At 40.6% G+C, this 72,089-nt stretch overlaps 1 protein-coding gene across 1 annotated transcript; it reads left to right on the plus strand.

Annotated features, from left to right (window-relative positions):
* The first annotated feature begins 19,038 nt into the window (after nt 1-19,038).
* Nucleotides 19,039-28,731, plus strand: Atp6v1g3 (ATPase H+ transporting V1 subunit G3). Its single transcript, XM_070041470.1, has 3 exons — nt 19,039-19,140; nt 24,552-24,652; nt 28,392-28,731. Exons 1-3 carry the CDS (start codon nt 19,059-19,061, stop codon nt 28,569-28,571), a joined length of 363 nt encoding a protein of 120 aa, XP_069897571.1. The 5' UTR covers nt 19,039-19,058; the 3' UTR covers nt 28,572-28,731.
* The last annotated feature ends 43,358 nt before the right edge of the window (nt 28,732-72,089 follow it).

The raw sequence follows: 72,089 nt of genomic DNA on the forward strand, positions 1-72,089 counted from the left end.
ACTTAAAAACAAAGTCCGTATCGTCTTCTCTATAAAGGCAGAAAAGCACTGGACAAAACTCAAATATCCACTCCGGAAAACAGGTTTCAGCCCCATCAGCACAGAAGGGACTGTCTTTAGGCTAATTAGGGAACACATGAAAACTCTCCAGTTTACCTCATTCTTAATGACATGATCTACTCTAAAGGAGGAAACGAACTTTTACCAATTCATCTGACCATTGCACTGCAGTCTATACTACAGGAAGAGTTAAAGGTTGGAGCTTACAGAAGTTCCTGTTATAACTTCATTAATTCTGACAGAAGCAAAAATCACTTAAATAAGATTAAAATGAAGATTCTTAGAATTATTCTTTTAATAATGGAGGACAAACCCTACTTAAACCGTAAATAACTCTCCTCCCACTCATATATCTCTTCTACTATATAGTCTTTCCACTAATATATCTTCTGTTTATTTTCTAGCAACATTGGCAAATTTATCTTATACAATATGAACATTATTTTAAGTGCCCACATTTTATTGGAATATATTAGAGATGATTTGATAAATGTTTAAAAATTTTCATAAGACTAATGATTTCATTAATACGAAATTGAATTATCCTATAGAATAGTATATAATTAAATAATTAAGATTATTTGTAATAAACTACAGAGCACAAAGCTGGAAGTAAAAATAAAATTTTAGAGCATCAAAAAGAATAAATAAAAGCTAATATGAATGATAAAAAATAAAATTGCTTTATTTGACAGCAGTGTGATCATTTCTAAGGTTATCTGATGAGAATGAGATACTAGGAAAAATGTAAATGAGCTTATGGGGTGTCAGACTACAAAATCAATACAAAAATCAATTGTCTTTGTTGCTGAATAAGCAAAAAATTTACAAACTTCTAGTGAGGTATCATTTTTCTTAGTGCCCCCAATCAGCTACTTAGAGACGACTGGAACAGAAGATGTTCCAGTCATACACGCTAAAAACCATGAAGTCATTACTGAGAAAAGTTTGAGTAAAATGATATAAACAGAGAAGCGATCCTTGCTCATTGGCTAGAAGGCTCAATGTGTTTTTGTGTTGGCCTACAGATTCTAAGTAGTCCCAGAGGGAATACCAGCAGGCTCCTTGGTAGTAACAGATGATTTGATTATATAGTTTTCATGGAAATTCAAGGGGCCTAGAAAAGGCCAGCTCAGTTTTGAAAAGAATGAAGGATCAATAACTCTCACAGACCTAGTGATTTATAATTAAAGCCAAAGAAATCAAGACTGGGCATGGGTGCACACTTAAGGGCAGGAGCAAGCTGGCACACAGACAGACATCTGATGCAAAGCAGAGGAGGAAAAAAACAAGGCTTGGAGCAGAGATTGTCCCTGGACAAATGTGGATCGTCCCATGCAAAATAGAAATTGTCTTCTCTCTCTCACACTCCTTATTCAAATATTAACTACAACTGGATCCTAGATGCAAAACTCTTAAACATTTCTTTTAAAAATTGTAATTATTACCGTTCTTGTTAGGCAAAAAAAGACAGTTTAACAAAATAAATATTAAGAAGCTAAAGTAAGGTTATACAGGCAGGAAGTAAATTAATGAAAAAGGAAAAGGGGGACCAAGACAGCCAGAATACTCAAAGTACACATGCAGGAATTGTGAACTGAGTCTGAGGGAGGAGCAGAGGGGATGGGAAGACTGATGGAAGAGGTTCAGGAGGCACTGGACACTTCGGTGGACATATCGAATTGTAACCCTTTGTACAGCCTTTCAACATTCAGAAGAAAAACTATGATTTCCCAAGAACTATCACAAAATAAGTAACAAGACAAAAAGTAATGAAAAATAATAAAACAAAACATGATGAACTGTAGCCCATCGGTACTTCTGATCTCAAAGGCTACTTACTATTTAGGCAATGAAAAGAGAAGTCACAGGTGAAGTAAACTCTTCCCAATGGCATGTGCAATGGGATTGTGTCCAGGTAAACAAAGAATCCTCAAAACTCGATCATGGGAAAAGAATCTCAAGCTTGGTGGTTTTTTTTTTTTAATGGGGGATTATTTGAAGATACACTTGAACAATCCCTATGGGTGGCAAAGAAACATCTGAACAGATGCTCAGTTCAATCAGCCCTTAGGGAAATGAAGAAAAAAGCCACGGGATAATTCCTATTCGATATTCCTATTAGAATAGCTGAAATTAAAACTCCTGAGCATACCTAGTGGTGGCAGGGATATGGAAGAAGTGCGGGTCTCATACATAAAGGATGGACAAGAAAACAGCACAGCCTTCTTCCAACAGTGTTTGGCAATTTTGCAAAAAAGAATTTTAAGATATAAAAACCATACATGCTATTTACTCAACAAGAATTGAAAGTATATTTTCATCGGAGCATTACTTATAATAATCCCCAAATGGAAACAATTCAAATGTCGATCAATACATGAATGGATAAGTAAACTTTGTTATAACCACATAATGGAATACTACTTAGAAGAAAAAGGAATCAACTATTATTATACATGACCATATGAATGGATTGCAAAATGAGCTGAGTGAATACACACATCCTGTGAAATACCTGCATATCTTGTGATTCCACTAGTATAAAACTCTAGAACGTGGAAACTGCTGTGTAGCGAGAGAGAAGCATTAGCTGTGTCTAAGCAGCATGAAGTGGGTGTGCAGAATGGAATTAGAGATGCTGCAGAAACTCTGAGGATTATGAAGTAAAGGTGATTATGGTTTTACAGGTTTATCTGTATGTCCAAGTTTATTCAACTGTATACTTGAATTACCTGTCATTGATGGTATGATTGTTATACCTCAGTGAATCTGTTCTAGAAATACTGCTTTGTGGAATTCTGATCACAGCAAGAGAAGGGAAGAAAGAGAAATTAAAGGAAGGGAAAAGAAAGGAGGGAAGGAAGGAAGGAAGCGAGAGAGTGAAAGAGAGAGACACAGAGAGAGAGAGGAGAGGAGAGGAGAGGAGAAGGGAAGGGAATTAAGAAGGGAAGCGAAGGGCAGGGCAGAACAGGGAGAAAGATCACCCACCCCAGAATCCCACAACCCCCTTCAAGGGCATGATGCTAAAGACATAAGGTCTTCATAGAAGGTCTCACCTCTAAAGTGCCCACAATACCCCCAAAGACTACAACCCAGGAGCTCAGCCTTGACATATAGACCTTGGGAATGAGTCAATCAAATCATTACAGGGCTATGCATCTCTGTCCAATCTCCTAAGATTATTATAAATATTTAATAGATCCTATAACTGCTCAATAAATGTTAGTAACATATAGTCGTGCAATATTATTGTGAAATGACTCACAGCTTCGGTCAGCTACTGAGTGAGCCTGTGATTCAGTAAGTCAACAATTCCTGTGGTAAATGAAGCTAGAGAGGGGGAAGAAGATGACTTGAGGAGAATGCAGAAGCAGAAGAGAATAAATACAGAAACTTGGGAAATATCTAAACACAAGAGACAAACATGGAAGGGGAACAAGATAAGAAATTTGAGAAATAATAGGTGGGAGGATGCTAGGAAATGGCAGGCTCACAGAAGGTTAAAGAGGAAACATTTTCAAGAAAACCATATGATCAAATGATGCAGGCTGGAAAAGAAGCCCAAATATAAGCTATAGGCATCGGATTTAACACCAATGAAGCAGTGCTGTCCTTCGAGAGAACAATTTCACCATCAGGGTAGAGAAGACAGATACATGGGGCTAGAATGAATGATTTGGCCATGGAGGATGTTAACAGTTCAAGAAAGGTAAAGATGCACAGAAGACTAATACAATAGCTCCAGGTAAGGGAATGGGTATTTTCAGTGTGAGCATCTATCTGACTGTTTTTCAATGCAAGAGACAGAGTCAGTGAGATTTAAACATCAGAACTAAGAGTAAGACAAAACAAGTTTTGAAAGAAGAAAGCAAGGAGTTAAACGTAGAACTAGGTCTTAGACAATATCAAAGACTTAAATTTTATAGAATTTGAAAAGAGAAAAGAAAAGCAAGGACGAGTGACAGTTTAAGCTGAAGAGGACAGTGAAGGACTGGAGCCTCTCACTCAGGATATGGTCAGAAAAAGAAGTGGACAGACACTGAAGACCACTGGAAAAGTAAGAACTGACACGCAGGGTCAAGAGCTGGTGCCTATCGGGATGTGCTGCACGTATGTCTGTCAAAACGTTGACGAGAGTAAGTACTGCAGCCTTGCGTGTCTAACAGCTGATTATCACACCTCCACATTTAATTTTGCTTATAGTAATTCTTTTGTGTGTATATGCCATGACTGGGGCTTTAAGTCAGGACCTGAGCACTATCTTCCAAGTTTTTCTACTCAAGGCTGGTGCTCTACAACTTGAGCTACACTTCCACTTCTGGTTTTATGGTGGTTAACTGGAGATAAGCATCTCATGGACCTTCCTGTCCAGGCTGGCTTCAAACCACAATTCTCAGATCTCAGCCTCCTGAGTTGCTAAGATCATAGGTGTGAGCCATGGGTCCAGCAATTCTTTTAATTCTCAGATTTACAAGAAATTGACCCTACGACGTACAAATGTGAAGCTAAACTAGCTAAGGGACACGTTTACCAAGGGAATTTGATGTCCGTTCTAGTTCTGACTATGCCCTTGTGACTCAATGTGCTAATTCCAAGAAATTTGAAGCCAGTGCATCAATTCTTTTTACACAGGGAGCTATATCTCATAAAGTCAAGCAGATACCCCTGACTGACAGCCAGCAAGGCTGAAAACAGTCCTTTGGCCTCCTGGTTCCAGCTTGGAGGAAGCATTGAAAATGACACACAGTACAGTTTAAGAGTCAAATCCTCTATTATTTAAGTTCACATTCTTTTCTAGAAAAAAAAATGAATGCTTTGTGGATGAATGTTCTTCGATATATATTCAAAATTAAAATTTCATTCCTGAGACTAATGAAAAGGATGTTCTTTTAAAATAAATTCTATTTGACTTGGGTATGACAGTACTGGTGAAGGAACTCCTGGTCTGTATCTCTTGAAAAGATTACCTGTAGAACAAACCAAAGCCAGAAAGGACTGCTATCATGAATCTAGTGTTTGTTCTTTGACTATGATGTGAAATTAGGTATCAAATAACAAAATGATGTCTGGAAATATATGCTTGTGAATTATACATATCTTCATAACAAGAATCTTAACTATTTGAACTTTATTTTCTGCAGAATGGAAGAGGGGAGGAAAGCAGGAAAAAATAAGATAGTATCTCCTCAATTCTTTTCTTTTCTCCTTTAAACATAAGAAGGCATTTAAAAGAGAGAAAACTCGAAGTAGCGCCAGAGGTTGAGGCTAAAGCATCGATGCTGCTGTCTGAAAGGAAAAGGCCTGGCCCAGAGCCAAGAGTCACTCAGGGCCACTTAAAAAGTCGCAGGAAGGACCGCTGACCAGAGCCTGGGAAATGAAACACTTGGAGCGTGAAGAAGGAGGGTTTTGAAATGTGTCTATACTCTTCTGTTTCACTTCTATTTCATTTTTTATGATGTTGCAAATAAGTGTTTCCCAATCCTCTATACAGGTTAGATTATTTACTTTACACTGAGTCAGAAATAAGAATTCTTTCTTTTGGCTAGGAAAAAAAGTTATCAAAATAAAGAAATGAAATGATCTTTATTTCTTTCAAAGCCTCCTTGAAATGAAAACGAACCCCTTCCCTCTAGAACTGCCTTAACCCAAAAATCAAAAGTGAGTCACACTCCAAATTTAAGAGACATATATAATCATAAAAAATAATAATGAAAAACAGTAGGAAAAAACAACCCTATTGCAAATGATAGTTTATAAACTGGCATTTCTGAGTATCATGACCTATGGTAGAATAAACATTAATAACACTGTTACTTGCCAAATATTCACTTCTTGAGAATTTGAGATCAATATTTTCCTCTGTTAGAGATATACAAGTTAACATACACAACTTTCACAACAGAACTTGTGAATTTATTGTCTGCCTCCATTCGCTCTTTCTTTGGGTTAAATTGACAGCTTTACTTACAAACTCCAAGCTAGAATCTCTATATAAACAAAATAGCTATTACATTGCATTTTTCAAGCAGATACGTTAATGTCTTGTAGACAGAGCCAGAAAGATTTGGTAGAATCTTAATTATACCACAAGTTAGTAATATAGTCTATGAAATTCTGGATTCAATCACAAATGGGCCATTAAAAGCTTACTTTATTAAATAAATAAATAACCAGCAAACCTGTTGGCTGAGTTTTGCCAGTTCCCAGAGAGTGGAACGTCACCAGTCCACTATAAGCAAGACTGTAAACTACCTATTATTAAATTGTTTTTCCTGTGGTAAGCAAACAAAGATACATTGAAGGCAGGTAGGTAACAGTGTTAAGGCCTGATGCATTCTGTAGACTTCTCGGAGCCAGACTGTATGTTCTCAATCAATGCGGGGCTACTCCTCGCTTTCCATGTCTTGCCACAGGAATTGGCAGGCAGCTCCTGGAGCAGGGTGGTATAGAGAGCAGATCTCAGAGGAAGGGAGCAAATGCTGCTTTTTTTCTCTCTGAGGTCTGTGTATTTGTACAGTTTGTTATACAAGCAATATTTTGAAAGAAAACTATGAAGCTGGAGCCCCCGCGGGTCAAAACTCTTAGAATGTATTTTATTTCTGATAAGGAATCCTTTCTTAAGGTCCTTTTATCTCTCTATGTACAGAATAACGTAGGAGAGCTGGGCACTGAGCTGTGTCATTTTGAACATTTTGCTTATGGATTTCCGTTCTTTTTTCTGTATTCTACAGGTCTGAAAACTCTCTTACCTCAGTTCCTGTGCAGAACATACAAAGTGTTCAGTCCAAGAAATCAAAATCCAAGAAAACAGAAGATAAACGAGAGCTATGATGAACAGCAAAGAAAACTCACTGGTGACAGCCCTGGCTATACCTATAAACTCACGCTCTTGACACACCTTGTTTTTCCTATCTTCATAGAAGATACATTACTCTCCCTGTTTCACAACGCTTTCTGCTTTTCAGTAAAGAAATCTGAATGGGTTCTTTCCATATATTGGTGGGAGAAGAAGATATTTATCGAGAAGGCCACTGTGAGTTGCAGGAGGAAGCGGAGCATTTCTAGATGGTTATTGCATTTGGAGATCTCGTTGCAAAGCAGAAAGTCAGGCCTTTGAGAATTGTATAGCGGGTGAATTATTTGCCATAAATAATAGAAGATTTCCTTCTCCTTCTGCTATGTGATGTGGAAATACCTTAGTAGTGTAGTCAAAATGTGCACTGATAATTCTCATATTGCAATTTATCCTTTATTAGGACCGGGTCTCTGCAGGGTTGAGCAGGTGTATCAGGGAGTCAAATAACATGAAGCTTTGTCTTCCCTTGTTACTTTTCTCATTCTAGACATATAAGCATTTATTAATTTTCCTTTCTCTGGGGCATATTATATCTTCCAAATATGTTCAATAAATCTCATCGTTGTCCACAGGAGATGCAATGTTAGTTGCTCGGGTGAGGGGATTGTGGCCTATGGTTATACCTGTAGGGGACTCAGGAGTTTCTAAGTTGTAAAGTATCTTTACAACATTTCCAAATATCATGCATGCCTGAAAACCCTTGAAGTGAGAGTTCCATCCAGCAAATTCATCTTGGAAATATACGTTGCTTAGCAGGTTGCAGCTCCTCATTTCACTCATTGAAATACACATCAGTCATAACTTTCACCCACAGCTGGGAATCCTGTGAATCGCCGCGTGTTATTTCTCATGTTGGATCCATGCAGACTTTGGGAGACATTTACAGTGTGCAACATTTAAGAAGCCAGAAGATGGAGATGGGACAGGGCATCATTTGGAGGGAGGAAGTGAATTAAACCATTTAGTTAACTGGTTAAGTTGTAAAATGTTTAGCAAACATGTCAGGACTAAGGTGACCAATATGTATACATTTAAAGATTATTTTAAGATGAAAGAACTTTGGATATCTGAGGGAAAGGTCTTGGTTTAATAGGACACATTCAATGGCATCATGCCCTGTCAGACCAGGGGCCAATGTCTTCTGTTTGGGGGCCTGCCTTGGTAGAGAAGTGTGATAGAACAAAAGTGACCATGAGCCTCTGGCTTGTTGGGGGCCTGCCTTGGTAGAGAAGTGTGATAGAACAAAAGTGACCATGAGCCTCTGGCTTCCGGCCAGTCCTGCTGCGCGGCCTCCTCCCCTCGACAACTGGAAGCGGGAAGGTCAGTTTTTCTGATTGATTCACTCTTTTATTTAGCGGGCACTTATTGCTCACGTATGATGGGACAAGGTTGTATGAGGTACAATCAGACCATCCTACAGGCGAAAGGAGAGGAGACACGGCTCAAGGACTTCCACATGGAGCGGGGGGGGGGGGGGGGGAGCGGGATTGTGCTGAGCTTACTGAAGACATTCGAGAAAATGACTGAAGTTGGGGGATAGCCCCAGATGAGAGTTAAAGACAGAGACTTCGGGTCAGCGGCGCACAAAGGCAGCCAGTGGCACACTCTCACTTCATGTGGAGGAGGGGCATCATGTTGGAGCAGCACCATCTGAGCAGTTAGCACAGCTGTATTTTTTTTTCTCCAGGATTATTAATATGGACCAGAGAGGTTGTTTGGCTGAGGTTTTGCTGGATGATTGCAAAGAGGAACTAAGATGTGAAATCAAAGAGGAGATTTTTGTGGAAAGATGGAGGGCGCTAAGAAAGACATCGAGGAAGCCACTGAAAGACAATGAGTGCCAGGCGGGTCTGTGGGCAGAAGCTGGGCACATGAGGGGGAGAGTTGCCCAGCGACTTCCTGCATGGTAAAGAACATCTGGGAGTCCGGCACTTGGAAAACGGAAGAAAGAAAATGGATCTAAAGCACTCTGCATAGAGTATCATCCCAGTTTTGTAAAACTACAGACCTGGAAGGAGACACAATCGAATATTAAATAGTGGTTCTGGTAAGATGACAGAATTATGAGCAGGTTTTATTTTCTTTCCCCTGTCTTCTACATTTTTTCCCCATATTTTCTTCCTGGAATATATATTGCTTCAGTAATGGAGAGAAAATTAAAAGCAGATGTGGTAGCCCAGGACTATGAGGGTAAAACTAAACAGGTAATTAAAGGCCATCATTCCCAGCCCTGAAGAAACAGAGCAATGCCCGGTACTGCGGAGGCTTCACCTGCCGACTGTGACTTGCTACACCCTCTCTATTTGCTTCTCATCCCCCCCCCCTTCCTCCCCTCCTTTCCCCGAAACTCACACAACAGTGGGAAATCCCCAAGGCGGCACACACACACACACACACACACACACACACACACACACACACACACACACAGCACTTCCTTCTTACTAAAGATGACAGGAAGCCCTGCATACCATTAACATGGCTGCCCACACCCAGTGTGATCACATTTCTACTTAGTTCTGGGTAGTTCTGTCCTACTGGGGGTGGGGGGGGGGGCGGGGGGGGGAGGAGGCAGAACTTAATATATTTAGAAATCTAATGTAACCCAAGAAAATGCCCTGTTGAATAATGCTTAGTGCCCTTTGCATGTTTCCAGCTTCCATTCCCACGTTTACTTCCAAAACAACACTTCATAGGGATACATGTATTGCCGGTCGGGTCCTAGAGATGTGGTTTGACAAGTGGGCAAGAGATGGTCCCCTAACAAAGTTCCAGCGACGTGTCTCTGTGTAGTTCATTGGTGCCTCTACCCGTACAGTTGGAATTTCCTTTCCCGATGGCCCAGGCTGAATTCCATGCGCAGTCTCCTCCGGCCACACAGTAATCTCCAGCTCCACGCCATACCCACGACCGTCAGCTCAGGAATGGACTGATTTACACATCAATCTTCAATTCAAAGGGACACTACAGCGTACAGACCATGCCATCATGTTTCTTGGAGCTATCTTCCATCTTTGTTCCCTCCTTTTTGAGTCTACATCCTCTTAGGACGATTCATTTTGCCACATCCCAAGCAAACTCTTTTTGCAATCAATCCCATGTCGGTCCGGTAAAAGCAAAACAGTCGAGCTGTGGAATCTCTGTTTCAGACTCCACGTAAGGAGGGTGTTAGTTTACCTTCCACTGAATGGGATTGGCCAGGCTGCCTCCACAAATGTGCTTTGCATTTGCTCTGCGAAACTATTCAGCTTAGGTTCTGAGGTTCTCTGCATCACTCGGTCTGGGAACTGCAGTCCTCCCCCGCGACCGCAGCCTGCGAGATCCTCCAGGAACCCAGAGAAGGGCATGTTGGTCCGGCATGCCCACGAAGGCCCCACAGCACAATCGCCACGCGTGATCTTACTTTTCAAAAGACTGGACCATCTGTACAAAATTACTACATTCCCTGTTTCTTTCAGTAAAAACAGGGTCAAGTCACTAGAGCTGTTGCGAGGGATTAAGCACACAACATGGACAATACAGGCTCAGTACGGCGGCAGGCAGCCATGGTGCTCATTTTCTTCCTTCCCTCTGTGCCTCCCACTTGGGGGTCACCATGTGTTCGAGACCAGCCAAAGTATTAGTGCATCACATTCAGAAGTCAAAAACCAAGATCAGGCATGACTGACAGGGAAAATGGGGTCCTGTCTAGCAACTGTTGCTCTACCATTCCTGTACAACAGTATTTCTTGGGAAGAAATGTCTCATTTTTTTTCATGGCTGGCCAAGCCAAAACTTTTCTTTCTAGTGTTCTTTTTAGCCTAGAATTAGACTTCAGGGGTGTGTGTGTGTGTGTGTGTGTGTGTGTGTGTGTGTGTGTGTGACAGACAGATAGACAGACAGGCAGACAGACAGAAGTGAGGGGAAGAAGGAGAGAGGAGGAGGGGGTGAGATGGGAGGGGTAAGATGAGGCAGGAATGAGAGGAGAGGAGGAAAAGGGAGGAGGGGGAAGGGGAGGAGAGAGAAGGGAGGAGAATTCTCCTTCATTAAGAAAGAGAAATGATTGTCAAGGAAAGCCCTTTTAGACTCTAGATAGACTCATGTGACTAACTCAAAAGATGATATAGAAAGGAAGAATAGACGTGTCTTTCCTTTGGCCTTGTTGCTTTTCCGACCTGCTCCTTTGGACGAGTTTGTAGTTTCTTCTAGGCCTTAACCTATGGACTGGATATTGGATTTTCCAGATGAGGAGGGCCATCTGCTTCGGCCTGTCTCCTGGTCGGTGCTAGGCACACAGCAGAACGCCACATAAACTGAAATCCATTTAGGCAGCAGACGCAGCCACTGCCAAGGAAGAAGGAAAACCACTCCTGTATTTGCCACAGTCCGGCAGTCTGTGTGTCTTTTATTAAATACTTAGCTTCCCTTAATAAATCTAAAGTCTGAAAAAGCAATGGGAGGTTGTAGAACTGACTAAGTTGGTATTTCTCCCAGTAAATCTGAAGCTAGAATTCCAGACAGAAGCAGGGAGAGGCTCTTTGGAGAGCAAGTGTGGGTGGGCTACTGCTCCTAGGAAACTTTCTGAATATGGACTAGGGACAGGGACAGGTCCGGGCCTGCCTTCCCAGCACTGAATTCAAAAGTTTATGACTCCGGGTAACTTAGACATCCAATGCTTCAGTTCTACAGGCAAGGAGATGTCTCTCACAGATGTTACACAATTATCCCAAGCATGACACTGAATTCTAGCCAAGCCTCTTTTGATCCTCAATCTTTTAAAATCAAAAACTATTCAGTAACTCTTTGATAAATGGCCCGGAGGATAACAAAACTAAACTGCCTTATGCTCATCCTTGCAGTTAGGTATTAAGTAATATCAAGTGCTAGTGTTTGATATTACTATCTGTCAAGGACATTTGGGGGTTCTGGAATAAAGACATGAGTTCCAGTCTGTACAGAGCTAACAAGCCCACATGTAATCTGGTGATTGTAACAGAGGGTTGATGGCTATTTAGAGAGCAGAGGGAACAGCGGATAGGTACACAGAGAGGATTTATATCCCTCCTTTTCCAAAAGTGTCAGACAAATAAGGCAAACTAATATAGCACAGGGCAGGGACCCACCCCAGCAGAGTCTCTTGAGAGTTAAGGGAAATTATCAGGTAATCTTTTTTTTTCTCCCTTAAATTGCTTGTGTCATCTTCATTCATTTCCGGTTGTGATAAATTATCACTCATCTCTTTTCCAGGTTCAAAAACTTTATGGCTCTGGTCCAGGTTAAAATTTTTGGGTTAAGTCACTCTGTTCTCAGAAGACATTAGGATAATGATACATTTCACTCATATTAACCAGGTGCGTCCCAACGATTCAACTCCTGTTTGCATGTTCATTCCAGCATTCTGTGGATGGAGTTTTATTTACACAGGCAACTTTGAAATCAACAAAAAAAAAAGTCTGACATCTTAGCGATTCTGTTGCATTATAGCCAGCGAAGTATTTTCCCTTTACTTTTAAAATTACCATTATTCAATTTTACCACAGCTGTCACTGTCTCTTTCTTTAGAAGAGCCTCATTATAGATTTAGGTTCACATCTAAGACGACGGAAAGAAGTTTAGGAGCAGAAGCCAGCGAAAGCAAACCCACACAAACAAGCTGCCGACTTGCATTAGACAAGCTGCTAATTCCGGTGTGTTTTGTTATCTTCAGGACACAACCAACAACACCTGTTAGTTTATACTAAGATGCCCACATGGCATCCTGGACCCTATATCCAGGATGTCCTGATGTGGCAGTGACCAAATACAGATCTTTTATGGGAATTCACATTTCTAAAAGACGGGGTCTAGTCAACTTTTCTGCCCAGTGTAGCCTCGCACTACGATGTTCCAGCTGACAGTGTCCTCAACAGCGAGCATCGTGGGTATGAACCATCGGTGCCTGGCTGGATAATGACACAAACATCTTATAGAGACAAGCTGAGCGTCATATACTGCTTGTCTTTGACAGGAGTGGACACTGGCTCACCGAGAGGGGTCCAGCCCGGCACCAGCTACTCGCTTGTCATCCTGCACCTCAGCAACCCTCTGGGTCTCCAGGTCCTCTCCTTCCTCTTTCGCTGTTCTACTTGGGTGTGATGGGCTTGGCACTGCAGAGGTTTCAGTCCGTGATTGCCGCTGCTGGGCCTGGGAGAAGACAGGGCCCGGTGTCGGGGGTGTGAGATGGAACAGAGCCGCCCACCTCATGATGACCAAGAAACAGAGACAGAGAGTGGGAGGAGGCAGAGTCCCCTCGGTGATCTACTTCCTCCAACGAGGCCCTGGCTCTTCAGGGTTTCACTTCCATCCAGTAGCCCCCAGAGAGGTGACTGAAGTCTCAGCATATGGGCTGTTAGGGGCATTTAAACCATAGTAACTTTCTCTTCCCTCTTGCCTCTTTCCCTCTCCCCCTCTCCTATCTTTTTCCCCTCTGTCTCCTCTTTCCTCTCTCCTTCTCCTCTCCTCTTTCCCTTCTCTCTCCTCTCTTCTCTCTCCCTCCCCCTCTCTCCCTCATTCTCTCCCCTCCTCTCCCCCTTTCTTTCCTCCCTTTCCCCTCTCTCATTCTGGGGTTCATGCCTGGGTAAGGAGCTCAAGACTACCTCTACCATTAGAGCTACACCTCCACTTTAGGCTTTTTGGTGTTAATTGGAGATTAGAGTCTCACACACTTGCCTGCCCAGACTGGCTTCAAACTGGGATCCTCAAATCTGAAGCCTCATGAGTAGCGAGGATTACAGGATTATGTGAGCCTTTGCCAGGTTTCCATTGGGCAATGGAAGATAACTTCTCGGAAGAGAGAAACAGTGTGTAAAGATGGGACTCACCACAGGTTCTTTTGCTAAGGCTTCCAGAGCATTCTCTAGGGCCACCAGTGGGCAGTTCAACTGGGTCTTCCCTCTTCCCGTCTCCCACATACCCATAAAAGGGAACTAGGCTCAACAGAGCAGTAAGGCTGTTCTAAAAGTAGGCTCATAGAAACAGTAGCCTAGGGAAGGGTGGAGGAAGAAAAAACACCACCCCATCTTTCCTCTCCCTCAAGTTTCTGGTGAAGGGGGTTGTGGGAGATTTGGGGCAGATGCTGTGCAATGTAGTCTCAGTTCTCTTTAAGAACATGCTGGGAAACAGCCTGGCCTCAGACTTGCGATGCCCTAAGCCTCCAAGGAACAACTTTTAGTTCAGCCAAAAGCCAGGTACCCCATCCCAAGAAACCAGTAAATCAATACCTTAATAATAACTCCAGATATGAAATGCCTTACCCCTCCATCACATCCTGGACAAACCTATGCATTTTTATATTCCCTCTCTGCTTTATTTCCTGCCTTCTTTGCTTTAACACCAATAGGCACAAATAGGAACAAAGTAACTATCCCCTGTTGTCACTGTATTTGATTTTTGTACTCTAGTAGCACATATACATTTATTTGAATTAGGGAAGGGAAGGGGAACAACAGAATGGTGAGACAAAGGAACAGAGGTGAACTAATGTAACAGCGATATACACAAGACAACATGTTGGGCATGATCTGTACAACTGGGAGGGAGAGTAGGAGAAAATTGGGGAGAGAGGTAACAAGTTTGACAAGAAATGTACTTATTACCTTACTTATGTAACTCTAAACCCTCTATACATCATCTTGACAATAAAGAAAAGAAAGTAAGTCCATTTGCTAATAATGACCAACATCCATAGAGACATCAGGATGCTACTGCCCACTGTCACTCACGCCTGCTATGTATAAAAAGTCCAAAATAACTTCACAATTCTTTCTTTTCCATGAAGACTCCTCAGTGCTTTATTCCTGAGCCTCTTAAGAGTATAGCAGTATGATGCAAAACTAATAAGAGTCAATACATACCAATCCTACCCCTGGGCTTGCTTTGGACCAGGATCATCTCAGAGCTCAGCTTTCCGGGTATCTAGGATTACAGGTAAGAGGCACTAGTGCCTAGTTTGTACATAGGTTTTTGTTTGTTTGTTTGTTTTATGATCAAACTCAAGATAATTAAAGATCACAAGATTTCAAAGGGTCTTCAATCCTGTCTTGAGTGATCCTTTCAGATAGGATAACACTGTCTATTTCAAACACCATCTATTTAGGAGTTTATCTTCCATCCTCTCCAAGAGATACTCTGATACTCTAGCAGAACTTCAAGGTAGCAGAACAGAGATTAGAAATAAAACAGGGTATTACGCAAATAGCCCTAGTCAACATCTGTAAATCGGAACCACTTAGACATCACCGTACAACCTATACTCCCCAAAACACAACAGTCAGCTTCACTAGAGATGAGGAGACCATTCATTATTATGATCTGGGTACAAAATTGGCACCTAGCATGAAGCTTCTGTTGCTTAAGGGAAATGACAAATATAGTCAAGATGGAATCCCTCTACCACTTGCACAGTTCAGTATCTACTACACTTGAAATTTGTCTTTCAGGCCCCATAGTCTACTAACCATTACAGTAATTTCTGTGCCCTTAAGTTGAACTGGACAGTCAGATTTGCCATCACTGGTCAGTGTAGCTCAGAATGGGTATTTAGCATTTCTGGTTGAGTAAGTGTACACACGAATGTCATGTTCTGCAGGCAACAAGGGGGGAAAAAGGAAAGCTTTTTCAAGAAAGTCAAGAAAGGTGGAAATTCTCTAAAATCTCTTCTGAGAGTAGGAAAAATTGGCATGATCTCTCCATAATTAGGAGTATTTTCTCTTAGCACTAAGCATCTACCATACTTAATTAAAATATTTTTACACTTGTACTTTCTGTCATCATAATAGCTAATGTCCCTTCGATATAAGAAATGACCTGTTTCTTCAAATGAATCTGTGGCAGAATCCAATTTATGCTTCTCAAGGTAAATAAGATTCCTTTGGACTCCTTTAGCACGCAAACCTGGAGAAAAGGCTTGTGACAGGTGTGCGTGTGGTGATACACATGTGGCCTGTGGAAGGTAAGGAGGATGTAGTTAGGACCCCGGGGAACTGGAAGGTTTCCACTTTCGGAATAGACATGGAAAGCAGGCTTAGAATAACTGCTTGGGAGGCAATAAAAGCTAGGATGGGGAGGAAGAGTGGGAGCAAAGGAAAATTAAGAGGAGTGCTTTTCATATTGAAGACACAATAACTCAGCAAGAGGTAGAGAGAGACAGAGGGCGGAGAAGATTGGAGGAGGAGAGCGATGAGAATAAGGAAAGTCATTTCCTTACCTAATCATGAAGATAAGAAATAGAAGAATCGCAATATGTCACCTATATTTTTACATAGTATGATTGTATATTTAATATATAATCTATGTATATAGTATAGCTATAGTAAAGAAGGATACTTAATACAACCAGAACATGTCAAAGTTTTGTTCAAAGATTGAACTTTGCAGTTTGAAGATAACTAGAAGATCTAGGCCTCCTGAGAACAAGGAATTAATCTAATTTTCCGCTACTATTCAGACTTGAGGGCTAACAATGAAGGCAGAAGTAGGAAGGATCATATGTTGAGCTGAAACATACATGGGTAATTAGAGGCAGGATAGGTAGGAGGAAGTCTGAGTAGAAATGAAACTTCAAAAAAGAGAAACCAAAAAACATATATACTGAAAAGTTGCTAAATTTATAATTACAGCTACTGAAAACATTCAAAGCTAAGTTTTCAGGTTCATGATGAGTACAAGTAGGAGGTATTTCCCTGTAATCTTTTGTAGAGGTCTTATTATTTTGTGACTTTTTGTATTTTGCATTAATAAAATAAAATATGGGGAGGCACTTTGTGGCTCAAATCTGTAATCTTAGCTACTCAAGAGGCTGAGATCTGAGGATGGAGATTCAAAGCCAGCCTGGGAAAATTTGCAAGATTCTTATCTCCAGTGAACTATCAAAAATTCAGGAGTAGAGCTATGTCTCAAGTGGTAGAGTGCTGGTTTTAAGCAAAACAGCCAAGGGACAGCACCTAGGCCTCGAGTTCAAGTCCCAGGACCCATACCAAACCCTCTGTATGTGACAACCTTGATCATAAAATTAAATTTTTAAGAAAAGAAAAAAATTAGGAAAAAGAATAAAAAAGAGAGACCTAAATATATACTGTACTGGTTCTTACACTTTATGCAAAATTCTGTGACTATGTAACCATCTTGTTTGAAAAAAAAATCTACTACTCCATGAATTTTAATGAAATTGTATAGTTAAATGCTCAATTTATCATTTAGAAAAATGGAAAACATTATCCAGTAAGCATAATAAACACTAATACTAAGCAACAAGTAATAACATCAGTAACTTGTACTGTTTTAGAGCCAAGCACATAGAAATCATCCACATCAACTTTGCCTTCAATGAAAGAAGCTTATTATTTAGTTTAATTTCCAGGTGTAACAGAAAAAGATTAAGTAGCAAGAACAGAGCCAGTGATTTCAAATAAATAGGCTAGAAAGTATTCAAAGGGCTTAAAATGGTTCTTCCCCAGGAGGAATGGCCAGTATTCAAGGCAATCTAGGTCTCTGCCTGGGTGTTACTGAGAGGCGTCAGAACCATTAAGATGGTGGTGGGGTAAGGAAGAGGTTTAGGTCCCAGGAGTGTGGCCTACACAGGGCTGGCTGGCCTCTGCTCCCTTTTTTCCCATCATAGCCATAAGGAAAGCAGTTGGGATGGACCACAAATTCTTAGGTGATCTTGTCACGATTCGCCATCAAAGACCAAAGCAAGAGGGTCAACTGATCCTGGGCTGCTCTTTATCAGGTATTTGTCACAGTGATAGGAAGATAGCATTTTCATGGATCTATAGTGCTAGCACTTTTGTACAAAGTGAAATGTCAACTGATAATCTTTGGGAGTAAAATATCAATTGATAATCTTGGTTTTCATACTTTTTTTTTTCTCATGGAGAACCCAAAGTACAGAAGAAAATGGTTTCTGGGAAGAGAGGGAGCAGGGGATGACCATACAATCATTGGCTGTGAGTTGAGTTCAGTTCTTCTGTTCAGGAGACACTTGACTTTGGTCCTGTTACTCAGGTTTTCCATGACATAGATTTCTGACCACTACCACTTTGTCCTCACTTCATAAGAATTGTAGTTATTTTACTGGTAAATCAGGGCGACGCATGTATCTTCTTGGTATACTGGTACAAAGGTACCTTCAAAAGAGATGTGTGGTGAGAATTCTGAGATCAAACAATTATAGAAATACACATTTAACTCACAAAGTAGCATACCCAGGTTTTGGTACACCACTGGTTACTTTCTTAGTGAATAGAAGAAGAAATTGTTGTTCACTAATTCCTTGATAATAAAAACCATTTAAAGAACACCCACAAAACCTCGGTTATAAGTAAACAGTACTCTTTAAAATTATTACTATCCTTGAAAAAAGCTGCTTTTTATATGTGAAAGATCACATCAAAAATTGGCTTCTATTGTAAAAAAAAGATAATTCAGAATAAGTAACTTATTTATATAATAATAATCAATAACCTATACAACCCCACAACCTGAAGTTATGACGTCCTTTATTATTTAGTTACTGTACAGTCTCCTCGGAACTTCAACAAAACATTGTGAGAGAGCAACTAAAGACCCACACACAATCTTCTTATTCACATTACTTGACAACTTGGAAAGAGAGATGGCTCGTCCATCTTCCATGCACTAAACTAGGAAATCACCCTTTTAGTAAAATCTTAATAAATTTGTCCCACGAAAATAAGTGAATCACTGGAAACACACACTTGCAACGAATCCTGCATGGATAAAGATTGAACCAAAAAATCTTGAGACGAGAGAGATAAATTCAATAAGCAAGTCAGTATTTCTTGGATAGTGAGGGAAAACAATATTCTAACAAGTCTCTGATTCATGTTTTTGCCAGTAGATCCAACCATCCTTTCAGATCATCTCATTTCTAACATAAGAGCTAACAGGGGCAGAAACAGAAAGGACTCAACTTCCTCGTTTTTCAACTAAACTTGTTTTTCTGGGTTCCACCTTGGAGCCCAACCGTGTGACCTGACCAGGCCAGTTCGGAACAAACTGCTCTGTGTTCACTGTTGGCACAACAAGGAGAGCGCTGGAGGGGATGAGTGGAATCCTCCACTTCCCAGACTGCACAGGGACGACGGACTCGGCACGACGCACCATGGCCAGCCAGTGTCAGGGGATCCAACCGCTCCTTCAAGCAGACAAAAGGGCCAAGGACAAGCTAGAGGACGCCAAGAAGAGTAAGTGCCCCCCCTGGGGGGTTGTGACGAAGGGTACAGGGGAGCGAGATGCGCAAGACTACCATGGTCCTCCGGGTCCCACAAGCCCCAGGTTCGACTCTGATGTTAACCACACTCCCTGTGAGGGCTGGGGCTGGTCTTCACCCTCCCATGAGCTGCGGAGGGGATGGACTGTCCCGAGCTTTCAGAGAGGCCAAGGGCTAAGTGGTCAGATCGTGGCCTTAAAGCTTTAGGAGACAGGAGCTGCCTTCGTGCGGACACACCTGTGCTCTCCATCCAGCGAGAGAGTTAAGCAATGGGTCAACTCCGTAATGAATGCAAACTCCAGATGATCTTTGTCTCTGACTAAGCTGTCTTGGGTTGACAACCCAAGACATCAATCACTGTTGAAAAGTACACCTTGTATCACTTGTATAGAAAATGTTTATTTGTCAGTAACTTAAGGTGTGTATGTGCTCCTTTTTTTCATAGTATACTATATCTTGGTTCAGGAATATTCAAACAGAAAGTTCACCCACCCATCACAAATAGCCCACGTTTTTAGAATATTTTAGAAAATATTTTGACTTTCCACAACTATCCCCTACACACAGCTTGACAGAAAAACCTCAGTGTCTTAAAGCACAGACTTAAGGACAATATTTACTGAATGCAAATTGCGGCTCCTAGTTACCAGTTTAGACAACTATGTTACAACACTCATTCTATTTCAGCATTCTGCAATGACACAGAATTACTAGATCCTTGACTGGTTGTAGTTGCCTTCACATTCAGAAGTTCTTCTCATTCATTCAGAACTTACATGGTACCTACTAATTGAGACATGTTGGTGTTCACCATGAGTAGACCTAAGCCCTTCCTGAGTCATCTATTAAAAAAGAAATTCTTATATCAGAGGAATAAGTGAATCATCTTTATGTATCTATAAAAAGATTGCTTTTTGCCAGCCACTGCTGGCTTACGCCTGTGATCCTAACAGATCTCAAAGACAGTTCAAAGACAGCCCAGTCAGGAAAGCCTGTGAGATTCATATCCAATTACACATCAAAAAGCCAGGAGGGGAGCCATGGATTATGTGGTAGAGTGCTAACCTTGAGCACAAATGCTCAAGTTCAAGCTCCAGGACTGTCACAGAAAAACAGTTTCAGTTTACACTTAAAGATTCATTTTAAAGTCATACATTTGATATATATTATATATAGATATAGATAGATCTCACATATATGTATATATGTATCAAGGCAGAATACGGATCGATAAGAACACAGTATGGAAGAAAACTATATCACTTTCATTTTTTTGTCAGTTGAACTCTGGGCCTGGGCACTGTCTGTAAGCTCTTCAGCTCAAGGCTAGCGCTCTACCACTTGAGCCACAGCACCACTCCCAGTTTTCTGGTGATTTATTGGAGGTAAGAGTCTTATAGCTCTTCCTGTGTGGGCTGGCTTTGAGCCACAATCCTCAGATCTCAGCTTCTGAGTAGCTAGGATTACAGGTGTGAGCCATGGCACCCAGCTTCACTTTCTTTCTTAACTCCATTTATATCAAAGTCAGAATCTCAGATGTCTGCTTCAGTAGGCCTGGAGAGTGCATGGTCAATTTTTATTTTGGCTTTTGTTGTTGTTGTTTACTAAGCAGAAGGAAAAGTGGCTAGAGAGAATCCTAGTGATTCACCTTGGTAACTGTTATAGAAGAATTTCAGAACATGGTAGCAGGATTTGTATGCTAGGTTACAAAACTATTGACACCGTCCCCAAAAGAGCATTGCTTGAGAACCCAGCAGAGCTGGTACCCGATCCAGGAGAGACGTCCTAAGGGCTGGAAACAGGAGACTGAGGACCAGAGGTATGTGGAATTCTCCCAACAGTCAAAAGCCAGGGAAAGGGCTTCCATGGACCCCTGCTCTGTTCTCGGGCCTCCTGTGACTGAGACACGGAAGGTAGGCAGGGCTGTGCACAGAGAGTCAGGTCATGAAGCAGCAGAATAGAAAAACACATTGGTGTGATTTTTCATGTCCTTTTCCTCTATTTGTATTTTCCTTTTAAAAATGGTAACAGATTTGTCTAGATGTTGGTTTAAATACTAGCAAATACCAGCAGTAGACAAGAATATTATGTCAATACTACTGACACAAAGAACTGAAGCCCAGTAGACTTATAAATACCCAGTGAGACTGTGAACTATAAAGAAAGAGGAAGTAGTTACAGGTCTACACAACCTATAAGACAGGGGCATTAAATTCTAATATAACAACTCTTATTAGTTCATTAAAAGTCGTATCTTCATGAAACCAAACATCCACTTACAGGGAGAATTTATTAAGTCAAGATGCTTATAACTCTGAGTATGTGTAGCTTTAGAAATAAAGATGTGTGATTTTCTGACTCGAAAATTATTGATGGCTGGTATCTATACACTAGTACAAATTCCACTGTTGATTTGCATGACTAATTAGCTGACATATTAGCTATCTAGAGAGTAGGAATGTTTTCTAGTGTTTCTGTTTTGCTAGTACTAGGACTTGAACTAAGCTCTGAGCACTGTCCCTTAACTTTTTCATAAAGGCGGGCATTCTACCATTTGAGGCACAGCTCTACTTCCAGCTCTTTTTTGGTGGTTTATCAGAGATAAAGAGTCTAACAGACTTCCCTGCCAAACTGGCTTTGAAAGGCAATTCTCAGATCTCAGCCTCCAGAGTAGGCAGGATTATAGGCATGAGCCACCAGTGCTCAGCTTCATAGTCCCTTTTACTGCATGATTTAAGATCATCATGAGATGAACATGTTTCCAAAACCACAGGTCAGGACATCTGCCTGGCAAGCCTGGCTGTCATTGAGGGAATTCTGTAACTATCCATTCAGTTGTTGTATAAAACACTTGGTCTCTTGTTTTATACAAAGTATAAACAAAGATATGAAGCCCTTTTGGAGGGCAGCAATTATGGGTTTGGTTTTTGTTTGGGGGGGGTGGTTATAGGATAGGATGCTTATAGGTAGGATTTCAAGGTTGTCCATCTGTCTACAGAGAGAGAGGAGCAAGCTAGAGGTTAAAATGAGTAGATCTGACACACGTTTTTGCGTTACCTCTGACCCAACAGTAAGCTTTAGGCTTCGTTTCTTCCTCTGGAAGCAATCCGATGCAGCCTACGCAGGCTCTCACACAGCGGCAGCCACGGAGTCTGTCCAGAAAATTGCTAGGCCAGCAGCGCTTTCCCTGTGGCTTGCCTGGTTAATTGAATGAGAACCAGCAGGTGACTGGTGCCAGGCACAGGGACTCACAGACACATTCAGAGCCTGTCACTGTGTGATGGAGCTAATAGACAGCCTCAGGGATTCTGCTCAGGGGTAGGGGACACGGGCTTTTTTTCCTTTTATTGGTGGTTTTATGTGGTAAAGATTCCTGACTTTGAAACTAGTATTTTTTTTAACATACCATGCAATTAAGAAGGAGTATAATGATGTTTTGTGTGATTTACTTTATAGAATAATCATGTATAGTGCAACTCATTATGACTAGGAAAGTGGAAATCCTTAACATTTTATAATTATGTCTTGTTAATGATTAGCCCTGGTTTGAGAGTGGGCTGGGCACCGGTGGCTCACATCTGTTAATCCTAGCTACTCAGGAGGCTGAGATCTGAGGATCCCAGTTCAAAGCCAGCCTAGGCAAGCAAAGTCTGTGAGACTCTTCTCTCCAATTAATCAGCAAAATGTGAGAAGTATGGTCCAAGTGGTACAGTGTCAGCCTTGAGTGAAAAAGCCCAGCAAGAGGGCCAGGTCCTGAGTTTAAGACAGTGGGACTGGGAATGACAGAGGACATTTCATCTCTGTGTTCTAGCCACAGAGAAGCTCTGCCAATACAACGTGTCTGTGGCCAGAGTAGCCAGGGCTGCAGAGAATGAAGGAATCCAAGTTTACACAACAGTAGTAAGCATTAGCTAGAGGGGAAAAAGATAAAGGTTGCTTTCATGTCCGACTCAGCCTCAAGCAGGAGGAAGACACTGGCTTCCAGCCCACCTTAGAGTTCAGAATGGAGGCAGCCTGTCATCTATTCTGAGGAAGGGGTACCCAGCTTAAGGGTGACAGGCATGAAGAAACAGGCTTCATTTGGGAACTCAGTGTCTTCTTTTCTAAATACATATTTGATGACTATTCAAGCAACCAATTCCACACAGGAATAGAAATGCAGGAAGAATCCACACTCAGACACTACAAAGATACATCAATATATAGACAGATGACAGATAAAAGTTTATATTACATCATAGCAATCTATAGACAAATGATTGATAAAAAGTTTATATTGATTGTTCTTAATGCTGCTTAATGGGGACCACTTACCTAATTCAAATTCCACTTAATGTAACAATTAGTTTAAAAGTATAAGCAAACACTTGACACCTTATCAGAGAAAATAAACAATGGGCAAAAGAATAAGACATCAATTATTACATATTTATAGATAACATATATTATGATTATGTTCATGCTGAAATTGAAGGACAATAGATTAAGAGAAAGAAGAACTAGGATGCAGTTCAGAGTTTCTTTAAAATTTTAATTATTACAAAGCATTGGAACCTATCTTCCAAGATGCAAAAGTTAAGTGGAGGCACAGAAACAATATCAATCTACAACCTCTCAGATTTATTCTGGTTATCAAAAAACAAGTCATGAACAAAGAATTGTGTGGGGTTTTTTTCAGATTTTCTTTTACCTTGTTGTCCGCTGGCTTAAGCCTTACACCTCTGCTCTTAATAAAAGAACTTAAACTAAATCACCTAACCATTAAAACCAGTTGATTTTATAGCCACTTTCAAGTTCCCCCCTCAGAGAAAGCAAGTACAAAAAAAAAAGACCTCTACTTTGTCTACTTCATCCTGTTATAAAGCTTAATCAGATATCCTAGAGTAACAAATGGTAAGGAAAAAATCCCAATAAAATGTTTTTTTAAATTGTGTCATTTTGATAGAGTCTGAGCTGTGTGTCTGTAGCAGTTCTGGAGATGTGCCAGTGTTAAATGGAACCCAGTTGGTGTGGATTGAAAGGCTCCTGGCACCAGATCAGGATAGAAAATCTGACCACATAATGTCTTTCTTTTGGGTAAGTGACAGCTAAAATCTGTCCCCTGGTTGTTGCTGCTGTGAAGAAATGGATGGGCATCTCATCTAAATATGCAAAGTGTGGAAGAAAGTTGTCATCTACATGTTCTGAAGAATCCAGTAGGGAAAAAAAAGGAAGAACATTTTCAATACTGGTATTTTGTTTTAATGAAGTTTGACATTCTGGGAAAAAAATTCTCAAAAAGTGGAAAACTCACCTTTTTTTTTTTTTTTTAAAAGGCCAAGTCTGCAATTCCATGTATTATTAATGAAAAAATATTACTCTTTCTCTGTCATTGTTAATTTTCAGGAAAAGTGAAAAGATTGAAGCAAGCTAAGGAAGAGGCAATGGCAGAAACTGACCAGTATAAAATGCAGAGCGATGAGCAATTTCGATTGAAACAGTCTAAGGTAGGCAAGAAAGCCAACGTTATTTGTTATGCAGCATAAACTGTACCATATGCATACAGTTAGTATAGGACTGGCAAAAAAAAGGTCAACCAAGAGTTGGTGTCCAATATATAATAATATGTACTTTTAAAAATCCTATACACTGATACAAAAGTTGTAAGAATCAGTTAAACAACCATTCCTGACACTGACTGGTGACTGAGAGTAAGCAAACTTTCAAAGAATATTTGTTTAGTAATGTTTACTGGTAGAAGAAGTAAACCATGCTCAAGCTAAGATAGAGAATGCACTTGGTAGGCCAAGTTTCTGGATGTAGAAACACAAATCTGAAGACAGAGATTGTTGACAGCTAGTAAAAAATAAATAAATAAAATGAAACCGATAGACCTTTTGGTATTTCCTTATGATTTCCTCTGCACTAGCTGCCTCCATTCAGTAAGTCTGGTTCAAATGTAAAGAGGCACTTTTTTCCTGTGCCATCATTTCTTAAATATTTGTCATGTACAATAAAAAAAAATGCATGACATTTTCAGTGACAACACCCTCAGTCCCCTGTTTGAATATGACTAAGAAGTAGAAATAATCAAAGTCTCTGTGTCATAACTAAAATCAATGCAATTTTACTCCATCACAAATATAAATATGGCTCTATCCAGGAGCCTGACACTGAAATACAAATGACGGGAGTGTGAAAAAACTCTTTATTTTACAACTTGTGTGTTATTTTAATGGTAATACACAAGGTATTCAGGCAGATAGGTTCAGGTAAATTGGACCAAAATGTAGAAAATACTTTTCTAGGAGGCTTCCTTTAAACAAATTAATAAAAAAAAAAATAGTCTCCTTCAGATAAAGTGATCAGTTAACAAAAACAACTTCTTCTTATCCATGTTTGGAAAAAGAAGTGCTGAAATCCTAACGCATGCTCGTGTACACGGCCTCTCTGGCTCCTGCTATGCTTCTCATCCTTTTCTCCTTTCCTTGTTTTCACACTACTTCTCTTCTTCCTCAGATGCAACACACCCATGCCACAGGCCCTTGGCTTGCTCGGCCTCTGCCAGCCTCTTCTCTTTTACACATTTGTATTCCCTTGCTCTGTATTCAGTCCTCAGCTTCTCAAACTGCCTTTCATTTAAAAGCAGAGTGGTAAACCATTGTTTCTCTCCTATGCACTTTTTCCTATCTAACACATAATTACATTTTTCCCTTCTAGCTCTCTCCTTCCACATGATAAATAACTAAAATACCCAGAATCTTTAAGGGTTTTTTTTTCCCTCCATCATTTTCTTAAACTAACGTCTGCCCCATAGTAAGCATTAATGGCGATGGATAAACATTTGTATGTGGACATCTTTTATACCTCCTCCTACCACAGCCAGCACTGATGATCTCACATGGCTGTTTCTGATATAACAGTTATTTCTATTTTCAAGTCATAAAATAACTGACCATAATTTCTGTTGAGTTAAACCTCTTAAAATATTATTTGAGTTCAAACTCTTAAAATAATATTTCTCCAGAAGGATACTATCAGATGGAAATCTGGTTCAAGATGTATTCTGTTCTGGATAATAATTAAAAACCTTCATCCCTCTCATAATTCAATTCTCAGACAATTTTACAGTCAGTTGATCCAAAGCTCACATAGCAAAGTCACGGCGTTTATGCCTCTGCTACTTCAAGCATATTGTAAAACCATTAGAACAGATTTTCTCTCCTTGGCATGACCGCCATATGTCAGGCGTTTACACTGTGCCGTTTAGTCTTGTCATCATTAACCCAGAGCAATTAGGAGGCCTGTGAGGAGACCCAGGAAGCCAATTTTGTGTCTTTCTATGTTGTGGTTGCTTTGTAGCTTTTCTTAATATATGTTCAAGTTTCCTAACTTATCATCAGAAGCAAGTATCCCAATTAAGATTAGACATCGACTAATATTTCTTCTCAAAGTTGTATATCGCTACCCAATATAGGATCGTCTTCTTACTAGAAAGAAATCTGGCCTGCAGAAGGTTGTGCACAACTTTTGTGAATACAAGTCAAAGTCAGATGCACTGTGCATCCAGTGGAAAGAATTGATCATGGTTTCCCTGGACACAATAAAGACTTGTTATATTTTTGCTACTGAATCTGAATCATGTCTTTGACGCAATCAAAATTTGAGAGTCCAAAACTGTTTGGCTTGCAGGAGTGAGAGATGCAGCCCTGATCTTCCCTACATTGGAACACTGAAACAACTTCTAAGGCAAGTTATTGGATGACCCTGCAATCATGATTAGGCACTAGATTGTAGGGCTACAAGTCAGCCTCAACACTGAACTTCTGATCATTAACACAGAAGCTCTTAAATGACACCTTAGACAAAAATGTTTAAAGACATGTTCCAGAGTTACCAATTATCATATTATATAGATTCCCAAATGTTTGGATAACAGGTTTCTCCTAATGTGAACAGTAGAATTCAGATACTGAGGTCTTTGGAATATCTAGACATTTTGGTTCAGCAAATATCAACTGAGCCAAGGCCACAATTTCACCACAGTTTTGGACTCTTAGTATTTTACCATTTAAGACTTTGAATTTAGAGGAAATTTTTTTTCAGCATGATAGAATCCCACTCAAGACACCAAAGTTAGAAGAAAAAAGATTTAGATTTGTGGCACATTGATGTTGCGAGCAGTTTCCTCCTAAACTAGTTAATAAGGGGAAATTGGTCCATAGATACCCGCTTCTTGGAGATCCACTTGACAAAATGCCATTTTGTAAAAGTTATTTGGTGTTTCAGGAGCTGCATCTTCTCAAAAATATTTTTTTTCTGCACTGAAGTGCTTCTGTGGCTTGGATGGCAAACAGAACAGGACCTACACCCACATGGTCTCAGGGTGGACGTGCACTGGATGTCAGCCTTAGGGACCAGAGAGATCATCAGATTCTAGAAGCTCTAACGGTCTGACAGCCCTGACAAAGAAGTCAATCATTAGTGGAGTTTGTTAGATTACCTCGGTGGCATATCTTGCCCAAACACAGAAGAAACAAATGAAACCTTTACGAATTCATGTTTAAGAAAGGCTGAGTTTACAGAGGAGATGAATTAGGAAGTGATGATTTTGAGGTGTTTCTCTGCAGAAGTCATTTAAGTTGTGAACATTCCTGGGGAGATTTACACTACATCGATCAATATATATTAAAATTCCCAAGATTGTAACCACTGTATAAGTGTGCGTACACATCATTTAAATAATTAGGCATGAAAATTACTCCAGACAGCATATTATGGCTGCCTCTTCCTGAAGAAGAAATGAGTTCATAATATAGACCAATGACTGAAAACCTGGTGACATCTCCTTAACACAGTAAATGTGGATTCAACGGTATCTTCTAACTTTATTTTCCAGACTTTTAATTCCAAAAGTAAATAATTTGAAAGATACAGAGAGAAAGCAGAAATTGTTTTAAACCCATGAAAAACATAATTTTAGAAAAATGATAGGATGATTGCAAACTGGTAAGCGATCTGCATCACAAGATTCTCAGAAGGGGTGATAGTTTATATGTCCCGTAAGAGTACATGCATGCACTTGGTGATCCTTTCTGCTCTCTGAAAGGACAACAGAGCTTTCCTTCTCGTTAAAAAAAATGCATAATATCTACACCACAGAACAATCACCAATGGATAGATTATAAAACCACATGGTTTAACATGAGTACAGGACAATGCATTTCATTCTTGTTGTTTTTGTAGCTAATGGGCTCTCAGGGTGACCTCGCCAGTGAAATAGAAGAGCAAACACAAGGGAAGATACAGGAACTGAACAGAAGCTACAACCAGTGTATGGAAAGTGTGATGAAGCAGCTTCTCAGCGCCGTGTGCGACATGAAACCAGAAGTCCATGTGAACTACAGACTCAAAGCCACCAGCTAAAGCCACACTACAGTGTGTGATCGTGGTGTATGGGTACTTTCTGCTTATCAGAGCTCCATTCCTGTGTTAGAAACAACTGGAGATGTAATATGGAATTACCCAGATAGCTGCAAACTTCCTTGTGATGTAATTCACACCAAGGAACTGAGATAATACATGAATAAAATGATGGAATCTTTCATGGTAATAGTTATGACCTTGTCATTTAATTTGAAGCAAGTCAAGAATACAGCATAGCATTTTATCATACATTTAAAAACCATGCAGGACAGCCAGTTAAAGACACTTTCTTTTTCAATTTCTTTTTATCTGTTTAGACTATGTGCTCATAAGTGTGGTTGGTAAACTACAATTTCTGAAGGACTTAAGTATGTTTCCTGTATACATGTCAACTAAACAGGTCAATGATTTTATTTAATTCATAAATCAATGAAGACACCATAAGATATCACTGCTGTTTAAAAAAACAAACAAATTTAAAACTGCATAAAGAGGAGAGAGAAGAGACAGGGAAAAAGTGAGGGAAAGACAGGTAGTCATGATAGGTCATATAATCCTCTTAAAGGAAATGTATTTCACAATTATTCCATTTGCCTAACTCCAACCAACCGGATTATATTCTCTTAAGAGTGTATTTTTCAAAGAAAGCAATAAAGAAAACCTGTCAGCATAGATACTTCACTAAGTTTTGTGTTGATAAAGGAGTGAACTCCCAGGTACACCAAATCAGTACATCACTAGCTCAGTCTCTCCGGGTTAACTGAAGTACTAAGAGGCCACGTGCATGGACAGTTCAAAGTGCAGTGCGCTATGCATCAGCTGGTTCCATCCAGTGGTGGAGGAAGCATTTGTGTTTTCACCACAAACAAAAACCAGTCTAAGGGCCTTACCTTGCTTTGCTCAGGGAAGAATGACAGCGTGGGGCTTCAACCTGGAGATGTGACATCAATGTCAGCTCCATGGTCTTCTCTTTCACCTTCCCTTCCTCTTCATCTCCTTTCCTTCTCTTCCTTATCTCTTCTATTACCTTCCTTCTTTTCCCTTATCTTTCCTTCCCTTTCTTTGTTCCCCTTTCCTTCTCTTTCTTTCCCCTTCCCTTCCTTTTCTCTCTCCTCTCTCTTCCTTTCTCTTCTTTCTTTTCTTCTCTTCCTTCTGTGGCTCACTAAGTCTTGAGCACAAAAGCTGAAAGACAGCATCCAGACGCGGAGTTCAAGCCCCAGGGCCAGTACAAACAATAAAACAAAAAATTTTAAAAACCTTTGGTGTTTAAATAATAGAATAATAAATGAAGACAAATTTAATTTCAATCAAAACAAAAGTTTAAGATTTTTCATAGATCAGAAGTAGCTATGGGGCTGGGAAGGTGGCTTAGTGGTAGAATGCTTGTCTTGCATGAATGTGGCCCTGGGTTCGATTGCTCAGAACCACATAAACAGAAAAAGCTGGAAGTGGCATTGTGGCTCAAATGGTAGAGCACTAGTCTTGAGCTAAAAAGCTTAGGGACAGCACCCAGGCCCAGAGTTCAGGCCCCATAACCAATAACAACAACAACAACAAAATCCAATTTTATTCACATTATGTCAGTAGAAGCAAATTGGAATTCCACTTGTCTTTTTAACTTTGCCAAATTTTTGAACAAATAAACCAAGTTAATTTCTTTGTCTTATATGTTTGGTTTCTCCATTACAAGACAGATAGCTGGCTCCTCATAATGAACAAAAAGAAGCTGCTGGTGCACTGCCTCTCCATTTTAATTTACTCCTTTTTCTTTGCTTTATTTTTGGTTTTGTTTTACTTTTAAGGAGAGTAGGTATTCTCCCTAAAATGAGAAATGAGGAGGAGCCCTGCTTGGACCCAGATTTAGAGAATTCTGTTGCTCCCTCCTGCAGAGCTGAGGTATCTAACACCATCAAGAAAACTGCCTGTTTGAAAAGTTATCTTGTGAAAACAGCATTCTGCAAAGCAGAGCCGTGTCATTTGCCACACATCAGCAGATTTAGCTTCATGGCTTTTGTCTCTTGAAAACTAAACGTCAGTTTTCTGGATGTGAAAGTTTTAAATATCTTGCCTGAAATCCCCTGGTTAATAAGTTCCTGAGTCTGTACAATACTCGGGGTTACTGAAGGGGCTGGGGCTCTGAGCAGTCTAGAAACACTGAAAGCTGCTGCAGGACTGGAAGGGAAGAATGAGAATTGGGTGTTGGCAGACTGGGTCTTTGTGTAAATGAATGAGTCATCTTCCCAGAACTCTCAGATTCTCATAGATGCTAAAGCTGTCAGGTTTTACTTTATTTACATCTGAGAGAATGTATTACTGTAATTCAAAGATAACTCACCTACCTGTGAGAACTTTCTCTGTCACCCAGAAACTGATTGTGTGTGTGTGCGCGTGCGCGCGCACACGTGTGTGTGTGTGTGTGTGTGTGTACTTATCCCAAATGAATTGTTTCTGGTCACACAGGCTTTCATTTAGAGATGAAATAACCTAACCATCTTTTAAATTCTCTTCTACTTCTGTTCAGATCTTTTGCACAATCACTTCAAAATGAAATGACTCTATGAAGTTCTTACACATTTGCACTGCATATAAAAACAAAATGGTAACAATTTACAGAACTCTAGACAATGCATTTTTCTCTGTAATAGCACATACACACACACCCATAGCCAAAAGTTGCCATCAGTTCTATACTTTATAGATAGACAGAGGTAGCTGAGTACTGCTGATCAGAGGAGGCAAAGATGCTACCTTTGTAATAGCCCCACTCAGTACAGCCAATGGGAGCATGGAAGAGCCCGGGCTATGGCAGCAAAGCCAGCTTATCTAGGGAGAAGCATGCAACCATGCAGTAAACAGGAGTTCCTGTGAACCCCAAAGACCCATACACTCCTGAGCAACAATAAACTGCTAGGAAGAAATAGATGATGTACCCATTGCATAGTTACTTTTAAGAAGGGAGGATGATTAACTGTCTTGACTGCCTCTAAAAATTCAAGAAAATAGGGCAGAGTTGTGACTGGAAGGGTCATTCATGTGTGTTCAAGAAGAGAATGTGTGATGAGAAATAACAATGGCAAATAACTGTGAATCTAGAACAACTATCAGAGAAATATTACATTAGCTTGAGGAAGAAGTGTGTCCATGTGTTTTTGTTTGGAATAGAAAACATTCATGCTTATTCATACATAGTTAAAAGTCTTGTAGAAGAGACAATCTGGTATGAAGAACAGAAAGAACTATTATTGCAGAAGCAAGGTCCTGGAGAAGATGGGATAGCATTCAGATCACAAGTAGAAGCATTGGCCTTGGATTTAGGAAAACCACAGTGATATGAGTTGACAGACATGTGGATTGGTACATAGAGTGTTAGGAAAATAAGAAAGTTATTGTAGCACGACTTCCACTCTCAAAGTAAATATGAAGAAGATGAATGGCTGGAAATAAGTCAGAGTTTTCAGAGACACAGCAAGATAAGAGGCGTGGGACAGTCATTGGAATAAAGCCAGAAGATGACAAAATGGGAAAGTATAATAGGATTGCCAACCAGCGTCGCCATCCTACCACTTGAGTCATGTCTCCACTTCCGGATTTGGGCTGGTTAACTGGGGATAAGAGTCTCAAGTGGACTCCGAACCTCAGTCCTCAGGTCTCAGGCTCCTGAGGTGTTAGGACTGCAAATGTGAGCCTCCAGCATCAGGATTATCCTCGTGCTTCTAAAACCAGACCGCCAGTGTGGTGAGAATCTTAACCTTAAAAACGGAAGATTATCTAAGGTGAGGCTGAGTGGCAGGGTGCCACTTCTACCTCCAGCTCCAAAAACAAATACTGAGCCCTACTCTCTTGTCCTGCGTCCTTCCACTCTGAAGTCAAACTAAAAGAATTGTCCGAATAATTATTTAGGATAGGTAACCCTATATTCAAAGAAAATAAGATTACCGAAAGCAAAGCTCTGAAAAAGAAAATCAAGTGCCAAGGTGATTAGCACTTCATTCTGTTTTCACCAGTTGAAGAACTCAAATGACGGATCATTCTCCCACTGGCTCTACTATTCCCGTTTCCTGTCCCCTCTCTACTGGGATTTCCCAATAAGGGCATCGCCAGGGGTTGCTGGTCTAATGAGCGCCTCTCTTCAGAATGAGACCAGGCATACTTGCCACTGCATCAAGTGCTGATGAGTTATCCCTTGATTCATTCATTTTGATGCCGGCATTGGGAATAGAACCACAACTACGGTCATACACTGAAATGGACATGTTTTCTTCATTCTTAGACCAATTGCCTCCCATGATTCAGGTTTTTAAGTTCAGCTCGAGATGAGCTACACTCCTCACCGTGCCAATGCCCAGCTACTATTCTAGTACATACAGCCAGCGGGAAAGAGAGTGCCACACCATGATTACAAACACGAGCCCAAACCACCTTTTGCATTCATCTATAAGTAGATACGTGAGTATATAATAACCAAGGAAATGAATATTTTGGTACAGAAATCTAAGCCACATAGGTTGCTTCAAAGACAACATGACTACGGGAGGAAGTTATGCAGTAAAAAGTGGGAATGGCAGAAAATCACTGTGATTTACTTTGCTCTCAGTTTAACTAGACCAACACCCTCCACTTCCTCCACCTCCTCCTTCTCCTTCATCTTTCTCCTCCTCTTCCTTCTTTCTCTTCCTCTTCCTCCTCTTCCTCCATTTTCTTCTCCTCCTTCTTCCTCCTCCTCCTTCTACCTCTGTCTCTCTCTCTGTCTCTTTGTGTGTATGTCTCTCTCTGTGTCTCTGTCTCTCAGTCTCTCTGTCTGTCTGTCTGTCTCTCTCTCTCTCTTTTGAGTATTTTGGAGACAAAGTCTTGGCATGCAGCCTCCAAGTCAGAATCCCTCTGCCCCCACAGCCCCGAAAGCTGGACTCACAGGGAAACTCTCTCCTTTTGAAAGAAACAAAACTACTTCTTGATCTTCAGTTAACTAAGACAAATCCAACAGAACAGACGTTTAACTCAGTCTGTTTTTGTCATCCTAGCACTTCTAGTGGAAAAAAAGTGTTGCAACTGTTAGCTTGTTATCATTTTTATTAATGTGCAATCAATTAAGATGAGCATATGTGTTCCACAAGACAGACCCCAAAGATATTGAAGCAGAGACACCAGCGCACATGAGAACCTTGCCAGTATTCTGAAGACCCATTTCCTAGCGGAATTCACAGTTTGCTGTCACAGTTCAGAAAGATGCTTTCCTCAGCACAAACACAAATATATCCAAACACCTCAAGTAAAACCATCAGCACTGAATGTTACGCAGATTTAAGTCAACACAAGAAGCAAGAAGCGTCTCATGGTGATGACGCTGAAATCATAGCTTGAAAGAGCCGTGATTTTTCTGATCGAAACTTGTAAGGACCATTGTCTGCAGAAAGACTCTCAAAACTGTGTGCTATCCAGCAAAGAAAGATGTTCAGTTAGTATGTATGTGTGCGCGCACATGTGCATTTCATATGTGGGTGTATGTAATACATGAAAGTCAGTGTGAAAACATTCCCCACACCACTCATGAAATGCGTGTGTCTAATACAGATCAATGCCATTCTCATTCTCTCTGGTCCTTGTCTGTGATAAGAAAGTAGCCATGCCAACAAAAGAAATAATAGGGTTAGTGCTAGTGATTATAATAATACACTAATTCCCATTGCTTAGAAGTTTTCCTCATTCCTTCTCTGCTTGACAGGCCCACTTGTGAAATCTCATCTAACTCCCTAAGAAAGGTTATAATTAACATCTGCAGCTCCCTCCTAGGACTTAGTAGATGTATGGCGGTTAGTCTCAGTCATCACATGCCCCTTTCATCTGTTATTCTCATAATGGCAGAAATTATCTTCTGTTCATCTTTTCCCCCATGACCTCGCTCAATGCTTAGTATTATATTGAGAAATAATTCATCAACTCATTTAGACTTAATGGTAATCCGTGCTTACTATTAGAATGTGAGGATATAGATCACATCGTATTTCAAAAGAATCGCAGAGACAAGATTTCACACATTTCTCGCAGTCTCCATTTGGCCTGCTAGATGAATGGGTCTGAAGATAGGAGGCTGAGTGGGAGGCACCCCGAACTGATAAGAGAAAGGAGGGACACCGAGCCAGAGGGGAGAACAAGCAAAAGTGCCCAGCACAGAAGGGACCATGCAGGCATAGAAGCTAGCGGACCCTGAGTGTGGGAGGGCTTAGAAGAGTCCTTCGTGGAAGGCCTTTCACACATCCTGAGAAGTTCCTTCCTCCTTTGGTGGATGAAGCTCTCTGGAGTAGCGCAGTCGCATCATGAGAAGTACACATATGCAAGCGTCAGACAGTATCCAGTGGCTTATCCAGGAGACAAAACTGGAGACAGGTATTTTATTCAGGCAGCCATGGCAGTAACCCAAGCAGATAGGAGGTAGCTCCTTGTCTAGGACAGGAATGGAGGTAAGAGGCTAGCAGACGGGATAATAAAAGTTGGATTGACCTGACTGAAAACTGGCTCAATGTCAAGAGAATGTGGTAGGTACTTGAGATTACATTTTAAAAACCATGTTTAGTTATCTTTAGAGGAGCCCTATAACAAAGCAGGTTATGAAGACAGTGCATCTTGGTCAGCGTCACCCACTTCCACATTCTCACCCTCTTCAACCCCAATCTTCCTTCGCTGTCTCTTCATTTTGTGGTATGCACCATGCATTCTTGACTGCATTCTCTCCCTCCTTCCCTGCTTCGTTCATCTTCCTTTCTCTCCTTGGCCCATTCCCTCCCCTTGGTAGACCCATTTCCTGGTGTTGATTTGGTTGGGCTCTGACCTAGTCTTTCTAAAAGATGGTACTCTTTGAGTTCTCCGTAGAGTCTATGATACTTCAGTTAATTCCTTTGTAACCACTTGCATACAGCCCATTATGTTTGCTTATAGATTTATAGGTTCAGTAATCTACCACCATAGCCTAGATATGGTACCAATTCAGATGACCCTTGATGGATGAGTGGATCAAGAAAATGTGGTATGGGGGGTGGGGATGGGAAGGAATGGGAAGGGGAAACAAAGGAGGAGGCAACAATGCTTGATAAGAAATGTACTCATTACCTTGCTCATGTAATTGTAACCCCTCTGTACAGTATTTTCACAGTAAAAAATGTGTTATAGATGCACAATGGAATTTTACTCATCTATTAGAAGGATATTGTACCATTCATAAGGAAATGGAAAGTCTTGGAAATAATTATCTTAAGTGAAGTAAGCCAGACCTCGAGATACATTTTAAAAGAAGGGAAAGACTACAGGCCCCAAGAGGAAATATCCTTGAGAACAAATGAGGAGAACCAGCAAAGAGACTCAGTTTACACCCATATCTTTGGGAGAACTATTGATTAGTTTACACATTCACATTCAGTGAGATGTGTTTAAGCTCACATAACTAACCTTATTTTCCCTAAATAGTAAAAAGTCCTACCGAAAGCTTCTATAGATACATGTTAACAGCACATTTCCATGTACCTCCATCTTCATTCCTTTGCATACATAACTGGAATTTACAAATAACCTTCTGAATGCACTTTAGTAGCTTTCTACACTAGCTCCACATCTAAGCTTGCTGAAGAAACACATGATCATTCATTCAAGTAACAGGAATTAACCCGTAACCGTAGTTAATCTCAGTCTAGAGATGAGGATTAAAAATATGTAAACAAGGGAAAAGTGCTGTTTGCATATGCATCTAAGTTACTCACTAAAACTGAACCCACAAAGAAGGTCAAAGTGAATGTTTACCAGGAGAGCAGCGGACACAGGTGCAGAGGGGAGAAATGGGCACCTCAGGCTGGGGGGCGTCTCCGGGACAGGAGCCAGTGAACAGCCCGCAAAGGTTAAGGAGGAATTTGCTGCTAAAAGGCAGAGGAGAAATGTCAAACCAGAAACCAGAATACATACCCAGGATTGGCCTTGTCGACATGGGAGCTTTTATCTGGAGAAATCTTCGCAAGATCCAACAGAAAACTGAAAATCGATATGTTTTTCATGTCATTGACATTCAACATTTTTCTATTCTCGACATTTCTGTTGAGAAGTATCATCATGTTTCATCAATTCTGCCAGTCAGCTCACCATTCCCCATTTATCTGCTGCTGAAAAAAAAAACAACCAAATTCCCCTTTTGTACATGAAGTTACATCGAATTCAAAATAAGAACTGAGGCCCAGAAAGCAGCCCTTGTCCATCCGCCCCCCAAACCTTCACCCACTAGCCTGTGTCTACTGCTCACACACTTCTTTTTATGGGATTGGATGTGGCCTTAATCCACATTTATTTCCTCTCTCTGAACAGCTTTTCCTTGTTCGTGGACAAGATGCTAAAGAATTTGCCCCTTATTCACCATTTCTCTTCCTTAACCTGTCAGTCTGGACCCTGTACACCACACTCCACAACACTCCTTGTCCTAACTTGAGCTCTTTGCCTCCAGGTGTTACCGTAACCTGGTCTCACAGGTTCTTACCTCATTTTTTTTATTTTTTTTTACTTCTAACAGAACCTATATATTGAATATTTTAGCCATTGTATTCTGTGACACGTATCTCACTATTTTTTCTTTTCTTTTTTATGTGAAAATACCGTACAGAGGGGTTATAATTATATGGGCAAGGTAATGAGTACATTTCTTATCAAGCATTGTTGCCTCCTCCTTTGTTTCCCCTTCCCATCCCTTCCCATCTCCGCCCCAACCCCTGCCCTGCTTTCCCTCCCCACCCCCACCCCCCACCGCCAAAGTTGTAAAGTTCGTTTTTTGACATAATATCTTGTCTTGTACATCTCATTGTTGCAATGGGTCCACCTGTATCCCTATTTAAACAATTTGTGTTTTCCCTTCCCCTCCACAAATTATACCAACATCAAATACTGTGAAAGCAGGGGTTATACTGTGGAAGAGGGACATAACAAAGCAACAAAGAAATCATCTTATAAATATGTTAGAAACAATTACAAGAAAGGGCTGGGAAGGTGGCTCAGTGGTAGAACGCTTGCCTTGCATGCCTGAGGCCCTGGGTTCGATTCCTTAGCACCACATAAGCAAAAAGAAAAAAGCCGGAAGTGGTGCTGTGGCTCAAGTGGTAGAGTGCTAGCCTTGAGCTGAAGAGCTGAGGGACAGTGGCCCAGGCCCAGAGTTCAGCCCCCACAACTGGACCCAAAAAAAAAAAGAAAGAAAGAAAAGAAACAATCACAAGAAAGAAAAATCATTTGAGTCCTTACCTTGGGGTTAATCTTGCCTAACATCAACTTATCTGACCATTTCTGCTTGTCTCAGATATATACTAGTTATGGCAAATAAGGGAAAGCATGGGACCTATGTTTCTTTGGGCCTGGCTTACTTCACTTAATATAATTTTTTCCAAGTCTTTCCATTTCCTAACTAATGGGGCAATGTCATTAGAATGCCCACAGATTGGGAGAAGATCTTCACTAGCCATACAAGGGACAAGAGTCTCATATCTAAAATATACTTGGAACTCAAAAAATCAAATCCCCCAACAATAAATCCTCAAAGAAACAACTGCCCAATAAATAAGTGGGCTAAAGACTTAAAGAGAAACTTCTCTGAAGAAGAAAGAAGGATGGCCAATAGACACATGAAGAAATGCTCAACCTCCTTAGCCATAAAAGAAATGCATATCAAAACAACATTGAGATACCACCTCACTCCAGTTAGAACGGCAAAAATCAAGAACTCTAACAACAACAGATGCTGGAGGGGATGTGGACAGAAGGGAACCTTACTGCATTGTTGGTGGGAGTGTAAACTTGTTCAACCACTTTGGAAAGCAGTGTGGAGGTTCCTCAAAAGACTCCACATAGAGCTCCCCTATGACCCAGCAATCCCACTTTGGTACATTTACCCAAATGATCACAAACAAGACCATACTAAATCTACCAGCACAATTAATTTATTGCAGCATTATTTACCATAGCTAAGATATGGAACCAACCCAGATGCCCCTCAGTAGATGAATGGATCAAGAAAATGTGGTATATATACACAATGGAAGTCTATGCCTCCATCAGAAAGAATGACATATCTCACTTTTTATGCTTACTTTACTTCCTACTTTTAGTGGAACTGAGTTTGGACTCAGGGCCTTTAGCTTGTCAAGCAACTGCACTACAACTTGAGCCACCGCCCCACCCCCACCCCTCTTTGCTTTTTCTCAAATAGGTTCTTACTTTTTGCCTAGGTTGACCTGGACTGTGATCCTCCTATGTATCTGTGTAGCTGGGATGATAGGTGTGAGCCACCACATCCAGCACTTTATTGGCTGAGATGGGGGCTTAGAGAACTCTTTGTCCCAGGTTGGTCTTAAATTGCAATCCTCTCACTCTCAGCCTAGGATTACAATAGCTAGGATTACAAGTATGAGCTACCCTGCCCAGCTCCTCATTGTAGTCATTAACGCTCCTCATTCCCAGGGCATTTCGCACCTTCACAGTTTAGAGTGTTGAATCTGTAGTATGACTGACTAGAAACAACAAGAATGAGAGGACTTCCACCTGTGGACCCCGGTCTGACGCCACGCTTCCAGTGGTATTCCCAAGGCAACCAAAGTCACCTCACCCTGAATTTAGACCACGTACCATCTGCCAGGAACACAACCAAGTTCCTTCCATGCATTAGATTTTTCAGTCTTCATAACAATCTGATATACTAAGTACTAAGCACCCCATTTTAGCACACCCTAATTTGTGTCCCATAACACAGCCAGTGACTGGCATAACAGAGACCCAAATGAGAGTTACATTTCCTGAGTCATCATGTTGATCTTGTCTACTTAGTCAAATTCTTTTTTTTTTGGGGGGGGGGTCCGGTCATGGGGCCTGAACTCTGGGCCTGGGCGCTGTCCCTCAGCTCTTCAGCTCAAGGCTAGCGCTCTACCACTTGAGCCACAGCGCCACTTCCGGCTTTTTCCTTTTTGCTTATGTGGTGCTGAGGAATCAAACCCAGGGCCTCAGGCATGCAAGGCAAGCGCTCTACCACTGAGCCACCTTCCCAGCTTTTGGGTTTTTCAGTTCTGGCTCAGTAATTTCTAGTTAAGTCACGTGACATCTTTTTTCACCAGATAGTAGAGGTAATCTAGTTAGGAGCAGAGGTGCTTTTATTTTGTTCCTCACATCATACTTGATTGTACAATAGTAAAAGTAATTCAAAGTAAAGGAGATTTCCCAGATAAAAAATATTATGAAGAAATGACCCAAACAGCAATATTGTAAAATTCTAGCACATATGATCACAGAATATTATTAATAATTACTGTATCATTTACGGGACATGACCACATGAAGAATTCCACACCAACTGGGTAACTTATTATGTTTATAGGAACTATTTTTCCCTCTCAATCATGTCTAAGACTCGCTCAAATACGTGCTAGCCTCCTCTCCTGGAAACCCCACTCACATGTGGCTCTGGTCTTGTGTCATTTTTACATTCATTTATCTCCTACTTTTTCCAATATTCAACCACACAAGCTATTGCTTTTCCACACCATTAAACAAAAGATACCCTTGTGGTATCCAACTTGCTTTTCTTTACTAAAACTATCTTCTATCTTGGTCACTTCGCTTACTTACATTGCCTACCTGAATCTCCATAACTGAATTATTGTTTTCTCAAAGTACAAAACAGTGCTCAGTCTGTAAGAGTTTCCCAATAAATATTTGTTGAATAAGTAATAGGATAATTGAATCGAACTCTTATGTATATTTAAATTCTAATGAACTTTGGGAAGACCCAAACATTCGATTCATGATATAGGCTAGCTAATTTATAATTGTACTTTACTTAACAGTTCAGATAAAAGTACACTGCAGTGCTATACTTGAATATCAATTTTTCTTCCATGAGATTGGACCTTTATAGCCATATATACTTTAGAAAAAAGTGTTTTTTCATGCCTGTGTGCGTGCATGTATGTGTGCATGTGTGTGCATGTATGCCCTCGTGCATACACACTGTTCTGCATTTCATGCTGTACAAGTTCAGAACCTGGGTACGTGGGCACTTTCCTATGTATACTGCAATACATTTGTGAAAAGCGTGGTCAGTTTTTCAGTTTGTAATCACCATTGTTCTTCATCAACTAGGGTCTCTTCCAGAGCTTCCGTGTTCCTTGTTGGTTTTGTTTTTCAGCTTCCTACCACATTGCCCTCTGCATACCCCTCCATCCCAGCTGGGCCCGGCCTCCTCTCACACTACGATTTGAAGGCTTCCGTGTGCTACCCTGGATCAACTGGAGGAACAGTCCTGGATTAATGCTCTCTCCATGGAATCCATCAGTGTGAGGGAGAAGGCAGAGAGGGGAAGGGGGGAGAAGGGAGGGAGGGAAGAGGGAAAGGGAATAAAAAACAGCATGAGTATCCCTGTTTTATGTCATCGAATATTTTTTACATCTACTACAAATATAGTTACAGCAGTGCATAATTCATGCATGTGAATTTGCTATTTCCTCATTGCTATCAGTTTATTTAACAGCAAAATAATCCTACACAAAATCAAGATAGAGCATCATTAAATCTGAAACAATATTAATGTTTTTTTCAAAACTCTTATCTACTTTTATCATTTCCTTTTATAATAGAGGAAACAATTTTTAAAGGCATCTTATGTAAACATGGGAAAATAGAAAGAGCTTTTTGGGTACCACATAAGGAAACTAAAATGAGATCAAGGATGAATAAATGGCCTGACATATTTGGACCTTAACAATTGCTGGTTATCTATGCTAACACAAATTTGTGTCCATTTGGATGAACACAAATTACATATTTTCCTGTACCACGCTACTTCTAAAAGATGCTCAGTTAGTACATGACATTACCCTTTACTCTCTCAACCATAATTAAGTTTCAAAGTCTTTTTTTAATTCTATGGCTAACATGTTCTGAAAATTCATTCAGTTCTGAATAGCTGTCCAAAAAAAAAAAAAAAAAAAAGGCACTCATGAGAAACCCAGTGCAAAGATGGGTGGGTTTCCAGAATCTACGTAGAAAAGCCTGAAGGACACAGCAGAATTTTACCATGTTCAGGACTGATGAATGAGTCTTGGTAATGGCCCATCAATGTACAGATGAGACAGGAGCCCAGTATTCTCAGGAAAGAAGAAAAATACCCTCTGGGATGGCTCATCTTTTGTTTCCCGAGCATACACACTCGAGCTCTTTATTAGCCTATCCTGAACCACCAGCTCTTTCTGTCTAGTTTTTGTGGTTGTGGGGCACTGCCACCAGATCGTACCTTCTGCCAGCACAGCCAGTGTATTCTGGGCGCTTACTGTAAGTGGCAGGCTGTGCTGAACTGGTGGACCAAGACTCCAGGAAGGAGTCACAGACGCGGCCCCAGGCCGGCAAGCCCCGTGGGCTAAGGCGAAAGGAAGGCTGGCAGAGAAAAAGCCAAGCCAGTCAAACACACATGTTCCTCTAACTGCTGTGGCAAATGCTTTCTTCCTGCTGCCTGCCAGCTCCTCTCCGAGATGATTCCCACAGGCTTTTTTTTTCCTTTTGTTTGGGTTTTCTGTGTGGTAAATTAATTCATGATTTGTCATTAATAGAAAACCAAAACAAAGCAAAACAACAAAATACTTCTTTTCCCAGTCTCCCTGAAAATACCCACAGGAACCTACCCAATCGAATGGCCCGAAACAAACCCCTTCAGTTCAAAGCCAGCCGGGCCGGGACGCTGGGAGCTCTGCCCATAGCTACCTGTACGAGGGGAACTGCAGAGAAATATGCAAACTGGCAACCTGGGTGCATTTGCCATTTTACAGCAATCTGTTTTATGGTTCCCTGGCTAAGCTCTTTGCCAAGGGCAAGGAGCACAGAAGGAGCTAGCAATAGTCTCCCACAGCTGTCAGCGGGGGCCTGTCCAACCTCGGCGTCGTGTTTTTAGCTAAGAGGCACTTGGCTGGATCACCAAGGAGTCATGATGAGCTGATAATGCAGGCAGACTGAGCCATAAATACTTCATCGTTTAAGCATTTTTATCCACGGTGACATAGTATTACAATAGTAAATACTTTTCTTCTAGAATAGCCAATTAGGATAGGGAGAAACAGCTTGTAGAACATTTGTGATCCTAAGAAAATTTCTTTTAATAGTACACTTAATGGCTGGTCTACAATACTTAAGACAAAACTTCAGTAAGGCACTGGTGGCTCAAGCCTCTAATCCTGTTTTTTCGGGAGGCTGGGATCTGAGGATCACAGTTTGAAGCCAGCCCAGACAGACAAATCTGAGAGATTATCTCGAATTAACCAGCAAAAGGCCAGAAATAGAGGTGTGGCTCAAGTGGTAGAGTGCCAGACTTGAGTGAAAAAACAAAGCAACAGAGGGCCTGAGTTCAAGCTTCAGTACAGGCATCAAAGGAGGGAGAGAGACAGAGAGACAGAGAGACCGAGACTGAGACACAGAGAAAGACAGAAACACAGAGACACACAGAGAGACAGACACAGAGCGAGACAGAGACACAGAGAGACAGAGACAGAGAGAGACAGAGAGACGGAGAGAGAGACACAGAGAGAGACAGAGAGACCGAGACCGACACACAGACAGAGACAGAGACAGAGACAAAGACACAGAGAGAGACAGAGAAACCGAGACCGAGACAGAGACACAGAGAGAGACAGAGAGACAGAGACCGAGACCGAGAGAGACAGAGATACAGAGAGAGACGGAGACAGAGACACAGAGAGAGACAGAGAGACAGAGGAAGGAAGGAAGGAAGGAAGGAAGGAAGGAAGGAAGGAAGGAAGGAAGGAAGGAAGGAAGGAAGGAAGGAAGGAAGGAAAGAAGGAAGGAAGGAAGGAAGGAAGGAAGGAAGGAAGGAAGGAAGGAAGGAAGGAAGGAAGAGAGGGAGGGAGGGAGGGAGGGAGAGAAGGAGGGAGGGAGGGAGGGAGAAAAAGAGAGAAAGTAGGGGGGAAGGAGGGAAAAGAAAAGGAAAAAAAGAAGAAACGAACAGAAAATTATCTAATCAGTAACCTAGAGGATATGAGACAAATTCTGACCTTTACTGCTTTCTCTAAAATCAGGTTAATTCCTAGTGCTAGCAAAATAATAGAGGCTTTTAGCTTTGTAGTCAACAGAAAAATAGAAAACATTGTTATTACATTTCAGTTTCAAAAAGTACATAAATATACCACGTTCTGTGCTTTGATTGGAAATGTTTGCAGATCCAGAGCCTGTCCAGCACGCCTGTCCCCCTCTCCAACTGGAAATCATTCTCTGAAGATATCAGAGCACTTTCCTATGCAAATGGAGGGCAATTAAGGTCAAAACTGAGAAATAGATGTTCATGTGCTTACTCAAAGTGGAAACGAATCCTCCATCTGCGAGTTGCATGTTCTCTTCAGATCATTGGCTCTATACCTTAGTTGCAAAAGGACTCAGAGAGAAAATATATTTCTGAAATATCTGGAATGCACTGTCATCTGTCCTCGATCCTGTTTTGCTTCAGCTTGCTTTAGCAAGAGGCTATTTGATTTGCCTACAGTTACCATTTCATTTTTTAATCATTTATCTTACACAGTATTGTTTTCGTTTGATTTGTGAGTTCATTTCATCCTTGATTTTCTTAAAAGAAAAACAACAGATAGTTTTTCTGGTGATATTTTGGAGCTTCAAGCTCCAAAATTATTTCTCACAACATACAAGTGATTAAACATCAACCCAAGTGACGCTGAGCGGTAATCCAAAGGAGGTAAGAAGATGTTAGCCGAGCTGCCCAGGGATTTCTCTAATCAGACAATGGAGTGTTTTGTTTCAATATCAGATTTTAAATTTTCTCTGCAGTTGCTCCGCTAGTCCTGCTGTGAACGCTAGATGGCACTGTGAATTCATTTAATTTGGAATGAAAACCAGTCTCCCAAGATTTCAAAAAAGAAAAAAAAGAAGAGATTTTTTAAAAAAAAACTGATTTGATAGTCTGACACATATTTTAAGGAAGTGAATTTCTATGATGTAACAGTCATTTCATTAAGTTTCAGTGGGGGAAGAAAGCATTCTCTTCGGGCTGGGAAAATATGACTGTTCCTATAAACACAAGCCAGTCAAATCAGCAATCAAAAGTCTAGTCAGAAGGGGGTAAAAAAAAAAAAAAGGCAGGCTTAGGGGTTAACTTGACTGGTTTTTGACTGGCTGAAGTATTTTCCTGACTATTTGACAAGAAAATAGTCAAGCCAGTGTGTGCGCTTCAGCACAAGGTGTGCTTTGTACGTGTGGGTGTACGCCTGGGTGGTGAGCTGTCGTGTGCATCTCTGTAGTCTGGCTGCTTAGCCCAGCTGGTTAGCACTCGCTACTAATGAGGCCAATGCTCACCAGCTTTCCACGCCTGCACAGAGGACACGTTCTCATCATAAGGAGAAAAGCCACTGCGGGCCTGGGAACTGGATCTGATCTGTAGCCCGTCAATCGCACACGCCTGGTCTCAGGACACGGCTGCACACGCAAGGTGAAGTGACCCGAATGGGAAACGTCACTCTGGGAAGAGGAGAGGCGCGGCTCTGAGTGTGGATGCTGTCTGCTGCTCACCTGCCATGCCATTTCCTCTCCCGGAAAGCCCAACTCCAGAGTGCTTGTGACCAAAGCCACCTGTGAACTAGCCAAGTCCTTTCCTACTTCATCCACCAAAAACATGGAGCAGCCCCTGGGTGTCATTGAAGGAAGCCAGGCACTGAAAAGAGAGGCGTGGGGAATAAGCTGCTGGCATCCTCATGGTGTCATAATGGAGTTACAAAGATAAACAGGCAAGCAAACATTAGTGATGTTATCAATCCCACAGGACAGGTTAGGATAACTGCCAAGGAAGAGCGTGAGCAACCTCCCGGCCGCCGTATAAAGACTGACATGAGTTCAGCTGCAAAACGTGGACCAGAACTGGTCACCAGCGGCTCACACCTGTAACCCAGGCTGCTCAGGAGGCTGAGATCTGAGGATTGTGTTTCCAAACAGCCAAGGCAAAAAGACTCTTATCTCTAGTTAACCAGCAAAACGTCAGACACAGAGTCATGGCTCAAGTGGTAGAGTACCAGTCAAGTGAAAAAAGTCAAGTAAGAGTAAGAAGCCCTGAGTACAAGGCCTATTCCCAGCACACACACACACACACACACACACACACACACACACACACACACACACACACACACACACACACACACACACACACGGGAGAACAGATAAAACTAGTTTAAAAGAGTGCCAAAGCCAGGCATTGGTGCTCACACCTGTAATCCAAACTACTCAGAAGGCTGAGACTGAGGGATCAGTGTAAATACAGCCCAGCCAGAAGGCCTAATTAACCACCAGAGGTGTGTGTGTGGGGGGGGGGTGAGAGGAAAAAAAAAAAAAAGAAGTAGAGCTGTGGCCCAAAGAATGCTACCTTTGAGGGGGGAAAAAAGTATCACAAAGAATTCTTATAGTTAGAGTGATAATTACATTGAAATCAAATTTTACCCATTTTAGCATAACATTTAATCCAGAAATAAGATTTTATCCTTGAAAGTATCATGATTTAGTATATATAAAAAGCTAGAATGGTCAACTTTGGGGACCTGTTTTATATATACCTCTATACTATGTTCATTCATAAGTTAAGTATCTCTGTGTGGGCTTGAGTGCATTCATGAAGTAAACAGGAGTGGTCACAATCCAGAGATCATTATAGTTTAATAATATTATCATGCTGGTTGCTGGCAGAAAAATCCTAAGAATCATTTTGAAATCAGGGGAGCTGTTGTTCCAGATGTCTACCTAACAGAGGTCAGTGGATATTATTCAATTAGACACAGATGTCAGGAATTTTATTAGCTAGATATGTTTTCCCTTCTCACACACATAGCATGAAACATTTAGTCAAGGCAAGGTTGGAACACAATGTACTGATGGAGAAATTTGGAGGGGGGAGGGAAGGAGGAGGGAGGGGGGAGGGAAGGAGGAGGGAGGGAGGAGAACAGTTACAAAGTATCAAAAAGGGGGTAAGAGGATATAGTAGAAATGATCTATTTAAGTTTTAAAGGCAAGAGGAAGTGACAATGAGATAAGGAGGAGTTGACTGTAACGGCTACAAAATATCAGAAGTGAAACTTCAGTCTTGATGAAAACGTTCTTAGTAATTTCAGCAAAAAAGAAATTTTTTTCCACCGATTTTAGAACACATTTAGAATTCTGGTATTGCTGACATTTCATGTTTTGATTCCCATACTTAATAAAGAAGTTAAACTCTACCTACCCTGTCTATAAAAACCATACAGCTTACTACTGGAAGACAAGCAAAGGCCTATTTATTTATTTATTGTTTTACTTTTGAGAAAGACAAGGAATTAGGAGTGTGAGCAGGGCTGGTCTCCTTGCAGTCTTCCATTACTATGAACAATGAAGATTTGCTAAGATATGACCAGGAGCTGGGGCCAGGAGAGGCCTGCTCAACCCTGCGCGAAGCATGCTTTCACTTCTTTTCTTTTTCTTCCTGTAGGTTTTCCAAATGACCCCTTGAGAGGAGTATTTCGTGAGGGTCCTGAATCAAACAGCAGAAATTTCCATTCTTCTTTTATTCATTAAAAAAGTATCTGTTAATTTTACTCATCCACAAGGAAGAATAGTATTATATCATTTTCAGGGAAATGGATGGACCCAGAACAAATCATCTTAAGTGAGATAAGCCAGGCTCAGAGAGACAAACAGTGCACGTTTTCTCTCATATGTGGAAGCTAAATCTAAAATACAACTTGACCTGATAACTCATACAGGACTCTAGACATTCACACCCAGTCAGACTAAAGGAGGATACTTTCAGGAAAGAAACTCAAATGTATAATTCCTCTGAACATTTAAAATACTATTTATTGAAACAAATTCCAGGAAATGAAACATGAGGGGTTTTGTTGGTGGTGGTGGTGGTAGTGTTTGATTTTGCTTTGGGTTGTTTTTGTTTCGTTTTGTTTGGTTTGGTCTTTTTACTGGGGGCAAAATGGGGTGCAGAAATGGAGGAAGGAAGGGTACACAAATACTATGTGGAGAATGAACTGGGCAAGTTGTGGGCAGGGATGAGAGAAAGGAACTGGGGGAAAGCAAAGGAAGGAGTGACATTGTCCAAAAAGGATTGTACTCATTACCTGACTTGCCTCTGATATAATGCCTTAATAATAATGAGATTATATATATATTTAAAGGATGTATGGACAGATTTAATCATTCTGGCCAAAGTGCAATATATGCATGTGTGAAGCACTATGGTGAACCCCTTCAAAAAACTAACATGTATTTAAACAAAAATGAATAGTAAGAAGGCAAACCATCATTTTCCTAGGGCGAGGTACCACTGGGAGGGAGGTACACAGAGAGAGTATGGGAGAGAAAATAGGGTCAAAGCAGGGTATGCACACGTGTGAAATGGCTGAGAGGGAATGAAGAAGAGATGAAAGTGAGCGAGATACATTGCATGTATAAATAACTCTATAAACCCCTTCCACACCTGACTACTGATAAATCAAAAAGCAAACAAGAGAAAAAGTGTACGTTGAGAATGTTCTATGTGGAAATCGGGGTTTTAATAGGCCCTCAAGTTGCTCCCACCCGTGAGGACTTGGTTCATCACCGCATTCTCTGGGGCCCGGAAGCCCCTCCACCATCTCTCAGTCCCATCTTTCTCTCATGCGCAGCTTCTGGCCATCCACACATCTGGTCAGGGCGGCGTCTGGGTCTCCCACAGCCGCGATTCCTCCCCTCCTCCTCAGCACTGAGCCGAATCTGGGTCTCTAACCTTGCACGTCTGGAAATTCTCCCCGTAGTGCTACTTAGTCCCTATACACTGTTCCCTGCTCGATGCAAAGGGGTTGCCGCTCAAGGAGGCAGCAGTCTCTGAGTACAATGCACGGTGATCACTGTCCCCCTTCCGCTCTTCTCCATCAGTCCCAACCATTATCCATCCCCTCAGCATGACCTGATTGCATTTTCCCACAGGTACACTCTCAATGGTCTTTTAAAGAAGCATAAATGATCTATCTCTTTATAAACTCTACGGTTATTCCCCACTACGGCTAGAATGAAAGCGTCATTTCTTCATTTGACTACAGATCCCGCAAGAACTGGGTAACCTCACATCACTCCTTACCCTACTGACTTTCTTTTTAGATTGTCAACTTAATCACACAAAGCTCATTTCTTTAGTGATGTTTTTGTACTTTTGTATCCTCTACCTCAATTGTTTTCCCACTGACATAAGAGCTTGGCCAACCATTTTTTTTTTTCTTCCTCCTCTCCCCCACAACTCCAGTCCTAGAACTTGAACTCTAGGCCTGGGCGCTGTCCCTGCGCTTTTGTGCTCAAGGCAAGTGCTCTACCACCTGAGCCACAGCTCCACTTCCAGTTTTCCGATGGTTAATTGGAGATAAGAGTCTCACAGACTTTCCTGCCTCATCTGGCTTTAAGCCATCATCCTCAGATCTCAGCCTCCTGAGTAGCTAGGATGACAGGCGTGAGCCACTGGCAGCTGGCTGCCCAGCTCCTTTTCTTCCTGTGAGTCTCAATTCTAATCATCTCAGTCTTCCTGGTTACCATAGAGTTGTAAGACACACTCAACACATAATCTCATTCACTGTGTGATCCAAACAGTCATAATTCTCTGAGAACCCTAAAACCTGATTTTTATTAGTGTGAAAATTTTGCATATTGAAGAGGCTGGGAGACTGCAGTTGGGAGCTGAAATGAATTTCCAAGAATGAGTGAAGAGCACAGATTTAAAGGAAAACTGAATTTAAATATTAGTTTTTCTCTTCATTGGGACTTCAGAAAATTAGCACATTCTGGAAGTTTCTTTCTATGTCTGTAAAATATGTATATAAAATGAAACTATGAGTTTGTTGTAAGAATCACAGAAAAAGAAGAGATGTATATACCTGGAATGGATTAGCTCACTAATAGTGGCAGATTTGGTGCTTTTATTCTTTTACTCACATATTTGGTCTCCAATGTATGTAACCTTAAGTGTACATTGTCATTCTTTCTCTGAAGGAGGAAGTTTCTAGTTTGCAACACCATAGTTAGGATAATAGCAATCTCCAATTACTCTAAAAAAAAAAAAAAGACATTTCTCAAAGTCACCATACCCAGTTAACTTCTAGACTGATTCACTCAACATAAATACAAGAATGAAAAGAAGAAAGAAATGGAAAGAAGGGAGGGAGAAGTAAAGAACTGTTTTATTGGGTGGTCAGGAAGTAAGATGGACAATTCATATTGAATTAAGAATGTGCCTGTTTATTCATCCAATGAACACGTGAGAACCACCAGACATTACTCAGAGCAGAGCAAAAGCTGCATTATAGAGGGGAAAAAGGAAAGATAAACCCTCTGATCTTGTGTATCTACCAAGATTTGGTATCAGAATCAAATCCCATCCTACCTATTAATTTCTATTCTTTACCTCAAACAATAAGCTTGGGGAGAGGGAACGGATTCTGTTTTCAACTGTACTCATCACTTATTAAATGTTTTAGTGTAGTGACAACTTCTCTAAATCTTAATTTCCAAGTCTTTGCATATAGTGATAGCTGTTTCAATATGGCCTGGGGATTCCTCCTTACATAGTTTCTACCCAATTAACTTTAACATAACAGCATATGAATGAACTAAAAACCCAATTTAGAATATATATATTTTAGGACAAACTTTAGCCAATCCCAGAAGCCAAGGTCCAGTCAACCACAGGCAACCAACCAATCAGATCATGTTCAAATAAGACAAACTCACAGGCACCCCCCCCCAGGCTATTACTGGACCTCACATCCATGTCTGTCAGTGCTAACTATGTCACAGAATCTCTTCAGATTCTGAAGGCTGCCTGCTTCACAAACTGCTGCTTGTTCAAGCAAGGTCTGTTATATTTAACTTGTCTAATATTTCTTAACATATCTAAGGCTATTACACTTTAATAAAAAACACAATTCCATACTGATGGGAAATGGTGTCAAACATACGATCTTTTTACAATGGCTTATTTCCCACACTGGTATTTAGAATTGAGCTGAAGAGAAAAATGAAATCTGCCTGGTACATAATTATCTTCGTTTTGTTTCTTCTACTCTAAGTGATGCCCTGAGAGTTGCCACACTAAATCTTATCCCCAAAGCTTTCTACCTATCAATGTGCATATGTTCGAGAGCCACTGTAATGCCAAAAATGAACTCCTTTGTTCTCTAATGATAATGATAATAATAATAATCAAGCATTCCTTGTATGATCTGAAAACTACCCTTTGAATAAAAACTAGTTTCCCCGAAACACGCATTTTTGATCATCATTATGAATATCTGTGCCGATGTCTCAATACATCCCTTTGTTGCAGATGATTCGTTTTTATCCAGTTCAATGCATTTGCCACCACAGACAACGTTGCCAGGCAGGTGCTGGGCTCATTCTCTGAGGACCGGAGAAAACTTTCCCTTCTTGTTTTCTATTCAGATGGTATCCGGGTTATATCTTGACAATTATCTTGAAACTGAAAGGTGACAATGGCAGATGGAATGTCATTTTCCTCTCTCCTCCCTCTCTCCCTCTATTTCTTTACTAGGTCCATCCATTCGGATGGCAAGGCTGTTCTGAATGAAGGCAAAGCCAGCACCTTCAATGACGATGCTTTAGCAAGGCTAATTAGCATTCCTCAGAGCTGGAGCTCTTTGAGTGACAGGTAACCATGGAGGTGATCAGCAAGAATCTCTCTTTTCTTTTTAATTAAAGATTAGAAAAGCTTTAAAGAAAAAGCACAGCACTGGCTAAGGTATGTTGTTAGCCCAAGACTATCATTCTGGAAAGGATAACAATAGTGTCAGGGGGAAAAAACTGATCCTATTTCAAAAGAAATAGAAGGAAAATGCCAAGAGAGTCAGAAGAGGAAATATGTTTATTGTCCTCACTAATAATGGGGGCCTAAAAGGAAACCACAAAAAGGCAAAAGGTCATTCACTTACATAATAATGCTCACCCCTTCGAATTCTGAGAAATATTATTCTACTTTTGAACAATAGCTTTTTCACTGATAGAAAATATGAGAATTAGGACTCTGGAATCGTACATGCAGTTATTATTGAATAATACTTATTTAGTAAGTATTTATTGCAGAAAACGAGAGAGAGAATGATTTTTTAAATCACTACTAACAACCTATTACAATCCTGAGAAATATTAAAACAAGCCCTCTACTACATTAGTTCTGTACTTGACCCAAGAAGAGTTGATGCCAACAGGCAAACTGTATCCATCTCCCCAATAAACTGAGTTTGGTAAGTAGGTCAGGGACGTGAATTAAATATCGCCACCTTAGCTTGACAGCTCAGGTTCAGTGAGAGAAAGGAAACAGAAATTTCATAGTATTTTAAGAACATATCAGGATAACTTTTCTATTTGGAAAAAAAAAAAACAAGTAAGCTAGGAAACAAGTTAAGTAACAAGTGAGTAAGCATTTGGATATACAGAGTCAATTTTCATTTCCCACGAACTGCAAGACGGTTGCTCTACTTTCTTTCGGTTGCATTCATCTGATGAAAAATTTAATTTGAACATGCCTCTCCCTTTCCTGTTTTTAACCTAAAAGTAGAAATATTGTGAAAAACATGGCGTGCTGTTATTTCTGGGCAGCATAAACCCAGGAAGCTCTGATAACTTTATGGGAATGTTGATCGAGTGGCAAAGCGTGCCAATGTCCTTTCAAACCCAGAGCTGGGGAAGCACTCAACCCCAGACACTGTGACTTCTCCAGAGTAACTTCATTGTGACAAAGATTAGCTAATAACACGGCAAGCTGAGGATCAAGTGTAGTATTCTCTAGCCATCCTTTCCCCTTCCAAGATCGCAGGTTCTGTGCTAAGACTTACCTTGAATAGCCACTCGTTTTAATTCCAAGATGTCCTCACGCTGCGGTGAGCCAGCAGCCCTGTCTCTCAGGCTTGTCCCTGAAATTCGACTTATTTTCAGGTTCTTTACTAATAGGCGTAAGTCCTCTGTTTTCAAGATTTGTACACAAATTTTTCCTGAAATAGGACTCTGAAATTCCATAAAGTCCCAGCAACAATAAATTTGGCTCATGAATTGTTACTGGTTTAAATGTGAAAATACAAAGAATAATGTTTCAGTAATTTGAAGCTTGTTTTTTACTTTTTTCTGAAGCTCAAGAGAATTTTGCTTTTAGGTCAAGTATTATTCTTATTTAATTAATGAGAAGAGTTCTATTCAGAACCATTTCATTTCGGTGCCTGACATATGTACTTCAGTGTTGACTGAAGGAAGAAGCTGTTGGGTTTATCTGTTACCTCCCTTTTTCACCATTTCCATAAATAACAAATATTAATTTTTTCCTGATAGGAAACAAAATTAGAAGTGTTTGTCTGAATGAGAAATACTACACATTTTTTTAAAATGACAAACAACATTTTCTAATACTGAATGGATCTGAAATAATGACCTTCATTGTTTTTAAAGAAGCAAATTGAATAATTGGATATTTTAAACTGTTTCTACACAGTTTGAATCCTGCATATTTATATGGGCTAGTCATTTTTTCTCTTCTCCCTATATTTTTGGTAGACACTGAAAGAGCAGAGACATTTTGCAAGGATGAGTCATGTATAAATAGATTATAGAGGAAGGCTGGAATGGCTCTGTCTGAATTCTCCCATGGCTGGTCTCTGATTACTTTGCATTTTGCTACTTCATGATGGTCAATTTCTTCCCATGACAGAGAGAGACAGAGATCGAGAGAGAAGAACTCAGTTCATATCTGTGGTTACTAAAACTTCTCATAAACAGCCGATGATCCAGAAAGCCGTTGACTGCCCCGTGGGATGTTTCTGTTTTCTGCCCCCGTGCGATACTGTTTTCTTTTCCCCTCGGGTTTTCCATGGTGAGTCTCTAGAATTACAAGAGGTCGGAAGCAGGAAGCCACCTATAGAGGTAGTGCATCTTCACCATATGATGCAAGTCTAAACACCTATCACCTAAAACACAAGCACTATCCTTCTTGGCCCACTAAGATGCTACTCTTCTATATATTTCAATATCATTGAGGAGAAAGATTTTAAATTAGTCAAATGTTAAAAAGATGCCAATCAAAAAATGGAGATTTCCTACACAGAGAGGTTACCGGCACCCAGCTCGTGAATTTCAGGGCAAAAACTGGAAGTGAAACTCAAAGCCCCGTGCCCAGCTCCTGCTGGCGCCCATTCCACACGGCCTTCTCACCGGATTCCACACACTGAGTCATGGAACTGACTCACAGAGCCAACAGAGCCCCAGGCCATTCTGTGCCACATCCTGCCACACAACACGCTTTTACCAGCCCAAGGCCTGCTTATTTCAATAAAGACTGGTTTACTAACCCGAGCGGAGCAGACATGGTGCCTGGGAGGTCCTCCCTTTGTGACTACGTGTATTTCCCTAGTGCCTCTGTAAATCCTTTGACCACTCCACTTCTGTAAGTACTGGACATTTGCCTTTACTTCACCATAGGATGCAAGTCTAAACACACACCACCTAACACACAAACACTGTCTTCTTGGCCCACTATGATGCTACTCTTTTATATATTTCAATACCACTGAGGAGAAAAATTTTAAATTAGTCAAAAGTTAAAAAGATGCCAATCAAAAAATGGAGACTTTCCTACAAAGCCAGGATAAAAACATAGTGACAAAATGTCTTTAAGTGCATTTATTGTTCTCTGCTATGTTGAAAATAATGTAAATTTTTTCACTACTTTATCAAGACAAGTCAGAAGGCCTGCAACATAAAAATTAAGAGTACAGGGGCTGGGAAAGTGGTTCAGTGGTAGAGCGCTTGCCTTGCATGCATGAGGCCCTGGGTTCGATTTCTCAGCACCACATAAGCAAAAAGAAAAAAGCCGGAAGTGGCGCTGTGGCTCAAGTGGTAGAGTGCTAGCCTTGAGCTGAAGAGCTGAGGGACAGTGCCCAGGCCCAGAGTTCAGGCCCCAGGATCCAACCCCCCCCCCCATTAAGAGTACATTTCAATTTTGTACAGAAAATACTATGTAGTTGCTGGCGGGGGGGGGGGGGGTTCTTCTATTATTTTTATAGAGTCGATAAAGCCAGGCATTGGTGGCTCATGCTTTTGATCCTATCTACTCAGGAGGCTGAGATCTGAGGATTGAGTTTTGAAGCCAGCTTGGGTAGGAAAGTCTATAAGACTCCTATCTCCAATTAACCAGCAAAAAGCCAGAAGTGGAGTTAAAACTCAAGTGGTAGAGCACCAGACTTGATCAAATAGGCCCTGAGTTCAAGCTCCAACAACAGCATGCACAATATACACATAAGGAGACTGTGATAATTTATTCTGTTTTCATTAATTATGAATGGACTGACATGTGTTCTGTATCTACGTACACTCAGGGCTATAGGCTAAAGATTATCTATTTTGGAAATGAGTAAGTCTACACAATCATATATAGCTACATATCACAAATAAAATGCACACTGTACAAATCCATCATTTGGGCTCCATTCTGACTGCCACGCTCAAATGTCTTTCAGATAAAACTGAAGCATGAGCAGAGAAAAGAAAAAGAAGTAGGGCACAATAATAATTCTTATGTAAAAACAGACAAAGACATCCACATATTTTAAAAGTGATTCATAATACTAACAACCTTTAAAAATAATTATTGTCAGACTAGATATGGCAGTTCATGCCTGTAATTCCGGCTACTGGAGAGATAAGGATAGGAAGAACCACACCCCAGCCAGCCCTAGCCAAGCCACGGCAAAATTAACATGAGCCCATCCAAAACCAGACAAAACGGCAGAGGGAGGAAGATCGCATTCTGAAGTCAGTCCAGGACAATGATGGAAGATGCCATTCTCAAAAACAACTAAAACTTAAAAAAAAGAAAGGTTAGTGTGTGGTTCAGATGATACAGCAGCTGGCTAGCAAGCACTACATTCAAACCCTGGTCATGAAAGAAAAGAGAAGAAAGGGAAGGAAGGAAGAAGAAACAGGGAGAAGGAGAGAGAGGGAAAGAGAGAGGATGAGAAGGAGAGAGGGTGAGGAGAGAGTGAAAAAGAGGAGGGAGAGGGGGAGGGAGGGAGGAAGGAAGGAGGAGGGAGGGAGGGAGGGAGGGAGGGAGGGAGGGAGGGAGGAAAAGAAAATGAACTAAAGAAAATAAAGAAACTGAGAGATAGGAATAAAGAACGTAAAGAGATTGAAATGGCAAGCAACACTTTTTCAAGATTTCCAGCCTCATTAAGATCAAGTAAGAGTTCAAGGTCAGTCAGTTGAGCAGAGTATGAAAGTCACTTTAGGAACATGAGTTAAAATTTAAAAAGCAGAAAAAATAAAAAGAAAAGAAAACTTTCTAATTAAAAAGCCAAGTGAAGACAGAGCAGGGGAAGAAGAGGGCGGTGCGGCTCAGCAAGCTGGCACATACACAGTCCGGGGCAGATAACATCTCAGAAAGATAGCAAGTCGTTTTGACAATTTGTTGATCAATATTCATTTTCGAAAATCAATAAAAATGAGTATTTTTTAAAAAAGTAATGTTTAGTAAATGTTTGTTTTAATCCCGGTTGTGGGGCCTGAACTCTGGGCCTGGGCGCTGTCCCTCAGCTCTTCAGCTCAAGGCTAGCGCTCTACCACTTGAGCCACAGCCACACTTCCAGCCTTTTCTGCTTATGTGGTACTGAGGAATCGAACCCAGGGCCTCATGCATGCAAGGAAAGTGCTCTACCACTGAGCCACCTTCCCAGCCCAAGTAAATGCTTTTATCTCATTTGGATTCTACTATAGAGAATTTAGTTCTCTAGAATATGTTGGGTCTTACTTCTCTCCTGATTTTTTTCCCCCAAGAACTCAAAGAATGTGGTTATGATTATATAAAACTACTGAAATGAAAAAGAGTCTAAATTACCTTACATGGTTAAAAAACAGACCAGACTTTGACCATATGCAATACTTTTTACCAGAAGTTGCATAACGTCAGCGTCTATGAAACTACTGAGTTTAACCTCTTAATCTCTCCGCTGCTCAACAGCTCACTACATCTGTCTGTTAAACTCAACTTGCGCCGTGCGCAGCGCCTAGCATAGCCGAGAATGGCTTTTCCATGAAGTGTTACTGCCGAGCTTTTTTCTTCTGGCACCAGGAGAGAGATCAAAATATACCTATAGGCTCAAAAGATAAAATATGTTATGAACTTCAGCAATCCAAGGAATGATGGGTGATGTGTAATAAAAACTGAAATGTGTAGACACTCGAGTAAATCAGATTTCACAAATTCATCTGGAAACTACTAGAGAGTCAGCAACCCTTTCACAGCTGAGGTTAACAGTCACTGACAATTACTGCATCTATTATATCACTTTATATCCCCACCCCCACTTGACCAAATAAACTCTTTCCAAGTAAGAACCGTTAGTTTTCTTTTTCTTTACTTTGTCTTTTAAATTGGAATCAGGGTTACTCTGTCTCTGGAAGTATATTCTTGGTCACCCGGCCCCCCCTCCCACTACTATTTTTCTTTTTTTCAAGTTATAGATAGTCTTGGATTCACTTTGCCTTGGTTGACCTAGAATCAATCCTGCTTTCTACAAGCATGCTCCACCACGCACAGCCGAAGAACTTTGTGTCAGTGCTTGTGAGCTGGTCCTGGGGCTTGAGCTCAGGGCCTGGCTTTCTTGCTCAAAGCTAGTGCTCTACCACCTGAGCCATAGGTCCATTTTTGGCCTTTTGGGGGTTAATTGGAGATTTTAAGAAAAAGTCTTGTGGACTCTCTTGCCCAGGATGGCTTTGAACTGTGATCCTCAGATCTCAATCGTGATGAGTTAGGGTTACACATGTGAACCACTGGCACCCAGCGAAAGAATTTCAGTGAGTAAATGGTGAAGAGCCAGCAATTTGAATACTGGTTCTATAAGGTCTTTTGATTTGTTCTGACCACAGTTTTGAACCTATTTGAAATTTTTTTTTAATTTTTTATTGTGAAAATACCATACAGAGGGGTTACAATTACATGGGCAAGGTAATGAGTACATTTCTTTTTTTTTTTTATAAAAATGTTTTATTTTATTGTAAAGATGCTGTACAGAGGGGTTACAGTTACGTGAGTCCATTCCTTGTCAAACACTGGTACCTCCTCTTTTGTTTTACTCCTACTATCCCTTCCCTCCCCACTTCCTCCCCCATCCCCACATTTCTTATCAAGCATTGTTGCTTCCTCCTTTGTTTCCCTTCCCATCTACCCCCCATGCCCACTCCCCCACCCCCACCACTCCAGCCCCACCCCCACAACTCCCTACCCACACCCACCCCCGGCCAAATTGTAAAGTTTGTTTTTCAACACACTACTAAGTTTACTTGAAAGCCAAAGAAAAGCCACAAAAGGAAAGTAGAGAGACACTGAATTCTGGGAGAGGCCCCAAAAAGGAGTCCCTTGGAAACTGTCTTAAGAACCGATGGATCCCTTTCTCATGTCACTTTGAACATGCTTTTTACAGGTGAGCCCCCTGCAAAGCATCCCTGCCCTCCCTCTCTCTCAGCGACCAGCCAACTCTGCCTCTCTCCACTAAGTGCCAAGTATAAGTACTGTGTTCCCTGGACACTGATGAAAGTGAACTACACAAATCATGGGTGCGATGGGAGAGGGGGACTGGTAGAGAGAGAAGGAATGGAAGACACTGTACGAAAGGAAATGTACTTATTACCTGACTCATGTAATTGTAATCCCTTTGTATATCACCTTTATACACACACACACACACACACACACACACACACACACACACACACACACACATATTGTGTTTTGTTTCAATCTTGACTTGATCAACCATTTCTTCCACTCAATCAATTAGAATAATCTGTTCTCTCATTTTAAAGGTATCTTTCTACTTGATTGAGAACTAAACTTCTATAGCAAAGTTGATCATTATTTAGTGGCACAGATGTACCATGACTCAGGCAATGGCATTTTCTGCCTTGGCTAGCTTTGAACTTCAATCTTCACATCTCACTCTCCTGAACAGCTATGATTACAGGTAAGAGCCTCCAGATCCCTGCTCCATTTTTCTTTCTTACTGCAAATCTAGTAGCCTCACAAATTGAAGTCCATTTTAAGTGGGAAATGTTTAGGAATTATATGGTGTTGTGGCAGTGTATATATATATATATATATATATATATATATATATATATATATATATATATATATATATATATATATATATATATATATCTTTGTATTTTATTGTCCACTATCACTATAATCAAAATTCCTTAATCTTATGAATTATTGATCTGGAGGCACCCAGCATCAATAACTTTGATTCCTAAAGCAATTCCCCAAATGTCAGGGTTTATTATAAAGATGATGTAACAACTGATTTATTCTTATGTTTAAAAGTTTTAACTTCTAAATGTTAGAATAAATGCAGAGAATATGAATTTAAACCCAGGATCACCCTCTCATGGTAATGTTCAACTCTGACATTTGCTCTAACAGATTTCACATGAAAGCCACAATTCCTTTTATGCTAACATTAACTGTCAGTTCACATATTACACACACACACACACACACACGTGAAGTATGTGTGCAAAGAGAGCCACTGCAGTAGGTTAGATGTGAACACCTGGCATCCAGTCCCAGAGCTGCTGTGGTGCTGGGCTTTCTAAGCACAGAGCAGGTTTAGGCTTACTGGGTATGGCTTGATAAGCCAAGTGCAATTCAAGTACAGAAGCCAAGCAAGTACCTCATGATGTCTCTGAGGACAAAGTTGGAATTGTGACCTGTCAATCTTGGGCAGCCTGTACTTGATGATCTGATTACAGACCAGCAAGTGGCATGGCCCCCAATAATAAGTGTCTCGCCTTATGGACCCAGGTGAAGGAGTTGTATCATTCGTTGCTTTAGTGTGCTTAATAACCTCAAACCTGGTTTTACTAGTAAGGGTTTGACACACCCATATGCCCATGTGTTCTTGATTTAGCTTAATAAGTTAATATATAGTTATATTTTTGTGTGTGTTATCGGTCTGTGCCTTGTATTTGTGCTAGACAGATAAAAATTATTCATATGCACAAACAAGATGTACAGTCATCCTGTCTTGTTATTTGCACTCAAACTAGACCAAATTATTGCTTTATTAAATGGAATCATTAAGCCAGGCACTGATGGCTCAGACCTATCATCCTAGCTACTCAGGAGGCTGAGATCTGAGGATTGAAGTACTAAGCCAGACCAGGCAAGAAAGTTCATAGGTCTCTTATCTCCAATCAACCACCAGAAAATCAAAAGCAACGCTGTGGTTCAAAGTGGTAGAACACTAGCTTTGAGCTAAAACCTTAGGGACAGGTCCCAGATGCTGAGTTCGAGCCCCATAACCGATGCGGGGCGGGAGGGAGGAATACATTAGCTGGGTATTGTGGCTCATTCCTGTAAACCAAGCTCTTTTGAGTTGGAGATTGGGAGAATTGAGCCAAACCCAGGCAATAAGTTAGCAAGATCCTCAGTCCATCCAATAAGCTGACAGCACGTCTGATCCCAGCTAAGAAGAGCCCTCGGTAACACGACTATGGTCTGAGGCCGGTCACTGGTAAGAATGTGAGCTCCTGTCTGGAAAATAAGGAAAGCCAAAAGCAGACTGGAAGTGAGCACTAGGCCCTCATGCCAGGACTACCAACACAAGGGCACAGATCATCCTGAAAGGTGGAGGAAGTGGGAGGGAGGCTCAGGCTGGGCTCTCCAGGCCCGCAGAACACCGATGCGACTGAGAAACGACTTCCGTCATACACCCACGAGATTTCTTTCTGCTATTTTAGCATAACTTCACCCATCTTGACCAAGTCAGGATCAAAACTGAAATCTGAATAGAAAATCAGTTCCAGAATTCTGGGCTTCTTGTGATAACTGAACTTGTTTTCTAAATAATGATTATGTTTTGAAAGAAACTGTTCAGTAATCTAATATTCTATTCTACACTGATCACTGTACAAAATGATTCATTATCCTATATTTTATTAATCTTTCCTCCAAAATAACACTTTAAGAGCATTCAAATAGCTTAATTTGAAAACAGTTGAACCCCCAATAATAACAATCTGTATTTTTTTTGTTAGTCTATGTCTTCAAAAAATAATAAAAGGTAGGTAAGAGTGGTCATTCTGAGAATTGTTTTAAGGACCATGTTCGGAAACTACGAAAAGTACTTACCAGACCGCAGGAATTTTTCTTGATCTACTGAGTGAAATACTTCCATAGACCAAGGAGACGACTTCGACATAAACTGTGAGAAATACTTTGACAACTCTCCCTGTCTTTTATTCCTAGCTAGAAAATGTGTTGCTTCCTTCTCCCCAATTTGAAAACCATGCAAGAAATTGAGCAGACCTATCATAGATACCCATAATCAAAAGAGAATGGAGAGGGAGAGAAAGAGAGAGAAAAACTGGAGGGGGGGGGTGAGATTATAATACCTTCCTGTAAAGCCACACTAACACTCTCTAAGTCCAAAGGAAAAAACACAAATTACCTCCCTCCTGCGGTAACTATTTGAAACAACACATCCCTGAAAATGTGTCCTTGTCACAATGTCTATGACACAAAAGAGTAGATTCCACTGTCTTTTTCCAACAAACTAAGTGGTCCACAGTATTATTTGTCGTAGCCTAAATGTCACTAGTTAGCCTAGAGATCACGTAATTGTTGTTTGCCTTACCCATGGACATAATCAACTGGACATATTTTAGTTACAGGGCTATTTGTTGACAACGTCTCCTCGGGCGACACCCCTCGTACCTGCTAGTAAAGGTTTTCGAGATCTGTCAACAGTAAACCGAATGAATTCCCAGCAGAAACGCATTTACATCTTTAAGGACAAGCTGGTCTCCAAGGCCCCCATATGGGTCGCCAATTGCCAGGCACGAGAGTGTAGACCAGGTCCGGCGGTGGACCCTACAGAATCGTGTTCCGGTCCTTTGATTATGTACTGTCTTGTCCCTGTCTGGATGACTTTTCAGAAACTGACAGAGCTTTTACAATTTAATTGGTGTTGACACCTTTTGAAGCCATGCCTGGAGGCCCTAAGGGTCATTGTCTGCTTTCTCTGTTTCTCTCCAAGGCCTCTACTTGGCTACCTCACAGCCTGTGGTGCCTGGCTGGCCCCTGCTCCTTTTATTCTTGTTCCTACTTGTTCTGGGTCCAGGGACAAGAGCCCTTGTTAAGTACCCAGCAGGCAGCAGTGAATGGTGATTTTGACTATGTGAGATTCGAGGCCTCTGGCAATAATGGAGAATAAAATAAATATAAAAGTATCCCTGTTGTGGACTGTGCTGTTATCACCAAAGATTTATTCCCGAGGACCTGAGACCTAAGGTACATTCTGTGCATGCTGGGCAAGCTCCCGGCAGCAGGCCTCACAATTAGGTCTCTGCCTTCCAATCTCAGCTTTCTCTATGACTTTTCCTCTATCATTATTTCCAAATTGGTGTCTTCTTCCCTCTTTTAGCAACAGCCTCTCAAAGCCGCTGGAGGGACATCGTTATGACTCTTCTCTGCCTTCCAACTTCGTTATCTCAACTTTAAGAACAAGCGGAATGGGAAGAGTGGGCCGGACGTTGTTTCCCAGGTTCAATTCTGCACAAGGATGTCACTTTCCACCCAAGGTCACGCTTGCCAGGCAACTTAGTTCTTAGGTGTCAAAGAGTGACAGTGTAAGTAGTTATCTTTTTTTAGAACTCTGCTCAACTGGCTATGGTTTATTTGTTTTTTAATCAGAATTTCCAGAGGGAGAGTTATTAATTACCTAGAAACTTGCAGCCTAGAAAATTTCTTGTTTGCAAAACTCATCACAGATATTCTTTTTTTCTTCAAAGTGTTAAGATCTCTCAAAAGGATTTTGTTTCAACCTCATCTGTTCATCAAATTCAGGAGGCCTACTCTGAACGTAACCAACAGATATTCACAGTTTTAAATGGAGACTTAAAAATATTCTCATCTTCCATATCTGGTTCCTCTTCTAAATTAGAAAATAAATCAGAAAGACAAAGGGTATTCTGAGCTGAGCATGCAAACTAATATGGATTAAATGAAGCACTATATTCAATGTTCAGTTTTGTGCATCTTTAAAACCTACTGACTTTGCAAGTCAACAATACATCAAGTCATAAAAATTATATGTGTGAATATTAGCAGTAATAATTTTCCAGTGAAGTCTGCAACAAATGTCCTCTAAATGTGAATACATCATCAGAAAATTTGCAACAGACATGTTTCCTATCTGACACTATTTTATCAAAAGATGAAAGCATTTTCAGTTAGATCAGTAATAAGGGAGAAAATTAAAAACAATGGTGAAGTTGCTAACAGTGAGTGGTATATAAGAATTTGGGCATTTGTGAGGCTTCTGGTTTGTCATATGGCATGTGTGGAGGGGATGAGAAGGGATCATTTTGTTAGTCTATGGCAAAAGCCAAGGATCCGATGGCCCACAAGGCCATTTATAAATCCTAGGACTTGAGGATATCACAGCTTCTCTATGGTTCACTTTCTTCATGTGAGAAACAGAAATAGCAGCGACCTTAGGATGCTACTTGTAAACAAAAATCAGATATGTGGAATTCGTTACACACTATCAGACTTGGGAACCTTGGATATTTTGGTTGGAGTGCTCAGGATATAAAACTTAGAATTGAAGTCTGAGGTATAAAGAATCAGGAGTCATCTCCTCACTTAAGTTTGGAATGTGACCCATGGCAGCCAGTAGGTGTTTGTTGGGAAATTGCTGAAGGCACAATTCCTTGAGAAAAAGAAACCAGAAGCGGGGGAAAACCCAGAAACCTGAAGAGCAAGTGAAGTTGTCCATAGTCACATTTTCTTTTATTGCTTTAAAGCAAAAATCATGACTAATAAGCAAATAAGACATAGGTGACAATTTGAAAATTTGCCCTCCATAAAAGTTGAATCAAGAAACTTTTATATGTATACCATATACTACCAATTTTAATGTTTTAAAAATATTATCTCATTAGTATTCTTGTATTATTATTTTGTGGTAATAGGGACTCAATGGAGGGCCTTATGTTTGCTAGGCAGGTGCTCTACACTTGAGCCATACCTTCAGGCCCTTTGCTTATTGATTAGTTTGGAGGTGGGGGCTGGCTTTATACCTTGACCAGCCTGGACTGGATCACCGACCTGTGCTTCCCCATACCACCACACCCAGCCAGAGTTCACAAGCTGTCAGCCCCGTCAGTCCTTCCTTCCCCCCACCTCTCTAGTAGTTAGGATTACAGACTTGAGCCACCACGCTCAGTGCTTACTTTTGCTATGTTGACCATAGTTACAATGGAAGTTTTCTTTAAATTTGTCAGAACTACCATTCAGTTGGATGGTTTGATCCTGTATTAATAGATACATGTGGAAACTACAATTGTTAAGAAAAATGTGAATAATAATAATTCATTGTTGAATAAAATACCATTGGTTGTTAAAAGTGCCATTGAGTTGTTTAATCCTGGATTAAGAGAGAATCTCTGGAGCTGAAAGCTGTATGATTGGCTTATTTCATTTTTCTAAATGCAGACTTCCAGTCCTGCCTTTACCTTCTAAAGTCATTCTGCTTTTGTAATATTGTGTTAGAAGATCCCCAAATTCTAGGGCAAGAAGGAACTAACAGAGTTCCTCATCCAATATTTCTATTTTACAGAGGAGACATTGAAGTCAAGGGAAGAAAATAATCATTTTCACCATTTTTTCAAAGTACTTTCTTCCATTTGTTGAACAATGAAAATCAAATGGCTCAACAGACTTTCCTTCTTGCTTCAGTTGCTAAAATCCTTCGGACTTTGCTGTCCACATGTGATTCTTAGATGCCGCTAGGCAATGCACTTTACTGGTGAACTATGTAATGCCCTTCAATAACATTCTTTATCCCAAGTTGTGATTTAATCAATAAGATGCTTCCATGCATTTCAAAAGAAAGCAAGATACCTCTGGAGAATTTTGAAACAGAAATTAGTGTAAGGTATTGTATTTAATACCTGATTTTCCAGAACATGTTTTTGTTTTAATTGTGAAAAAAATGGATCAAGCAAAACATTAAATACCACATCTTTTATTGACTGATATAAATAATAAGAAAAAGAATTTTACTTAAGAATGTAATACTACAATATGCTATATAAAAATACACTTTTTTTTCTCCTCCAAACCAACCAAGGGATGTAACAAAATATTTTTTCATCAGGAAAATATCAACAATGTCTGTACTCTCTACATTTATTAGATCATCACAGTTACTGTGCAGGCTGGGCTGAGAAGGATCGGCGGTCCGGTGCTAATGGGAGGAGTGGGGGACCAGTTAAGTCACAATTGCAGTGGTACTGCGATCGTTGGAGTGAGTGATGACAGGGGCGCGGGTATGGGCTTCAGGCGAGCGATGGCAATGATTAGAAGTGATTGGCCTTTGGGCTCTGGATTAGAAGTAAAACAGGATTTGTCAAGGACTGAGGTGGGGACTGGAGCTGTCTTTTACTGAAATAGGGATGAGAAGAAGAAGCAAACTTGGAGGGAAAGTGAAGACTTCAGTTCGTGGCTGGATAATTCTTGCAACAAGACATTCAAATGGAGAAGAGCAGTCAGTTGTGGAAGTTGGGAGTTGAAGGCAGAAGTTAGGGACTGTGCATAAATGCCGTAGTCATCGGAATGGATGTGGTAGTTACAGTACTCAGGGCCAAGAGAACCACTAGGAAGAGAATACAGAGTAGTGCTCACTGGACACTAGATTGAAAATGAGTGGGAATGGGAGGGAAAACCTGGGAGACAGCCAGGGGAGGGGTGACAGTGTCCAAAAAGAAATGTACCTCTCTACCTGACTTAGGTAACTGTAACACCTCTGTATATCACCTTTGTTACATCAATTAAATAAGAGAATATAGATGGAGATTCAAGGACTAAGCCCTGAACTTCTCTGCCATTAAGAAGATGAAGAAGAAGAAGCCAAGTGGGTTGAGAAAACCAGGACCAGTGAGAAAGAATGTTTACTATGCTCTGTGCCTGGAGCCACTCACAGAGATGAGAACCAAAATGACTTCTGAATTTGCAATGTCATTGCCGACACCAGGGAGCATGATTTCAGCAGCAGCAGGCATGGTAATGACCACACACAGTGTGCCAGTTATTTAGCTGTTTTTGCTCTGTTTATGTATCTGTTTTGCTCTCCACTGCCTTCGGAACTTCCTGTGCTTTTGCAAGGTATGGGCTGGGATTCTGTGATTTGTGTTTCCTAGTCCCTGGTGCCAGTAGGGTCTTCATTAGGTTCTGAGACAGGGACAGCACTGATCAGGAGGAAAGGGAAGTAGGAACCCTGTCTCTCACTCAGATGCAGTTGCAGGAGGCTGCCATAGCACCGGTGAAGTAGGATGAAGAAACATGCATCATTAGTAGTTTCTGCCTTCGGGAGGCCGCATCTCATTACAAGAGGCAGAACTGAGCTCCTCACGCAGCTCACCTGGGCTCAGCTCGGAGAGTTAGGAACTTCTGATCGTCCTTTTTATTCATAATTTCAGATCCCTCTGTCTCCTTTTTTTTTCCCATTCAGCATCTCGAGCCCCTTCATTAACTAACTCCCTACATTAAATTCCCCGTTGGACAAATCTGAGTGGCTCCCGATTTTCTGTCCAGATCTTGACATCCTTTTTGAATTTTCCCAATGAGCCCGAGAGTGCACTTTCCAAAATATTCATTAAATTCTCACAACAGTTCTAGGACATAGAAACATGATCGTTCCCATCTTGTAGATGAAGAAATGGAATCTTTGAGAATTACTTTGCCAATAGACATATAGCTGGCAGGGAAAGAATGAAACTTTTTCACTAAGTTTACCTGATTCAAATATTTTTGTTCTTAATGGATATTCATTACTTTTTCTAAATGAAGATTTGGGTGATTTACTCCTTTGAGCCCATTGAAGATTTCAGTACCATAGTGGGAAACTAAATACATTAGAAGTTACCAATGCTGAACAATATAGAATTGTAGAATCCTATCTGCTTTCCAATTTGTGTTTCTGTCCACATTGTCTTAGTCACATGGTTGCTTTGCTCAATTTGAATAAATAAATTTAGGTATCTCTCCTTTCAGTCTGTTTTACTTTCAAATAGTTGAAGTGTTTAGGAAATTAGTTATGTTAGCATGTGCCCAGGAATACAACATCTTAGTCATTGGAGAGCTACGTAAATCACAAAGCTCTTACATACACTGGACTAGATTGATGCTCAATGTTCCTATCACATTTATTTGTTCCTAGTGAGAAAAAAGAAATTGGATTTTTAGGTCAGATGGCACCTTACAGCTTGTAATTTTTAAATTCTTATCATAGCTGATGAAACTAAAGATTTGTTGCTACAGCTTAAAAACAACAACAATCTTATGTAGGATGACCAAAGAACTAGATGATTTGTTAAGAAAACTTTGTCCAGTGGAAATCATTTTACTGAATCAAGTTAGTTTGATGGAATAGTTGGCACAAGCCTTAGACACAGGATGTAACAGAGGAAGAGTTAAAAATAAGCAAACCCTACAAGACAGTACGTGTGGGATGAGTAAATGGAATCTGAGGCCAAAGGGAAGATCCAGTTAATGGAAAGAAGAAAAAGGGACTGAGATTTGCTGAGTCACAGTAAGAATCAGGAGCAAGTGCTTTTTGAATTGTTAAGTAGCACCTGCACTTCTGAGTCTCACACATGCGGTTAGCTAATGTTTATATTTTTAAGCTGCTAAATTCTGGATGATTCTTATGCATCAGTAGACTAATGCCACTTTCATGATATATTATTTTCTTATTCTCTATTAGCCTCTCTGAAGTTCAGCACTGGAAAGTATGAAAATGTTGACAAAATGCTGTGTGTTTACGAATGAGACGTAACCTCTTCCTGGGTCCTTTGTGAGTTCCATAAATTCTTAACTGGTGTTCATTTTCTTGCCTGTAGAAGAATCATGATTTTACTGTTTTAATTTTTTCTGGACGTCCTCTTTTTTTTTTTTTCTGGACGTCCTCTTTTATCTTCTTTATTTAAAATCATTTAATGTCTCCATCGTAAGTAGAAGATCCTGTCCAAACTCCTGACGATGACTGCTACCGACAGGATGCTTTCTACCAAAAGCTAGTCACAGCTGCTACTGCTACACACAGCCTACCCTCAGCTAACCTCCCCGCTCAAGCTAAACTAGCCTCAGATGCACCAGGCTTTTTCTGTACTGATTTTCTTTTTCCCACAGTGTCCTCAGCTTCTGGGTCTGGACAGTGTGTCCTGGGTCAAGGTCTCCCCAGCAGAGATAAGGAGTTAAGTGTTCCCTGTCTCCATACCCCAGATCACAACCTTCCATATCTTGCTAGATGGTGCTTCTGTTTACACATCTCTCTGCCCCAATAAAATGTTTATCTTGAGAGGCACGTGCTCAGCGCGCCACTCTCCCCTCTGTTGGCATGTCTGTTCCAGTGAGTCTGTCGGTCGCCACTTGCTACATACCTGTGAGAAGCTAGGTCCTTATGCAGTACGACCGTGCTATTCTCAATGCATCAGACTTCTTTCAGTTTTGTTGACGGCAAGAATCGTATGGGTCTTGTTAATTATATATAAGAAAGGGACTGCTTGTTTGAAGGGTCAGGCATTTCTGGTTGTGGAGAACTGAAAGTCCCTCCGGAAACAAAGGCGTTGTCATCTAGCTCATTACTTGAATCAATTATTGGCTAGAATAGATGGATGGGTGAACGGATGCACGAATATGAATCAGACTCCATATCTGTTGTTGAACAATTCAACATTCTCTAATATGGCATTAGCCCAATTCAAGGTGAGGTCATTTCTACAGAGCCACTATCCATTACAGACTTTTGGAGTTACAATGAAATGAATTTCCATTTTTAGTTGAGTTCTCTCCTCTCTAACCCTGACAGATGAATAGTAAACCAGAGAGCTTTCCATCTGTGCTGGTGTGGCTTAGTTAGCTTGTGTTTGTTTGGTTAAATTTCCACGTTACCGCTTTTATTGGAGCCTAGGTATATGTTGCGTTGATTAATTTATGTTTTAAGATTCAAGTTAAGTGTGTTCTGAGATCCACCCACACCAGTCAGTTGGTGTACATGACGGTCTGTGCCCCAAAGTCTTGAAGCCCTTGCCTCATCTATGCTTTTCTCCATTCACGGGCAGGCATTGTTAGGATCCTCACAGCATCACGATTAAGCCCTCCCACCACCACCCCCCCAGGAAGTCCTAACTCAAACCAGACTTGAATCTCTCAGAAAATGTCCCAGTTCTACCCTGACCACACCGAGACATGCTAACGAGCTGCTGGATCCAGACTGCACTCTGTTCATTTGACTGAGCATAAAGTCAGCTTTGTATTATCACACATTTTGGTGATGCACACATTGCAAGGCCAACATCCGACACTTCAATTGTTTCTAGACACACATGAAGAAGAAGAGAGAAAATCTTCATATGCTTGGACATCCGGGTGTACTGAGCTATCCTCCAGAGTCAGAGAAAAAAGAAACCTCATGCTCACCTCACAGCCACTCACGCCTCATTGTCCCACTGGCTCCCTAGAGCCAAGAAACACAATTTCGAAAGAATGCGCTAGTCCAGGTTAAAAGCAGCTATATAGAAAATGATCATAGCTAACCTCCAATCTTACATTAGGTTTAAGTGGGTTCAAAGATGGCAAGAGTTTAAAACAAATGCCAATACATAGGAGTTTTCATGTTTTTCATTAATCAAAGCACTGACCAAGCTTAAATAAGAACAGAAACCCAGTCATGTTAAGGGTAACTCTCTCAACTGGATCTAATTCTACTAACACAACAGCAACTAACAAACTGCAAACTGAAATGACTATATCATTATGGTGGAGTCTGTACTTTTCCATCTAGATATTAGGAAAAAAGAAATGTCTGAAGTAGTTTCCAACTCTTAAGAATCATAACCTACAATAAAAACAAAAAGCCATCCTGGCTGGCAGGATTTGTTGATATTGACTATGGTGTTTTACATTAACTTTCATGCTGGAAGAATTCAGAGAATGTAGTGTGTACTATTTGTAAAGGGAAATATTTACCTGAGAAGGGAGGGGTAGAACAGTTAGTCAGGAACATTCAGGAAGAAGGAAGTAGGGAGAAGAATGGCCATTTGATATTGGGATGGAAAAAAATCTTCACATCTAAGTGAAGAGTCCCCAAATCAAACTATAACTTCTCTGCAAGCACTAGAGGTGGCAGTTAGTGCATTATTATTTTCCTCATCAAAATGGAGAGTTAGAGAGAGGCACAAGATCAGCATTCCTCTGAGTTCTCAATTTCTAAATCTGTCTGAAGGCCCAAAGGCAGGAGATCAGCAGCCTGACCTATGGATTTACGAGAGCCTTCTTGCCATCTTGGAGCTGGGATTTCAGAGCAGGCTTGCTTTACTCCTGACTCCAGTGACTTTCACACAGTCAATCTCTGAAGTTTCCTCCCTTCAGGCTCAGTTTCCAAAAAAGGAGAAGTGTAGGGGAAAAAAATAAGCAAAAAAAAAAAAAAAGTGCCAGGAAGTTCACAGTGCCTTCAGGAGGCGGTGAATTACACATGCAAACCTGCAGGCTTTGTTGTGGATGGTGACAAAACAGAGTGACATTCCAAGAGGGATGTCACTACAGCAATGACCTCCCTATTTCCATTTCATTATGCAGGTCTCTGCTGGAGCATAATCCAAAGTTTAGTGTTGGTTCTGAGCGCTAAGAAAAAGTATCATTTTTTTTCTACAAACCAGCACTCTCTTGAGTAGCTCTATGAATATTATGCCATCTTTTTAATGTTTTTTAAAAAATATTCTAAATACGAGCACAACATGAGAGTCTTCCAACTCTGAAGGATGGACATGTTTATTAATAGTATTTTGAGTGTCAAAAACACTCACTTTGACTCAATCCTAAGTCCTTTAGATGAAAACTATACATAGCTTTAAATTCAAAGTGTTCTATAAAGTTGGGATGGATTCATATTTTATTTACCAAAGGTGGAATGAAATTCTCCTGTCTGAAACAGGAAAACTTTTTCTCTGTGTCATGTGAGGTCGGGTAATGAACAGATAGCTTCGCTCTCCTGTGTACCATTTCCTGCTACCACTGTGGGAAATGTAAGATAAAGCAGGAAGAACAAAAAGAGACAAAGGATGGAGAAAGGAGGAAGCTACCCAAAACACAGCTATAACAACAACAATAATAAAAGACTTTGACTATAGCAATGAGACAGAATTCAAATTGTAATGAAAAACAAATAACAATGCCTGTTTATGGAGTTGTGAGTTGAAGACATAGAATTCTCTTAACAGGGCTGGAGCTCAGAGCATACATTGCTTATTATAATTTGGGGAATAAACGCAGGATAGCTGTCCCTTGTTGCCATACCTTAACAAACAACAAAAACTAGTAAAGAAGGAACTGAATCTAAATGACTAGAATGTCAGAGAGAGGAAAAAAGAATATATGTCTAATATTAGGCAAACAACCCCTCCCACCTGACATCCCTGAATGCAGTATTTTTTTTCCTTAAAAGTTCAAATTCCTTCTAACTGTGTGTTACACAGTGTTTACAAAGAAATTAGCATTTCATAAACTTTCCGTCCAAGGCAGAAGTAAATAAACTAAGCCACAGCAGCATCAAATTCTAAGTGCTAACTAGGAGAGCACTGTTTGCTGTTGATAATTCTAACTTTTAAAATAATCTTGGCTTATTTGCTTTTAAAATTAATTGTAGATTCTTTCAAGATTAGACCTGGAGATGCAGAGAAAAAATGCATTTGAGCCTTAACACGCTGCAGATTTCACATTAATGCAATCAGACTCAGTAGGCTCTGATTCAGATATTATATGTAACTGTAAGAAACTAAGGAAATAAGAAACTATTTTTAAAATTTTTAAAGCAAGCAGCAAAAGCATGTATCTGCACCCAGATGACAGGAGAATATAAAAAGTAATAAGAACAGTTCCCCAGTGTGTCCCAGAACTTCTGCTTGCTCAGAATTAAATGTACATTTTCATGAGCACCAGAAGAGGCAAGTGTCTATATTCAAATAGACCCAAGACTGAGTTAGACTAACCTTTACAACTGAAAGGCCCCCAAATGATGCCAGTATTATTTAAATCCATAGTTGTTAAACAGATGGGTGTCTAGTGCCATTCACGCTTTATTGCTAAGACTTTTGTTTGGACAAATCTAAAATGAACATAAGTACTTGTTTTATCATTGTAAATATGTATTTATTTTTCCAAAATAACAGTGTTGATATTATTATTGGTAAGTACTCTGATTATAATTTAAGATTCATTTTTCTTCGGTTTATTCAGTCAAAGTACTACATTTTAGAATAACTCGAAGTTGCTATTCCCTATGCAGCTCAAATTATTGAACTTTAATTAACATTTAACTAATAAGTCACATTTAG

This window comes from Dipodomys merriami, unplaced genomic scaffold (genome assembly GCF_024711535.1).
Source record: "Dipodomys merriami isolate MVZ:Mamm:240054 unplaced genomic scaffold, mDipMer1.0.p SCAF_31, whole genome shotgun sequence".
In the NCBI taxonomy this organism is placed as follows: Eukaryota; Metazoa; Chordata; class Mammalia; order Rodentia; family Heteromyidae; genus Dipodomys; species Dipodomys merriami.

Bases quoted from the DNA above. Each gene is read 5' to 3' on its own strand.
- Atp6v1g3 (XM_070041470.1), top strand. From the start codon at position 19,059: ATGGCCAGCCAGTGTCAGGGGATCCAACCGCTCCTTCAAGCAGACAAA. The intron at 19,141-24,551 runs GTAAGTGCCCCC...GTTAATTTTCAG, and splicing joins GCTAGAGGACGCCAAGAAGA to GAAAAGTGAAAAGATTGAAG. The intron at 24,653-28,391 runs GTAGGCAAGAAA...TTGTTTTTGTAG, and splicing joins TTCGATTGAAACAGTCTAAG to CTAATGGGCTCTCAGGGTGA.